This window comes from Gossypium raimondii, chromosome 13 (assembly GCF_025698545.1).
Source record: "Gossypium raimondii isolate GPD5lz chromosome 13, ASM2569854v1, whole genome shotgun sequence".
Lineage (NCBI taxonomy): Eukaryota > Viridiplantae > Streptophyta > Magnoliopsida > Malvales > Malvaceae > Gossypium > Gossypium raimondii.
The window spans coordinates 8,198,369-8,270,457 of record NC_068577.1 but is presented as its reverse complement, the minus strand read 5'-3'; the positions used below and the strand labels follow the sequence as shown (position 1 = coordinate 8,270,457).

The 72,089-nt window shown below is 33.9% G+C and overlaps 5 protein-coding genes across 17 annotated transcripts; all 5 read right to left on the bottom strand.

Moving 5' to 3' along the window:
* Positions 1-4,065: 4,065 nt before the first annotated feature.
* LOC105783979 (cytochrome P450 CYP749A22) lies at positions 4,066-6,312 on the bottom strand (the record flags this gene model as incomplete). The annotated part of the gene is made up of 5 exons (XM_012609705.2): positions 4,066-4,612; positions 4,695-5,073; positions 5,395-5,627; positions 5,694-5,917; positions 5,988-6,312. Coding segments are annotated over 5 exons (1,593 nt in total), but the record flags the coding sequence as incomplete, so codon positions are not given.
* Positions 6,313-26,976: 20,664 nt separating this feature from the next.
* Positions 26,977-30,216, bottom strand: LOC128036115 (uncharacterized). The gene is made up of 4 exons (XM_052626988.1): positions 29,887-30,216; positions 29,173-29,724; positions 27,756-29,112; positions 26,977-27,308 (listed from the first exon to the last, which is right to left on the bottom strand). The coding sequence occupies exons 1-4, from the start codon at positions 30,214-30,216 to the stop codon at positions 26,977-26,979; spliced, it is 2,571 nt and encodes an 856-aa protein (XP_052482948.1).
* Positions 30,217-30,309: 93 nt separating this feature from the next.
* Positions 30,310-31,239, bottom strand: LOC105775282 (uncharacterized). Its single transcript, XM_012597809.2, has one exon. It carries the CDS (start codon positions 31,237-31,239, stop codon positions 30,310-30,312), a length of 930 nt encoding a protein of 309 aa, XP_012453263.2.
* Positions 31,240-32,392: 1,153 nt separating this feature from the next.
* Positions 32,393-33,434, bottom strand: LOC128036114 (uncharacterized). Its single transcript, XM_052626986.1, has 2 exons — positions 33,350-33,434; positions 32,393-33,234 (listed from the first exon to the last, which is right to left on the bottom strand). Exons 1-2 carry the CDS (start codon positions 33,432-33,434, stop codon positions 32,393-32,395), a joined length of 927 nt encoding a protein of 308 aa, XP_052482946.1.
* A 6,594-nt stretch (positions 33,435-40,028) lies between these two features.
* On the bottom strand, positions 40,029-44,981 carry LOC105784266 (putative zinc finger protein CONSTANS-LIKE 11). Of its 13 annotated transcripts, none has more exons than XR_001130427.2 (8): positions 44,645-44,980; positions 43,837-44,512; positions 43,466-43,690; positions 42,384-42,727; positions 41,754-41,914; positions 41,068-41,188; positions 40,680-40,751; positions 40,029-40,414 (listed from the first exon to the last, which is right to left on the bottom strand). XR_001130427.2 is itself a non-coding variant. In XM_052626064.1 (6 exons), the coding sequence occupies exons 2-5, from the start codon at positions 44,422-44,424 to the stop codon at positions 41,788-41,790; spliced, it is 1,284 nt and encodes a 427-aa protein (XP_052482024.1). In that variant the 5' UTR covers positions 44,425-44,512; positions 44,645-44,980; the 3' UTR covers positions 40,481-40,751; positions 41,754-41,787. The 13 variants fall into 13 exon arrangements, 2 of the variants coding, with proteins under 2 accessions (XP_052482024.1, XP_052482026.1); XR_001130432.2 differs by having other exon boundaries at positions 40,029-40,408; XR_001130434.2 differs by having other exon boundaries at positions 40,029-40,408; positions 40,694-40,751.
* Between the last annotated feature and the right edge of the window lie 27,108 nt (positions 44,982-72,089).

Below are 72,089 nucleotides of genomic sequence, written 5' to 3'. Positions count from 1 at the left end.
GGCAATTTGGGCTTGTACAATATGTATAAAGTATATATAAACATACGTATACTATATAGAAAACAATATATATATTACATAAAAACGATGCATGCGCATGAATATAATAATAATAATAATAATAATAATAATAATGATGATGATGATGATGATGATACAAGATTAATGATGCCACATAATAGTATTAATAATATTAAAATAATTAATTTAATAATAAAAACTAAAATAACAAATAGAGGATTAAATAGCATCAATAATCAAAGACCAATGAATTTAAAACAAAGAGTATAAAAAAATATAAGGCCAAATAAAATGTAAACAAATTTGAAAATAATGAAATTGAAAATGAATAATAAGGAAAAGAGATTTGAAATCAACAATATACAAATCAATAAATAAATTATACACAAATCAACAAAATAAGAATGCAAGAAAGAGAGAAATTTGAGTAAATACTCTTAAGAATTATTATTACTCCCCCACTTCCAACTTTTACAATGAAGGGAGAGGCATCTATTTATAGTTGAGCCTCCCCAAATCTAACGGTACAAATTAATTACATCAACGGCTAAGATTAAAAGGTATCTACAAATTAAATCTCTAAGATTACAAAATCATATCTTTTAAGATTGCATATCATATCTAAGATTACATATCATATCTAAGATTGCATATCCTTGAAGATTATGTTTCCATATGCATCAAGCTTGTAGATAGACCTTCAACCTTTTCAAGTAATGGGTCATCCCGATCGGGCCAAATGATATAATTTTGGACTTTATTTTATTATTTTGGGTTTATTATTTTTTTATGAGCCCGGGCTAAATTGGCCTATTACACAAAGAACAGACATACACACATTAAGCTTTTACAGCTTAGTAAGTCATAAGCAAATGAGACATTTATACATAATTTAATCTAAATAAACAATAATAAGCCATCATAATTTCATATATATATTTCCAATTCATAATTTCATATACCAAACATATATAATTTGCATCATTTTAACTTAGGTCGAATGCATAATGAACCATTAACATAATCAACCTTTGCTTCTACAATAATAAAATAAACATCATTTGGCGAATATATATATTCACATATACATACACATAATTCACATTAATATATGATATGATATCATCAAGTCATACATTCAACTCACCATATTTTTATAAATCGAATAAATACATACCTGAGTCTTTCTAATCTTAATTTTTGTACTCGATCTTAACTTATTATAGCCCATTGAACCATTCGGAATTAAAAAGGATACTCAGAAAATTGAACGTTTCATACAACGCCATCGTCCCAGACGTGGTCTTACATGTAATCACATATCGATGCCACTGTCCCAAACAGGGTCTTACACGTAAATCACAAGTCGATGCCAACGTTCCAGATGTGGTCTTGCACGACAACACATAACAGAATTCTATGTCATGACATACGTATCCTAGATATTCCTAAGGTTCATACAGGACTTTCCGACGTTGTAACTCGATCGAAACAATCTCGTAACCATTTTTCCTAAGTTTATAAACTTTCGGCCAGTACAAATTATATTCATAAAATTTAACTCAGCATATAAAATTTCATATATTCGAAATTAAAAACATTTATATGCTTATAGACTTACCTCAGATATCGACGGACGGAAATAAACGACTATTCGATTATTTTTGTTTTCCCCCAATCCAGATCTGATTTCTATAGTTCGTGATCTAAACATATTTAAATTAAACTCATTCAAACATAATTCTATTCAATTTAACCCAAAAACACATAAATGAGAAAATTACCATTTTGCCCCTAACATTTTGCACTTTTTACAATTTAGTCCAATTTGCACAAAACGCAAAACATGCAAAATTTGCACACACCATGCTTAGGCCGAACCTTCCTCATGTTCATACCAGTCCATGCATTTCATTTATTTCACATTTTAGTCCCTCAAAATTTTATTTTCACAATTTAGCCCAAATTTCTCAAATTCATTAAAAATCCAAAGACAAAACATTATAATCTATCACATATCTTTTATTTTCTATCATCAAATAACGAAAATCACAAGCTATCATCAATAGCAAAACACAAAATCATCATCAAATTCAAAAATTAGGACATGGGTTTTGTAGTACTCAAAGCAACAATTACAAAAACGTAAAAATTATTAAAAACCAAGCAAAGGACATACCAAATTTAAAGCTTCAAAGTGCCGATTCTAAACAACAAAAATGGCTCCCTTTCTTCTTCAAGTTTCGGCAAAAAACAAAGAAGAATGCATGGCCATGTTGTGTTTTATTTAATTAAATTATATTTTAGTATACATTTACCATATTAACCTTAATGATATAACTTTAATAATTAACTATGCATGTCCATAAAAATCCACTCATGATTCTAATGGTATAATATCAACATAAGGACCCCACATTATAAAAGCCATAACAATAAAACACTTTAACAAATAGCTAGCAACTTTTGCATTTTACGCGATTAAGTCCTTTTTCACAAATCGGCACACAAACGATAAAATTAATTCACAAAAATTTCACACATGTCAATTCACATACTATAAGCATGGAAAATAATATTAAAATATTTTTTTGACTCAGATTTGTGGTCCCGAAACCACTGTCCGACTAGGGTCTAAACTGGGATGTTACAGTGACACCCCAAACACGGCCTAGACGTTAAGGCCGAATCTGGGACTGTTACGAAGAAGGGTTTTGAAACTGATAGTACTTCGATAAAATCATGTTTAGTTATTTGATAAAACGTCCAGGTATTATAAAACATATTAATTACTGAAACCGTTATAAGTTGTTCTTTAAAGTTAACCATTTATTTCGCAACAAAAGTTTGGAAATCATTTAAAACAAAACCAAGCTCGTGTTTCCAAAAACCATTTGTTAAAACCATTTGTTTGCGTAATGTTTTTGTCAATGTTGCAGAAAAGAAAGCAAAAAGAAATCTAAATCCAAAACTTAAAACCATATAGTCCAGAGAGTCCCAAAAATTACAAACTCTCGAGAAAACCTGATTTCAAGATAAAACCATTATTATTAAATGAAAACAGATCTCGGTTGAGTGGTCACCGCTGAGCCTCCGTCGCACCGACCCACCTAAGTTTGTAAATTACCTAAACATAACAGACAAACATATGTGAGTTTCCGTAAACTCAGTGTGTAACCCAACAAAAATGGTCATGCAACATACACAAAATTTCATATACAGTTAGATACAGATTCAGACCTAAGTCCATGACAAATACAGATAGGAGAATCAAATAGATAAAGTGGTCGTGGGGGTTGGTTAGGAGGTTGAGGGAACGGGCTCGAGAAACTTTGTTGAAGGTGGACTGCCATAAATCACCATTGGCGAGGTCTTCGAATAAGGCGAGCTTGTGGACTAGGTCATTGAGAGATCTAAGTTGGTTCGTTAAAGCGATGATGGACGATGAGGGTTTGTAATTATGGGGTGAGAATATATGAAGCAAGTTTATTTTGATTTCAACTTTCGTCTTTTCTTTTTTCATAAACATAAAAAAGTTTTAAGAAATGAAAAATATAGAAAACCCATGTTCAAAGAGATGGAGAAGGGAGAAAAAAAGAGGGAAAAGCATAAGAGAATGGAAAATGAAGAAGAAAAAAAGAAAGCTAAGAGAACATAAAAGAAAAAAAATTAAATTGTTCAAAATGAAAAATATGAGGACCAATTGTATAATTTAACCTAAAATTTTTGTTTGAAATGAGGATTTAAGGTGCCACGTTAGCTTACCGCTACACCGTTAATAGCAATTAACGGCTCAGTGACTAAAATGTTACAATAGGTTAACGTAAGTGACTAAAACGTAATATTTCAAACATAAGTGACTAAAATGTAACCTGAGGTAAATAAAAATGACTATTTTGGTAGTATACCCTTAAACTTTTAATGTTTAGATTTGATACAAATTACATAATATAATATAATATAATATAATATAATATAATGTAATATAATATAATATAATACTAAAGCAAATTAGAATTAAAAAGCATTAAAGCAGCCAAAACATGAAATCCCCAAACCATATATCATCATATGATTGCAAAATAGAGTAAATCCATGAACATTACAAGGAATTGTTTCACATCCACATTTTATTATACAATACAACATTTTACAAATTTTAATGTAATGAATGAAACAATACGTGAAGCCCATGTTGTGGCTTGAGTGAAAGATTGGGTAAAGGTGCGTGAACATAGGTAGGGGAAAGGGTGAAAGTGTAGCGTTGCAGAATCATGGAAAGGGCGATTTTGGTTTCAGTGATTGCAAAGTTCATTCCAACGCAAGTTCGAGGTCCCAATCCAAAGGGCATAAATGCAGCTGCATTATTGTTAGTAGCTTTGGCAATCCCTTCAGTAAACCTTTCTGGTTTGAAAAGATGAACATCATCTCCCCACAAATCAGGGTCATGGTGGAGTGCTATGAATCGAATGTTAAGATCTAAATAATTAGGTAGGACAAGTTGTCCTAATTGGATATCTCTTACTGCCTTTCTTACCACGCCATTTAGAGGAGGATAGAGCCGTAAAGTTTCATTAATAATCATGGTCATCTGTTCAAGAAAAAAAATCAAACCATAAGAATTTGCAGTTTAAATTAGTTTTCAAGGTTTAGAATTTGTATAGTTTGCTTACAGTCTTTAATTTGGTGATCCCTTCAGAATTTGGATTTTGATTACCAAAGACCTCAATCACCTCTGCTCTTGTTTTGTCTTGCCAATCTGTATATATTGCTAAAAGTAGGGTTGTCCATGCAAGCAAGGAATTCGTTGTTTCTTGCCCAGCAAAATAGAAGGTTTTACACTCATCTATTATATCTTGTATCAAAAACATGTTTTTCTCATCCGGATCATGATAGGCATTTACAAGTAATCCTAGAAAATCATGGCCGAAGCTGTCAACTTCTCCGGTCATTACTTTCTCCTCCCTTTGTTTAACAATCTTCATCACAGAATCATGTATCATTTTCTCAAGTTTATCTGATTCAATTTCATCAGCAGATTTCCAAAACTTGCTGAAAAGGCAAAGCATATTAAAATCACCAATATTTTAAAACCAACATCAATGATTGTACCAATTTCTTACTGTTTAAAGAATTTTCGGTTTGATAAGAGTGACCGGACAATCTTGATCTAACTAGTAGTCTAGTTCAATTTGGAAAATACTTTTGAGCAATGAAAAACACTTAATTTTTGAAGAAAAAAATATGGTTAACAAAATTTTTATGTCTAAAAAATTAACTTAATCTTTAATTATAATTTTTGACAAAAATGAAAAATATTAAAAGTTAACAAATCACTTTTTTTTAAATTAGTTAAGGATTAGATGAAGTTACCCGATGATAGGAAACTTTGCTTTATAAAAATTTCTGCCTATAATTAGGGTGAACTTCGTCAACATGTCGAAAATCTTCTCTCCTTCCAAGTAACTGCTACCAAAGGCTGTTCTGGATATCACTTCCGAAGTCAAGAATCTGAACTCTTGGAACACTTCCATCTCTTTGCCTTCCTTATCTTTCCATTTCTCAAGAATCGTTCCAACGCTAGCAATCATTGCTGGAATCATATTCTGCAAAAACCATCATCCATTATCAATGTTCCACGACAATAATTAGATTAGAAACTAGTGATTTACTTTTAAGCTCTCCCCATGGAAGGCATGATTGGCCAATTTCCTATGCCTTGCCCATTTCTCACTTTTGATTGTAGGAATGCTGTCACCTAGTAGCTTCTTAAAGAAATATGAAGTCTTCGGCTTTGAAAAAGCTTTTTCACTGTTTTTCAGCACCTCTTTCACCAGTTCTGGGTCTGTTATTACCAGTTCTGCTCGAACTCCTTTCCAACTAAGATAATTCTTCCCTAAAAAAATGATTTTATTGAAATCTCTTCATGGAAATCCGAAAATACTACCAAAACAACAAATTCTCACCGTATTTCTTGATGCAGGAGTAATCATGAGGCAGTACTCTGGGAAATATATCGTGTGTCAAGGCCATAGGTTTGCTAGATGCTTCCTTCTGCATTTGGAGAGCTTCTTTGTTGTTTCCATGGATAAATTCATACGGAGGTCCTCTGATCCCCTGTGAATTCATGATGAACTGTACACGATGAGGTACCCACCAATACTTGTACAAAACATAGAGCAAAGCTACGAAGAGGCAGAGGCACAAAGAAACTGTAAAAAGGATTAGAAGATTTCCCATGGTCTCTATTTTCTTATCTTCACTGATGAATCCACCAAATTTTGCAGCAATTTATATTCGATAAAACTTTTTAAAAAATCATCTAAATTCTATCTATTATTTGGGGCAAATTACTAAAAAAAGCCTAATTTTTTTTAAATTTATCGAAATGGGCCTGGTATTTTATTATTTACCGGAATGGGCCCTTTTTCCCGAAATCGCGTCCCACGTCGGTCGATGTCGAGAATGCGTGCGTGAAAATCGTGATGCGTCTGCGGCGCTTTCTTGACATGGCAACAAATCGAGCTTCAGAGGACGCGATTTGTTTCCACGTCAGCAAAGCGCGCTGACGTGGTCGCGATTTGCCCACAGCAGAAAAAGAGTAACGGTCAAAAATTGACCGTTGCCCCCCAACGGTAAAAAAAAACTATAAATACCCCCACCCCTTTTTTTTCACAAACTAATCCTCTCTCAAATTTTCTCTCAATTTCTTCTAAATTTCCTCTCAATTTGCTCTCAAATTCCTTCAAAATTTCTCTCAAATCCATATTTATTTTCAATTTGCTCTCAAGTTCCTCTTAAATTCTCTTAAATCCCTATTTTTAAATAATTTTAAAAATTTTTTATTTTTTTAAAACTTTTTTAAACCGTAAAAATTTGTACGATTTCAGCAATGGCCGGAGAATTGACTCGTCTTGATAAACATCACATATCGGTAGAACAAATAAAAATGGTAAGCGTTAAATTTAATTTTTAAATATTATTTAAGAATTTTTTATTTATGCATTTTTAGATAATTATTAATTTATTATTTGTTAGTCTGTAGATCGGATATTGGAATGCAATACCCTGAATATGCATGCTCCTCCATCACCGTTGGTAGAGAACTACCGCGGGAAGCAGGTTTTTGGCACGTGGCGACGATAGGCCGGAGATGCAAGGTGGACCCGAAACTAATCAGTGCGTTGATCGAGAGATGGAGACCCGAGACGCGGAGACCCTAGACGGACACATTCCATCTTCCATGTGGAGAGTGCACTATCTCTTTGGAAGATGTCAGTGTGCAATTGGGATTGCCGGTGGAGGGTTACTCAGTCACCAGGTCTGCCCAATCTAGCGATTGGCTTGCGATGTGCTACGAGCTTTTGGGCGCTATTCCGGAGAAAATGGAGGGAGGTAAGATCGAGATGGGCTGGTTACGAGACACATTCCCGGATCCGGGTGAAGATTCAACCGAAATAGAAAGAATCTGATATGCTCGGGCATACATTCTTCAGTTAATTGGAGGTTATCTGATGCCCGACTTGTCACGAAGCCGTGTACATCTAAGATGGCTGCTAAAACTCGTTGATTTTAGAGCAGCTAGTGAATTGAGTTGGGGGTCTGCCGTCTTGGCAACGTTATATAAGGAGATGTGCGGGGCGACGCGACCGAGGAAAGCAAAAATCGGAGGTTGTTGTCCCTACTGCAGTCATGGGCACGGTTTTGCTTTCCATTTCTACGTCCTCAAGTGGACCACCCATATACATTCCCACTGATAACGAGATAAATTTTATATTAGATTTTACAATTATTATGTAGATTTTTAAAAATAAAAGTATGCTAAAAATTTATTTAATTAGGTGGAACCATCCGGCAAGTCATGCTCGATTACCTACCTCTCTTGAAGATATACGGCTTCTATTAGACCAACAGTCGGAAGCACATGTAAGTATTAAATAAAATTGATATTTCCATCATTCGCTAGTCGATTGGTATTTAGTATTTAGTATTTAGTATTATGTATATAAGTAATATTTCTATCATGTTCATATAGCTTCAATGGACACCATACGAGGATCCGGCAATTCAGGCAGTAATTCCGGAAGAGTTCTTACAAAATCCAAACGCTTGGCACGCGAAAGTCGCGTTGATCAACTACGAGACCGTGGAGATGCACCAGTCAGACAGGGTGTTACGGCAATTTGGATGTAGACAACCGATTCCTGTGGAACCTGAGGTGTTTGACGATCACCACAAAATCGACCTTCGGTAATTGAATACGGATTGGTCGAGATTCTGGTCCGAGTACATCCAAATGTGGGAAGATCGGTATGACTATATACCTAGAATGGAAACGATCATCGTTCCGGAGTTAGCGTGGGTGCCGGAATACATGCCATGGTTTAAGATCCATGGCAAGCCGTATTTACTATCGCCAGAGGAGAGGCAGCGGCAATTACGTGTCCAAAGGGAAAGATGCGGTCCTTTAAATCCAAGACGACAGGACGACGACGATGGCCCCTCAACGACGCCCAGACATTCACCTAGCCCAACGAGAGCACCGACACAGTCACCCAACCCAGCAATTCAACCGATGATACCCACGGAATCGCCTTTTCAGATGATGACAGGTGCGTTTCCTAGCCTTTTTATGTATCCTAACCCTTATTTGTTTCCTTTTTTGAGTCCTATGGCAGGTTGGAGCCGATGGCCCGGTTCAGCTCCATTTCCTGTTACGCCAAGTGGACCGCCAATGTATAGGCCTGCGACGCACGAGGGATCGCAAGAGGGGCCGTCGAGGAGCTCTTCTTTTTACCAATCCCCACCACTGTATGAGTTCAAACACCGTCACCGTTGGTGATCCAAACACCTCCACATTCACAATTCTATCAAGGTGGTTCATCGTTCCAACTCCGAAAACCAGATGCCTTACTGGAAGAACCAAAATCCCCGCCGGAAGAACCACAACCGCCGCCAGAAGCTGGACAAAGGAGGAATCCAGCACGTAACCGTCGATGGCCGCCACGTGGCACTGAATCCTGCGGGCACAGACATTGATTTTTGTATTTAAATTTATTTGTACAAATATTTTGAATATTTTGATATTTTTTGATATAATAAAATAGAAATTTTTTGAGTTATTGCTTAAAAACCCTAAACCCTTAACTTATTAAAAATTTATAAATTTATAAATTATAATTAAATGCATAATTTAATTGACAAACCTGAAACCCTTAACCTAAAAACCATAACCCTAAACCTTAACTTAAAACCCCTAACCCCTTAACCTAAAAACCCTAACCATTAACTTTAAAACTCTAACCCCTTAACCTAAAAACCCTAACCCTTAACTTTAAAACCCTAAACTCTTAACCTAAAAACCCTAAACTCTTAAATTAAAAACTCTAACCCTTAAATTAAAAACCTTAAACCCTTAAATTAAAAACACTAACCCCTAACCCTTAAACCCTAAACTCTTAACTTAAAAACCCAAAACCTTTAACCTAAAAAACCCTAATCTCTTAAATTAAAAACCCTAATCTTTAAATTAAAACCCTAACCCCTAACCTAAATACCCTAAACCTTCACTTTAAAACCCTAAACCCTTAACCTAAAAACCCTAACCTCTTAAATTAAAAACCCTAACCCTTAACTTTAAAACCCTAAACCATTAACCTAAAAACCTTAAACTCTTAAATTAAAAACCTTAACCCCTAAACCCTAAACTCTTAACTTTAAAACCCTAAACCCTTAACCTAAAAACCCCTAATCTCTTAAATTAAAAATCCTAACCCTTAAATTAAAAACCTTAAACCCTTAAATTAAAAACACTAACCCCTAACCCTTAAACCCTAAACTCTTAACTTAAAAACCCAAAACCTTTAACCTAAAAACCCTAAACTCTTAAATTAAAAACCCTAAACCCTTAAATTAAAAACTCTAAACCCTAAACTCTAAAAACCTTAACCCTTAACTTGAAAAACCTAAACCTTAACTTTAAAACCCTAGACCCTTAACTTTAAAACCTTAAACCCTTAACTTTAAAACCCTAACCCTTAAATTAAAAACATTAAACCATTAACCTAAAAATCCTAACCCTTAGCCTGAAAACCCTAAACTTTAACTTTAAAACCTTAGACCCTTAATTTAAAACCCTAAACCCTTAGCTTAAAAACCTTAACCGTTAAATTAAAAACCTTAAAACCTTAACCTAAAACCCTAACCCCTAACTTAAAAACCCTAAAACTTATCTTTAAAACCCTAAACCCTTAACCTAAAAACTCTAAACCTTTAACTTTAAAACTCTAACCCTTAACCTAAAAACCCTAAACATTAACTTAAAAACCCTTGACCCTTAACCTAAAAAACCCTAAACCCTTAACTTAAAAACCCTAACCCTTAACTTAAATATAATTTGATAATTTTACTAACATTAATACAATTATCAGTTAATAATTTTATATTCACATAATGTTAGATTTGGAAAAATGTTTTGACTGGTACTAATAATTAATAATTTGATATAATTTGATAATTTTACTAACAATTAATACAATTATCAGTTAATAATTAAAAAAATATATTTTTTAAAAATATATTCAACTATTGCGATTAGGGCATGATCGACTTGTATGGCCTGGATTCCTACACCATCCGCACAACTTATGTTGACTAGCTATTTTTCGGATATCCATATTGTTACGTATTCTAGTCGAGCAAGGTCGACCCTTTGGTTTACGACGTAATTCTCTATCCGATAATAGCTTAAAAGGAGCAAGAGATACAGGCGGCCACTTACGTTCATCTAGGACTGGTGGGAAAACGTGTTTCCAAACGTTGTACATGTTTTCTAATTTGTACACTTCGTCCACATAACTCATCGGATCCAGACGGAGATTCTGACAAGCTGCAATAACATGAGCGCATGGATAACGAAGTGCATCAAACATCCCACTGTCGTAAGTCCTATTTCGCAAGTGTACACGATATTGCCCGTCAACAACACCTTGATGCGGTCTGTCAAACTCTGTCACGCGAAACCATAAGTTGTCTCGATCATGACATACTGTGTGCATGGTGTTTGCCCGCGCCTTGGCCTTGTTAATTTCTTAAACTACCTTACTGCACTATACATGTCCTCCCTACATCTGGCCTGCATAACTTGCTACTCGCTTTGGAAATAGCACCGCCAAACGAAAATATGTCTCTCGTACAACCGATGTTATCGGTAGATGACGCGTTCCTTTAAGAACAGAATTTATGCATTCATCCAGGTTTGACGTCATATGGCTATATCGTAGGCCACCGTCATATGCTTGTGCCCACTGTTCGAAACATATGTTACAAAGGTAGTCATCCCTTTCTCTGTTAATTGAACGTAAAGTTGCCAACATCTCGTGAAAACGGTCTTTATTTATTTCATACCCTGCCAGTATAAGTTCATAGAGAATATTACATACCACTTCTACCAATAAAACTAATTCAAATTGAAAAATGAAATAACACAGATATAGACTAAATACCCATGTTGGTCACTTGCCGTCGTTCACTCTTAGATGGATATTGCTTGTAGTAGTTGGAAGTAACGTATCTTAGGCAATATCGATGGTGTGTGCGCTGTCATAAGCTTCCCTGTCGATTAAATGCAGCTAGTATACCGGTGCCCCGCTCTGAAATAACACAGATATCAGGTTAGGGGCACACATGCCTCCTTAACCTAGAGAGAAAGAAATCCCAGTCATCAGACGACTCCCCCGGTGTTATTGCAAATGCAATTGGAAGAATTCTCCCACCGCCATCCTATGCCACTGCAAGCAATAGCCGATGAGTATACATACCAAACATAAAGGTACCGTCAATTTGTACCAATGGCTTGCAGTATGGAAATGCGTCTCGGTATTACTTAAAGGTCCAAAATAGGCGTTTGAACACTTGGCATCCGCGTAGCAATCGGCCGTTGTAGTACGCATGTTCCGTTTCAAGGTCTGTGATGGCACCTGAGACATATCTCTCTAGCACTTGACACCACTGCCATATTTCATTATATGAGGCGTCCCACCCACTATGCATCTTCTCCAACGCCTTTTGCTTAGCTATCCAAGCCTTGCGGTAAGAGGGCATGTACCCCATTTGGCTACGGATATTGGCAATTAACACTGGAACTGAAGTCCTGGGATCTTCTTGTACCGTAGGCAGTATCAAGCTAGCTAACATAGTTGAATCTATCTTCAGATGATCTTGTGAAACACCTATAAAAGGAGTACATAAAATAATGCAATATTACATAATAAAAGTATTATTCAGATACCGTCAATACAGTACCTGCAGCACATGTATGTGGACCTTTGTACTTTTTAATCTCCCACAACCCTGTCCTTTTCCTTAACGAAGCGTAGATTTTCCATGAACATGTGCCATCTTTCACCGCACACTTTACCTCAAACTTATCAGATTTGGATTTAACGACGTGGTAGTTAACGCCGTTTTTGATGCTATGTTGTTTCAAAGCACCAATAAAACTATCCTTGTTGGTAAACTGATTACCAACTTCAAATTCATCCGAATATAGCCCTGAACTTGTACGATCACGCAACCGGTGTGGTAGATCTGGAAACTCTAACGCATTATCTGCAGATAGATCGACATTATGCATGTGGGCTGGAGGTGAGTATACTCTAAATCGTGGATTTTCTTCTTCATCTGAATTCCTTTCAGCATCTTCATGTTCTGTTGGAATAGGCTCCGGTTCAGAAAATAAGCCAACTTCTGCACCATCGGGCCCGGGCTCTCTAGGTGGATCCACATCGAAGTCATCTTCTAACCCACAATCATCTGCAGCGTATGAGGTCCCCTCACCGGTTGACGTCGTAGGGAGTACATCATCCATTCTTCTGGGCATTTCATAATGTCCCCAATTGGATGTATATTGCCAACCACTAGAACTTGATGTCGTTCCCCAGTACATATTTCCAGCATCAAACATCGAGCTACCGAAGTACATGTCCCATCCACCAACAGAGTGTCTTGCAGGGGATGTGCATTCAAAACCACTACCAAACATGGGTTGTTCTGTGTTTTCTAACCCGCTAATCGAATGTCGGCCAGGGGTCGTGTATACATCTCGAACACCGGTCGCAAGTACATCATTTGGTGATGTAAATTGTACATATAACTCAATATAAGGTGCTCCACTAGCAAGATGAGTCTGCACCATTGCCTCCAAGCTACGAGCACCTTTTATGTCAAACGAGTCATATGTCACCGGATCAACAGAGGAACAAAATTGATACGTAATAGACAGAACTTTCATTGGCGTCGTTCCGAAAATTTTATGCCTAATTCTTTTACGAAGTTCTGTCAAATCTATGTTCTGGCTAAAAACCAGTCGCACTGTATTCTCCGACAAAAAAACAACACCATTCTCGGTGTGGCAAACCTCATCATCATAGTAAATAACAACACTAATACATTCACTCATATTTAAAACTCTAACCTTCTTAGCCTCTCTAAATTGTTTCTGCTGTGACTTATGCAATCTCAGAACATTTTTTGCCTCATTCATAGCCTCAGCCCAAACATGTTACTGTAGCAAAAGCGCGTCCACGTTGGCGCGATTTCACAAATTCTTCTCATAAAACATCCTGCTAGAAGCGATTTTATACTATTTGCTCAGAAACGTCAAGTCAAAATTATTTTTCCAGGACCAACTGTAGCAAAAGTGCGTCCACGAGGGCGATTTCACAAATTCTTCTAAAATAGCATGCTGCTTGCAGCGTTGTTTTATACTATTTGCTCAGAAATGTCAACTCAAAATTATTTTTTCAAGACCTACTGTAGCAAAAGCGCGTCCACGTGGGCGTGAATTCACAAATTCTTCTTATAAAGCATCTTGCTTGAAGCGTTTTTTAAACTATTTGTTCAAAAACGTCAGCTCGAAATTATTTCTTGCAGGACCAACTGTAGTAAAAGCGCGTCCACGAGGGCGCGATTTCACAAATTCTCCTCACAAAGCATCCTGCTTGAAGCGTTTTTTAAACCATTTTCTTAGAAACGTCAAGTCGAAATTATTTTTCCAGGACCTACTGTAGCAAAAGTGAGTACATGTGGGCGCGACTTCAAAAATCCTTCTGATAAATCATCCTGCTTTGATTTTATCTTAAAAACCATAAACACGAAACGTAATCCAATTTTGAATAAATTTTAATTAATTTAATTACGAAACCTTTAACCCTAATCCCTTATTTGTTTACTTTTTTCTCCAAAAACCCTAAAAACCCTAACGTGGGAGACACGGCAAAATCACGTCCACGTCAGCGCGATGTCAGGGTACGTGCCAGGAAATCGCGTCCACATCAACGCGCTTTGCTGACGTGGACACAAATCGCGCTTCAGAGGACGCGATTTGTTGCTATATCAACAAAGCGCTACGACGTGGCGTAATTTCTCGCACGCACTCGACATCACTACGACATGGACGCGATTTCGGGGAAAATGGCTCATTTCGGTAAATAATAAAATACCGGGCCCATTTCGGTAAATTTTAAAAAAATTGGCTTTTTTGGTATTTTGCCCTATTATTTGACTATTATATAATTAATTATAGTATATGTGTTTATTTTATTTGTAATAATATAATTAGTAAAATGTATGCATGATTCTTTTATATGTAAAAATAAGAAAATAGCAGTTTATGATTTGTTTGTTTGTTATTTATAAATATATTTTTAATTGTTCCGTTTAATAAAATGTTCGTGAATAAGTTCGTTTGATTTAAATGAATGAATTTGAATATTAATTTTAAATTAGAAATTTGGAGGTGAGTTCGCTTTTGAATAAGTTTAATAAATATGAATATACATAATATGAATATGAATAAGATTAATTTTGAAGGCTGAGTTATGGGGCACTTTTGAGGGTTTATCTATTCGGTTGAAGTAAGGATTTGATAGAGTATTGATTAGTACAGATAGTATAGAAGCAGTTCAGATTATTTAAGACAACAATTCAAGAAACTCGAATTCAACTTTGGCTAGGCATATACATTGATTGTCGGGAAGGACAATATAATGGTGTATCCAATATATGCCCAAAAAAGATAATAAAGTTGTGGACTTTCTTGCAAAAATGACTCGCAATAATGAAAACGTTTTACTTTTGTTTGAACAGCCTCCTCTAGGTGTTTTAGTTAAAGTCCTTGTGGACACTTTGCTTTGTTTTATATTCCCAAAGAAGAAGAAGTAGAAGAAGCATACACAAACAAATTTTCAAAATTCTAAATGAACATGAACCATTTTAAAAATAAATAAACGAAAATGATCAAAGACTCGTTCATTCAAGCTCGATTCATTTACAAATCTATATTGGGGAATAACAAACATTTTAGCAATATTTAATTAGAAGATCAAATTTTGTTATTAGTCCATATAACATGTGTAAGTTGCTAATTTAGTACTTATACTTTAATTAAGTAATCTTTAGTCTTCACACTTTAAAGTTTTAAAATTTTAATCTTGACCCAAACAATAGCTATTAGAATTATCAAAACTCTACTATTTTTTATAATATTATGTTGCTAACATATTATCACGTGTAGTACTATGAAAGTTTGCTATTTCCACATAATAATTACAAAGAGTCGATTATTTTAGTTAATGAATTTTAATGATTGTCGTTTGAATCATGATTGAAATTAGAAAACAAAAGCTAATAATAAAATTAAACTTAACAGATTAAAATTTTAAAATTAATATATATGTAAGAGAAAAATGATGGGTAGTAGGTGGAGAAATAGTAAAATATGACATAATTAAAAATACCTAAAATTTGTATTAAAACTGAAAATCGGGATTATAAGAAGGATTTTGGGTAATGTAAAATGTTTTGAAGATAATAATTCTTACTTTAAAATGTGTAAAAAAATGCATAGTGGGTAGACATTTTATTTTAATACAACCAAATGTCAAAGTTGTCGTCTTTAAACTACACTAATTGGCTACTTCTAGAAGAACTTAGATCATGGCTGACGTTATTCATCAAATTTAGGGTAACTTACACACTTGGTGACCCAACTTTTAGGAAATTTTCATTTTCATTACTCAATTTTGAAACTATAAAAACAAGTATCCATTGTGGTCACTTTTTTTAACATAATTCTAAATAAATTATAAAAATATCAAAAATCTTTAAAATAGAAAATTATTCATTTTTAAACTATAAAATTATAATTATGTAAAAGTTTTAAAATACCATGATATGCTTTTAAAAATTTATTAAATTTCACTATTTTGTTTTAAAATTATAATCTATACAAGTTTATGTAAAAGGAAGGTCCTAAAGCCTTCCATTCAAGACAACTATCCTTTTTCCTTTTCTATTTTATGAAAAGATTAAGGTCAAATTTCATCTTTAATCCCTTTATTTTTTTGAAATTATATTTCACTCAATTTTGAAATTGATTCTCAATACTTTAATTACACACCTATCTATAAAAAGAAAGGCCCTAAGTCCTCCTTTATGACAACCTTTTTTAATGAAAATTATGGTTAAATTTCATTTTTAATCTTTTTACTTTTTTTAATTATATAAGAATAGTTAAATTTCAATTTTGATCACTAAATTTCACTCAAATTTGAAATTGAATCTCTATATCTTAATTTTGACATAATTTGATACACCGATTCTTATAAAGTCATTAGTTAGTCTAAATACTTTTTTCTAATTAAAATACTTATATAATTTTTAAGGATTTTATCATCGTTAAAATTTTCTATTAAATTCAGGTCCATAACAGTCACAATTTTGGGGAATTACAGTAACAATTGTTTGGCTTAGAAACGAAGCAGGGTTTAGGAAATTGTAATCTTTTTAATCTTTCCTTCATTTTTAATGCACCAGGCGGTTTAAATTCAAAAAGACAAATGAGTTTTACACTTTATTCAAATTCATTTGTATTTATAAATAGTTAATTTAAATCTATTTTATATGCATTTATATTTTTTAAAATAGATTAAATTATTTTAATTTAATATTAAATAATATTATATATATTTATTAAAATTTTAAATATAGACAATTAAGCTTTGGGTAAACTACTAAAATAGTCATTTTGTTTGTCTCATGTTACTTTTTAGTCACTTATGTTATCGTATTATAACATTTTAGTCACTAAGTGTTAATTGTATTTAACGTGTAACGGTAAGCTAACGTGGCACATTAAATCATCATTTCAAACAAAAATTTAGGTTAAATTATACAATTGGTCCCTTTTTTTCATTTTGAACAATTTAATTTTTTTTCTTTTATGTTCTTTGAACTTTCCTTTTTTATTCTTTATTTTCCATTCTCTCTCCTTCCCCCTTTGTTTTCCTCCATTCTCCATTTCTTTTAACATAGTTTTTCTATATTTTCCATTTGTTAAAACAAGTCCTCATACTTTTATTTTTTTGAACAATTTAATCTTTTCCTTTTTTCTTTTCCTTTTCTTCTTCCCTTTATGTATCTCTCATCTCATATTCTTCACTACAGAAACATAATCTTTGCCCACCAAATAGACCAAATCATTGTTTTTCTCACATGATTCCTAAATTAAATTTCACTCAAAACCAAATATTAATCATTCTTAGTCAAATCTCGATTTGAATATAACCTAATTTTGAAACTAAATTTGGATCTAACTAATCAATATAAAAACAATATCCTTAATCAAATCTAAACATAAATTAAATTCTTTATATTCAAAACAAAATTTTTCCGTTTCCAAACATTTACAAAATCGTGTAGATTATTCCTTTCCTTTTCTTTTATTTTCTAACAAATAAAATTAAGCACGCAATAAATTTGATCTAAACCTTCTTGGATATCCCCAAACAAGCTTGATTGAAAGTCGAGCATGGATGAACCGAAGAGAGAAAGGGAGCATGGAACCAAACTGATTTGGGTAAACTTGAGGGTAAGTTTTGTATGGTGGTCATTTTAGTCATTGAGAGTGTAGAGCATGTTTGACGAATCCGTGAAAGAACGTAGTTTCAAGAGGGCGAGAATGTTGTAGGTAAGATAGATAAGGTGGTCATGGGGGTTGGTTAGGAGGTTAAGGGAATGGGCTCGAGAAACTTTGTTGAGGGTGGACTACCATAAGTCAACACTGGTGAGATCTTCGAATGAGGTGAGCTTGTGGGCTAGGTCATTGAGAAATCCAAATTGGTTCGTTAAAGCGATGATGGATGATGAGAGTTTGTAACTGCAGGGTGAGAATATGCGAAACAAATTTATTTTGGTTTCAACTTTTGCCTTTTCTTTTTTCATAAACATAAAAAAGTTTTAAGAAATGGAAAATATAGAAAAACTATGTTAAAAGAGATGGAGAAGGGAGAAAAATAAAGGGAGAAGCATAAGAGAATGGAAAATAAAGAAAAAAAAAGGGAAAGTTAAAAGAACATAAAAGAAAAAAATTAAATTGTTCAAAACGAAAAAAATATGGGAACCAATTGTATAATTTAACCTTTTTTTTGAAATGATGATTTAATGTGCCACGTCAACTTACCATTACAATCGTTAATGACTAAAATGTTACAACATGTTAATGTAAGTGACTAAAATATAACACGAGATAAACAAAAATGACTATTTTAATAGTTTACCCTTAAACTTTTAATGTTTAGATTTGATACAAATTACATAATAAATAAAAATAATATAATATAATATATTACTAAAGCAAATTAGAATTAAAAAGCATTAGAGCAGCCAAAACATGAAATCCCCAAACCATATATCATCATATGGATGAACACTACAAGGAATTGTTTCGCATCCATATTTTATTATATAATTGTCACTTTTATTTTAACCCCAAGTAGTACAATTATTAGTCTGAAAAATAGTGCTACAATTATTGTCACTCAGAGTGAAAATTGCATTTCTCTCGTTGAATGCATGCAACGGACATTGGTGGGGCAAACCAAAACACCAAAATCAATCTACTCTTATCTTCTCGACACAATTTTTAAGAAGTTTTTATCCTAGTGTTAAATCTTGATTGCTATTTATACTTTTATTTTAGTCACAGCTCGCTTTTATTTTGGTCATTCAAAAAAATTATTTATTTATTTGAGTAAAAAATATTAGTGCAAAAGTGATAAGCTAAAAATTATTAAATTGCACTTGTTTATTCCACTGCCAAAATTCTAAATTTTTTTCGATATTGAAATTTTAAATTTTGTAACATCAAAATCAATTACATAAATTGTTAATTTTTTTCACTTGATAATGTCAACTGATTTGTTACCAAATCTTGAAGTTAATAAATTAATTAATTTAATATCCTAAACTTTAAAATTTTATTTTATTTTTCCGAACTATCCTTAACAAAATCAAGTCAAGTAACTCAGATTTAATAATTTTCTATGAAATTTAAATTTCTTTTTATTATAAAATTTTGGATCTTCTATGCTAAACTAAAAGAAAAGAAAAATATTTGTGTTGACACCATTTTTTTGATGGAAAAACGGGGTCGACTTGGGTTTTGAAAAAAGAAACGGGAGTCGCCACCAATCCTTTTTTATAAGGTGTGATTGGATCACCTCGAAAAGTGGTTGCTTTTAATAAACGGTTTGATTTTATTAAAACAACAAGTTTGGTCCATGAAATTCAGAAAAACGGGTTCGGGAGTCGGTTACGTACGAGGAAGGATTAGCACCCTCGATACGCCCAAAATTGGTACCTAGTTGATTACTTAATATCTTAATGTCGAAAATTAAAAAGAAATTTAAAATGCGATCCTTTGTTTTAAGAGACTTATATATAAAAAGTTGCTTGTCTAAAAAAAAAAAACTCATATGATAAAATTTAAAAGGGATATTCAATTGTTCAAGTCAGATGAGAAAATTGCAACCCAATACGTTAGGGCACAATGTCTCAACTTTCCAAACATTGAATATTGCCTTTGTTATTTTTAAGAAAATCCTCAACCCGAGAAAAGCAACGTGTCACATCCAATGCGTTAGGACACGACATATTGAATTCCCGATAATGAGCTTTTATTCATTTAAAAAAAGTAATCTCGATTATTTAGATCCAACAAAGAAAATCGAAACCCAATACGTTAGGGCTCGATTCTTTCGAGGATCTCAAATACCGATTGTTACTTTTATTTTGAAATTTTCCGTTTTTGATAAATCCAAGCAAAAGTAGGTATAAAATAACAATAATGATGCAATGTAAACAAAGTAATACAAGCAAAATAAGAAAAGACAAATAAATAGGATAGCAAATATAGGATAAAAAGAAATCAACAAATAAAAGCAAATAAATAAATAAAAATTAAAGCACTTAAGCAAACAATAATAATGAGCATGTAAATAGATAAATAAATTAACACCGAATGAAACAATAGTAATGAATAAAATTATAATATATATATATATGCATATATGTTATAACTATAAAGTATATAAAAAAATACGCATGTATATAAGAATACGTAAGCATGTATACATACATAGATTACGAAATATAGATGTACATATATATAAAAAATAAGTATTTGTATTAAATAAGTTAAAAATACATATATATATATACATATATATAAGCAATTATAATAATCATAGTATAATAAAACACACATATCTAAAATTTACATATATAAATATAAATAAAAACATAACCATAATAACAATAATATTAATAAATATACTAATAACAACAGTGAAGATGATAATAATAATAATAATAATAATAATAATAATAATAATAATACAAAAATAACAATGTGATGTAAAAATATAATAAACAGATAAGTATAAAAATAAAAATACAAAAACAAAACAGATGGACTAAATAAGGATAAAAACAAAAGTACTGGGCAAAATCGAAATAAAAAAAGACTAAATTGCAACACGAGCCAAACATAGAGGGACCAAAACAGTAAATAAACCAAAATCTCAAACGCGGCGTTTCAGGGGACTAATATAAAACAGAAATAAAATTTCAGGGCTAAATTGCAAAAATGTGGAAGACTGCCCTGAAAGTGCCACAAAATCGAAGGGACTTATCGCGCAAATACCCCATTTACAGAAAACGCGCGGATCCTCCCCTGGGTCGGGTCACCGCGCGGGTCAGAGGTGCCATAAACGGCGTCGTTTTGTGCTCAATATAAATATAAAAAAAAAGGGCTAAAAAAAACTGCTTCATCATTTTGTTACAAAACAGGGAGGAAACTCTTTCTTTTTTTCTTTCTCAGGCTCCGATTTCAGAGATGGCAAGGCCAAGGCTTCCGGCGAGTCTTCGCCATAGATCCACCGTATGTGGCGGCCGGAGGTCCAAAATCGGATCTTTTCGGTCCCTTTTTGAAGCCTAGCGTCCCTAGGGCACGGATCTAGGGCCAAATCCCCGAAAAAACGAGCCTAAAGCCTGAAAAATGAGGAGAACCGTTCGTCTCCTCTTCCTCCGACGCGGCACAGGTAAGGCTTTTCTTTTTTCTTTTATGCTTTTCTTTTTTCTTTTATTTTTACTATGTAAAAACGTACAAAAAGAAAGGAAAAATAAACGAAAACCGAGTAAAAAACTAAACAGAAATGAGAGAAAATCACCTCTCAAATTTTCTTGTTTTTATATCCTTTTGTTAATGTCTGTTTCTTTTTTTTTTGTTACAAAAGTTGTTAGAAAAAAAAACCCCCTAAAATTACATATTGTTGGGTTTTTATAACCGATTGTGTCATTATTTCATTGCTATGATTGTCTCTTCTTTCCTCTTTGCATTCGTTCGAAGCAAGCGGCAGTAGGTGCGGCGGTGGCATGGGCAATGGCGGCTGAAGGCAGTAGGCTAAGATCAAAGGGGTGGCGCCTAGGGTTTCAGTCTCTGAAACCCTAGGCAGATATTTTTTTAGGGAAAAATGGGCTAGGGTATTGGGCTGGTTTTGTAATTGGGCTTGTGGGTTGTTGGGCTATTCGGGTTTTGTATTGTAATTGGGCCCGGGTTTTTAAAAATTGGGCTTGTACAGCTGCCCCTCTTTGCTCGTTGTCATGTAACGATAACAGAGCAAAGACTAAGAAAGACCAATTTTTACCCGGTCCCGTTGAGGAAATAAGATTCGCCGTTGCGGCTTTAATCTTCTAGCTGTAATGTCGGGAAAACAAGGTTCGCCCTTGTAGCTTCAATTTGTTTGACTGCAATGTTGGGGAAGCGAGATTCGCCATCGTAGCTTCAATCTGTTCCACTACACCGCAAGGAAATGAGATTCGCCGTTGTGGCTTCGATCTATTGCAATGGGGAAGTGAGACTCGCCGTTGTAGCTTCAATCTGTTCCGCTGCATCGCCTGGAAGTAAGATTCGCCGTTGTGGCTTCGATCTTTTAAATTGCAATGGGGAAGTGAGACTCGCCGTTGTAGCTTCAATCTGTTCCACTGCAATGCCAGAATGTAAGATTCGCCGTTGTGGCTTCGATCTTTTAAATTGCAATGTCGGGGAAGTGAGATTCGCTGTTGTAGCTTCAATCTGTTCCACTGCAATGCAGAAGGTAAGATTCGCCGTTGTGGCTTCGATCTTTTAAATTACAATGTCGGGGAAGTGAGATTCGCTGTTGTAGCTTCAATCTGTTCCGCTGCATCGCCAGAGGGTAAGATTCACTGTTGTAGCTTCAATCTTTTAAATTGCAATGTCGGGGAAGCAAGATTCGCTGTTGTAGCTTCAATCTGTTCCGCTGCACCTGCTTAGGAATAAGATTTGCCGTTGTGGCCTCAATCTTTTAATTGCAATGTCAGGGAAGTGATATTCGCCATTGTAGCTTCAATCTGTTCCGCTGCATTGCTTGGAAGTAAGATCCGCCGTCGTGGCCTCAATCTTTTAAATTGCAATCTATGGTTACTTCGATCTGCTTTTGTCAACTCAGGAAAGCAAGACCTGCCATATTCATTAATCTGTTCTTTAGGGAACATGACCTATATGAACCTATTTGTGCCTAGTGATTATGATAAAATGAATCAAAATACCCTGGCTAAATGTGTATGCATGAATGCAAAATGATCTTTCAATGTTTGAGTTGTTATTGCTCATTTTTTTATCACTGACGTGTTACAACGCCCTCTTGCTTAGCTGGCATATCCAAAGAAACACTTAATCTGATTGGCCCTCCATTGTGAACCTCCAAATGCAATCCATTGGATGCAAAATTTGAACCATCTTTCTCCCACTGTAACCCAAAGATAGAAAATCCTCTGAATGTGAAAACTCTTTGGTCTCCATTCCCAGGGTGTCATACCCATATGCACAATTGCAAAATTTTCTCCAAGAAAACCTCTTCTCATCACTTGGTAATTATTGAAAATTTGAAAGGATAGCCCTCACTTAAATTTTCCTTTTAAAATTGGCGTGTTCTAAACAACAGTCCTGTTTCAGGTTCCCTCATTATTTAGAAGTTTCTAGAGTAATATGCAAAACTCCTTTTGCTTGAACATTCAGTCTATTAATTGTTATTTCAAATGTTTGAAAAAGATTATCGTAATGGACAAACAAAATGTTATTGGGAACAAATCTCGAAATGAATAAGTTAATCAAGATAGCAAATTTTGCTAAGATAAAATAAGAAAAGACGATGGACAAGATGGAACTTTATTAGGAGCAAAGCTTGAGATGAATACATTAATCGAGACAACAAATTTTGCCAAGATTCAAAATGAATAAGATGACGACAGGTGCCCAGGATATCGCAGCACGAGTTTCCCTGCATAAGCTTTCTGAAAACCATTCTAAATTTGATATGTGTTTAGGGAATCTACAGGGTTTTGTCGATACCCCAAGATGTCGTCTACCCTTTCCTTGTTGATTCAGGTATATCGAGACCACCACATACCCCAGATCTTGATCAAAATTTGAGCTGCTTCGATCACCTCATGTCTTCTCAAAATTTGAGCTACCTTTTCAGGTTTTTAACTCAAATCCCCTTTGGTCTCAAGGTGCCCTTTACGGGTTTTCACCTTGGCCTCTCCCTTTTTTTTTTGAATGCCCTTTACGGGTTTTCACTTTGGTCTTCCTCCTTCAAGTGAAGTATTTCTTGACTGAATCTGAGTTCACAGGATTTGGCAAGTTTTTACCATCCATCTCGCTCAAGATCAAAGCTCCTCCAGAAAATGCCTTCTTTACAACATAAGGACCTTCCCAATTTGGCATCCATTTTCCTCTAAAATCTTTTTGTAGAGGAAGAATCTTTTTCAACACTAGGTCCCCCTCGTGAAATTCTCTGGGACGAACTTTTTTGTTATAGGCTCGCATCATTCGTTTTTGATACATCTGACTGTGACGAATAGCTTTTAGTCTCTTTTCTTCTATCAAGTTCAACTGATCATATCGAGATTGAACCCATTCGGCCTCATCTAACTTTAGTTCAGTTAATACCCGGAGAGAAGGGATTTCAACTTCTATGGGTAAAACTGTCTCCATCCCGTAGACTAAAGAAAACGGTGTTGCCCCAGTAGAAGTCCTAACAGAGGTACGATACGCCAAGAGAGCGAAAGGTAGTTTCTCGTGCCAGTCCTTGTAGGTTTCAGTCATTTTCCCTACAATCTTCTTGATATTTTTGTTTGCTGCTTCCACGACACCATTCATTTTTGGACGGTACGGTGACGAATTGTGGTGTCTGATCTTGAACTGACTACAAACTTCCGCTATTAAGTTGTTGTTTAAGTTCATCGCATTATCGGATATGATCCTTTCAGGCATCCCATATCGACATATGATCTCTTTTTTCAGAAACTTGCTAACTGCCGACTTCGTGACATTTGCATATGAAGTAGCCTCCACCCATTTAGTGAAGTAATCAATAACCACAAAGATAAAACGATGCCCATTGGAAGCTTTTGGAGATATTGGCCCGATAACGTCCATTCCCCACATGGAAAAAGGCTATGGAGAAACCATAACATGAAGGGGTGAATGTGGGGCGTGCATTTTGTCACTATAAATTTGACATTTATGGCACCTTTTGGCATAAGTAATGCAATCCCCTTCCATGGTGGACCAATAGTACCCAAATCTCATAATTTGTCTGGCCATCGTGAAGCCGTTGGCATGCGTTCCGCAGATACTTTCATGCACTTCTTCTAAAATTTCCTTTGCCTCGACAGCATCCACACACCTCAACAATACTTGATCTTTTCCCTTTTTATACAAATTTTCCCCATCTAGGACATAGTCAATGGCTAATCTCCTTAATGTCTTCTTATCATTTTCTGTCGCATGGTCAGGGTACTCACGACTCTTCACATATCGTAATATGTCATGGTACCAAGGGTGGTCATCCTTTCCCTCTTCATTGTCAATGTTGCAACAATGGGCTGGAGCCTCATAGATGCTGATCTGGATAGGCTTCATATATTCTAATTTGTTCACTTTAAACATGGAGGCTAAAGTGGCCAAAGCATCTGCCATCTGGTTTTCATCTCGCGGGAGGTAACTAAAGGTGACACTATCATATTCCTCAATCAATTCCATAATCAATTTTTGATAGCGGACCGACTTCAGGTCTCTTGTTTCCCATTCCCCTTTGAGTTGGTAAATTACTAATGCAGAGTCCCTGTATACCTCTAGCACCTTAATTTTCCGCTCTATGGCTGCCCGAATGCCCATAATGCAAGCTTCATACTCAGCCATATTATTTGTGCAATCAAAGTCCAATTTGCTAGTGAAAGGATAATAATCCCCACTAGGAGACACGAGTACTGCCCCAACTCCGTTGCCTATAGCATTTGAAGCTCCGTCAAAACTCAACTTCCAAGGAGCACCTTCTTGGAAATCTTTCTCTACAGTTGTGATATACATCAAATCTTCATTTGGGAAATCGAAGTTCAATGGCTCATAATCATCCAGAGCCCTACTTGCTAGGAATTCCGCTATTGCACTCCCTTTGACCGCCTTCTGGTTTACATAGACTATGTCAAATTCAGATAGAAGAATTTGCCATCGGGCCATTCTTTCATTCAGAGCGGTTGACTCCATTAAGTATTTCAGAGGGTCCAATTTGGAGATTAACCAGGTCGTATGGTACAACATGTACTGTCTCAGTCTCCGAGTTGTCCAGATTAGGGCACAACATAATTTCTCGATTGGCGAATATCTTGTTTCGCATTCAGTGAACTTCTTACTAAGATAGTAGATTGCTCTTTCCTTTCGTCCTGATTCATCATGTTGACCAAGCACACATCCCATGGAATTTTCAAATACTGCCAAATACAGTATAAGCGGTTTGTCTGGGCAGGGTGGCATCAGCACTGGGGCGTTAGATAAGTAATGTTTGACTTTTTCAAAAGTTTTTTGACATTCCTCATCCCATACACCAGGATTATGTTTCTTGAGGAGGCGAAATATGGGGTCGCATTTCTCAGTTAGCTGTGAGATGAACCGAGCAATATAGTTCATTCTTCCTAGAAAACCTCGAACCTCCTTTTGAGTACGCGGTGAGGGTAATTCTTGTATTTCTCTTACTTTGTCAGGATCAATCTCAATTCCTCTCTCACTGACCACGAACCCAAGCAATTTTCCTGATCTGACCCCAAATGTGCATTTTGCTGGATTTAGCTTTAGCTGAAATTTTCTCAACCTCATAAATAATTTCTTAAGGACCTGCACATGTTCCTCTTCTGTTTTAGATTTTGCAATCATGTCATCAACATAGACTTCTAACTCCTTGTGCATCATATCATGGAACAGTGTTACCATGGCCCTCGACACGTTGTCCTTGCATTTTCAACCCAAATGGCATCACTTTATAACAAAAAGTCCCCATAAGGTTATGAATGTAGTTTTCTTCATATCTTGGGATGCATCTTAATTTGGTTATATCCGGAGAAACCATCCATAAAAGAAAATAGTGAATGCCCCGCCGTGTTGTCTACCAAGGCGTCGATATCTGCAAGGGAAAGTTATCTTTGGGCTAGCCTTATTTAAATCTCTATAATCTACACATTCGCACCTTCCCATCTTTCTTAGGGATGTACAATATTGGCTACCCACTCGAATATTTGACCACTTGCGGGAATCCAAAGATCGAATTGCTTTTGCACCTCCTCCTTTATTTTCAATACAACATCAGGTCTCATTCTTCGTAGTTTTTGCTGAACCGGCTTGCAATCTTCCTTTATAGGAAGATGGTAAACTACAATATCCGTATTTAAGCCAGGCATATCCTGATACGACCATGCGAAGACATCTTTGAACTCTCGAAGCAATCCAATGTGGTCTTGTTTTACTTCTTCAGCTATGCATGTGCCAATCTTCACCACCTTTCCCTCTTCCAGGATCACCGTCTCTATCGTCTCTTCGTGAGGTAGGATTTGTTTCCCTTCCTGCTCTACCATCCTCAATAAGTCCGGAGATAGGTTGCAATCTATGTTATCTTAAAAATCTTGAGATTCCTCTAAACACATATCTCGTTCAAAAGGGTTCTCAAAGTTCATAGTAGAGTCATTCATGTCATCGATATCTTGGAACCTGTTATAAGTACCAAAGAATGTACAATGAATGTATGAATTTAAGGATTCTTATTTAGTATGGTCATAAATGAAAGAATGATTTGGAATATAAGCATCCAAGATGACTATTCATACGAAAGAATGAAAAGAATTTTAAAATAATATATACTCAAAAAGAAAATGCGAAGATATATTTCATTGAAGTCACAATGTTCAAATATAAGCCCATTTCAGTTCACAAAAGGTTTTCATTTTCTCTAGGCTTAGAACAATTAGTATGTTTTGAATATTACTCTGGAAAACTCTAAAAACTTCAGGCATTTCTTCTGCAGTCCAATTGTTTAAAACACTCCCAGGTTCAAAGAGATAGATGCCTGAGGTACTTCCTTCTTCAGATTCCTCTTCAAATATGGCATTGATGTTCAGGTTTCCTAACATTTCCTCTGTGGTCTTCCTTCTCGGAGTCCTCAGTCCAGAATACATAGTTCCTCCCGATACGAAGGTCCTAGATATGTAGGGGAAAGCCATAGGTTCCCAATCAACTTCTTCTCCGTTCAAACGCGCCTTCCTCCTCTCTTGTCTTTTTTCTAACTCTTTCCTTCTTTGCTTAGCATTTGGTTTAAATCCTAAACCAAAGTGGTCCTGTTTGTCCTTCACCACTGGTGCCTCTATTCTTCCTTGAAGGCATCTTCCCAGTCCTCTTCCAGGCACAGCTCCTTTCCCAATTGTCATTTGTAATCCCATCTTCGTGGCTCTAGACATACTGGGCATTGGGATTCTCTTTCCCTCAATAACAGAAGTCGCATTTATGAATTCTAAGGATCGAAAGGAACATTCGATCGCCTCATCATCTGTTCCCAAATATGGTGCGTCACTGGTTACCGATGCAATGATGTCTTCCTCAGCGTCGATCGTAATTAACCGGCCTTCTGTCACTAATTTCAACTTCTGGTGCAATGATGAAGGCATCGCCCCTGCTGAATGAATCCATGGTCTCCCCAATAAGCAATTATACAAAGGCTTGATGTCCATCACTAAGAAATCCACTTCGTATGTATTCGGCCCAATCAAGAGGGGTATTTCTATTCTTCCCATCACCTTCCTTTCGGTACCATCAAATGCTCTCACTATATTCTGGCATGATTTCATGTGGGAACTATCCACCGGTAACCTATTTAAGGTAGATAGGGGTAAAACATTCAAGGCTGATCCATTATCAATTAGCACTCCCGCTAACGTATACTCCCCGCAGCGAGCAGTGATATGTAAGGCTTTGGTGGCTCCTCTTCCCCCGGGCGGTATTTCATCATCATTAAAGAAAATGAAATTTTCGGCACTGATATTATTAACCAAACGGTCCAACTTATTCACTGAGATATCATCAGCGACGTAAGTTTCATTTAGCACCTTAATCAGCACATTACGATATATCTCTGAACTTAGGAGCAATTCAAGCATCGAGATACGAGCCGGTTGCTTATGTAATTGTTCTACCACGCTGTACTCGCTATGTTTTAAGAATTTTAGAAATTCATTAGCCTCATTTTCAGTTACCGGCTGATTGACACGCGTTTCAATTTTGTCTACTTTTGCTTTTCCCAATTCAACCGCTAAGGCTTTTCCTTTTCCAGATTCCACTATTGCGTTTGCCTAATCATAGCATTTTCCACTTCGTGTATAGAATCCTTCATCCTCTCCTGAAGCATTTACCAAGCTCTCTTCTCCTGGGATTGTTACATTGCAGTCGTAATTCCAAGGAACCTTTTTGCTATCCTTGTAGGGAAAGGATACAGGTTTTTGGATTATGACCTTTGGTGCTATTTGTATTCCCGATTCTCTGCTCATTGGTTTTGCAATAATCACTACCGGGTGATTAGCCTTTTGGGCTTTCCCCGTAGATCCTTCTTCTGCAGCATAAACCTCTCCTTCTTCTAGTCCCTTAATCTCTTCATAAAACTCCAACTCTTTGTTATCCATTAAGTTTTGCACCATGGTTCTGAACTCGGTGCATTCTTGGATGTCATGGCTTTTTTCTGCATGGAACTCACAAAATTTCCTTGCTCCTTCAGGCCTTTCTATTGAACCTTGCTTGATGAGACCTCTTTTCATCATTTGTTTCCAAACCCATTCAAGGGGGGTCTTTATCTCTGCTATGTTGGCTTTAACTCTTCTTCCTCCATACTCAGTTATCGCATTCACCCCTTTATTATCATGGTTGGGCAACGGATTCTCTGCTACATTCGGTCTTGATGAGTCACCAATCTTTACGATCCCCAAATTGATAAGTTTTTCAACTAACTTCTTGAATGTAGTACAGTTTTCAATTGAATGCCCCTTGGTCCCCGCGTGGTACTCGCATTGGGCGTTTTCGTCATACCACTTAGGGTATGGGGGTTATATTGGTTTCAGGTAAAATGGAGATACCACATGTGCATCGAATAAGTTCTGGTACAATTCCCTATACGTCACTGGGATGGGTGTGAATTGAAGTCTCTCTACATTTGGCCTTGGATTAGATTCCTGTTTCAAAGAACCTTGCCAATTAGCGGTTACTGCCCTGGCTTGTCCCACCGTGATTGTGTTAGAATGGTCCTTGTTAAATATGCTTGTATTGTTTATCTCATGCTCTTTTTTTCTTGGTGCTGACCTTTTAGTACTTTCTCCCGCTTCTATCTTGCCGCATCTTATGGCATTCTCTATCATTTCTGCAGACATCACTATGTCTGAAAAGCTTTTAGTGGCACTGCCTAACATGTGGTCGAGGAATGAAGCCTTTAGAGTATTGATAAAAAGCATAGTTATCTCTTTCTCTAACAGTGGTGGTTGAACTTGTGCAGCCACTTCCCTCTATCTCTGAGCATATTGCCGGAAACTCTCATTAGGCTTCTTTTCCATGTTTTGCAATACAATTCGATCGGGCGCTATATCCATCACGTGTCTATACTGCTTCATAAAGGCTTGCGCCAAATCCTTCCATGAATGAATGTTGGCCCAACTTAATTGGTTGTACCATCTAGCCGCTGACCCTATCAAACTGTCCTGGAAGCAATGAATCAGCAATGGGTCATTGTTGATGTATCCCGTCATCCTCCTACAAAACATAGTGATATGGGCTTCGGGGCAACTGGTCCCGTTGTATTTTTCAAACTCCGGCATTTTAAATTTAGGAGGGAGCACCAGATCAGGTACCAGGCTCAAATCTTTAGCGTCTACTCCTCGATGGTAATCGGCATTTTCCATGGCTTGAAACTTCTCTTCTAACCATTTACAACGATCTTCTAATTGTTCTGGCAGGTCTACTCTTGTCTTCTCTATTTCTGCCGCGCCGTCGAGATCTAGAACCACGGGATTAATAGGATTATCCTTGGGATTAGAGCCTGAACCTGTTGGGAAGTTCATCGATGCTGGGGCACCAACTTGGTATTGGGATCTAATGGTGACAGGTACCCTCTGTGGGTACACCCCTGGTTGCGTCTGGACATTAGTTGAGGCGAAACCTGGAGGGTAGGCAGGGTCTTCGTGATCATCCCCAGAATTTACCGCGGGGCTCTTCCCCTTATCGTGCCCCCCAGCCGTTAACTGTTTTAATTGATTCAATAATTCTCTTTGGTATGATTCCATATCTTGCTGCAGTTTGGCTAGTTTTTCTTGCATCTGAGCTTGCATCTGTTCTTGTAATTGCTCTAATTTCTCTAGTCTTTGATCCATTTCTTTGGTTCTTCGGCCGTAATGATATCTAGTTGACAGATCTTCGTTGATTTCCAGGGTAACTGTCATTAATTAGAGCTCTTTATTATTATTATTATTTTTTCAACTTTAATGCATATGATAAAAATGCAATGCAGATGAATGAATGCAAAGGAAAGGCATTGATTCTAATTCAATTTCATTAGAAGAACTTGACTAGAAAACAAATTTCTTTACATAAAGTGGATTACATATACGGCTTTGCCTTTATGCTCAAAGCCTTAACCCTCTTAAGGAGCCAAGCTAACTCTCGACCCCGACTTGACTCCGACTCATATTTCAAACTTAGTATATCACCGAACCGCTAAGGTTTGCAGATGGTCAGCCACTTCCCGCACTTGAGTCACAGCTTCGCCCATAACGCAATCTCTATCTCTAATCTGAATTTGAAGATGATGGAGCTGCTCTTGGTACTGTTCATTACGTCTTTCGAGAAGTTCTACTCGTAACTCAGAATTTCTCAATGCATCTTCAAGTTCTTCTATCTTTTCCTTTAATTCTTCAATCTTGCTCAAACTTGCTCTCAGCTCGATCATAGAATTACGACTACGACACAAATGAAGCGACCTTTCCAACTCAGCTATATGGGCTTTTAATTTTGCTTCTTCATTTCGGCATTCTAACAAATTTTCCTCCAAAACACTTTCTCGAGCTCGGGCATCTTGAAATTTCTTTTCCTACTGAACAGCTTTGGCCTTTTCTTCCTTGATCTCCTGTCGCCATTGCTCTGATGTTTTACCTAAACCCGAAGTTCTCAGTGACAAACGCAGCTTCTTATAATCTGGTTTTAGGCTATCTATATCCTCTTCAGCCTTGTTCTTCCCTTTCCTCAACTTTTCAGCTTCCAACTTGTGGATATCAACATCTAGTCCTAAACGCATCTTTTCCTCTTCTAGCTTCTCTATCTTCTTTTCCAATTCCAAACTTCATTTTTCAAAGTCCTGTTTGATGATCTCTAATTCTGATGGAACTACTTGCAAATGCTCCTCTATGGATCGAACGCAATCTTCTCTTGGCCCGGGGATGTTATCATTAATCCTCTTACTTCGCCATCCATGATACTCGGGGGTCGTCATTGCTCCAACAGTAAATCGTTTCATCCGATGAGTTTGCCTCCAAGCATTGGTCATCTCTCGAATCTTCTTCTTGTAACCATCATCTTTATACGAAAACTCGCACTGAGCTAGTCCTTGGGTGGCGACGAACCTGCTCTTGACCCATATTGTTTCAATACCATTAATGGCGCATAGCCAACAGCTCCCCAAATCCCAAGTAAAGGGACCCAGTCGAAATTCCCAGATCGATACAAGATCTCATCGGGCACTATCCAATGATCTTTCCATTCAACATCTTCATCTTTGAGATTTTGAAGCATCGCTATCCATCTTTCCACGGTAATGTTGTCGCGTCTTGGTATGGCCGCTAATTCTTTCAATGGAGAATAATTCTTGGAGAATACTCGGTAAGAAACTTTATCCACTTTCCAGAAGTGACTGTGGAACCATACTAACAAGAGCTGTGCACATCTAATGAATCTTCCCTCCCTCGCGCTTCGGCACACACTCAAAGATCTAAATGTCTCGGCCAAAATTGCTGGAACGGGTGTGACCCTCTTGTCCAGTCGATCAAACAAATTAGTAACTGCCTCGTCTATATACCCCAACACTTTAGGGAAAATCATCAACCCATAAATGCTCAAAGTAAAAACATCGACTTTTTTCTTCGTATCAGGGTGAGCTAAAATCAAATCACGCAAACTTCCCCAAGGAATACACTTGTTTTCCCCTTTTTGTTTGACCCGCGCTGAGACCCATTGCTCACTCATTCCCAAGATGTTCACTAGCTTCTTCACAAAAGTAGGGACATTGACGGCTTTAGAATAGACTTTATCTGCCTGAAACCTTGGACAACGCAGTAAGGCTGTATATTCCTCTATGGTAGGCACCAAGTTTATCTCCCCAAAAGTAAAGCATCTATAAGCGGGATTCCAAAATTGGGCCAGAGCTTGAAACAAATGCTCGTCCACTTTAATATCAAGCAAATAAGGCAAGTCACCATAATTAGAGTAAAACAATTGCTTGACTTCATCGTCCCCATCGGGCCCATATTTCTTTCAACTCACGGAAATTATTCGAGTTACATTGATATAAGTGAAGTCCGATAACTCTGACATGTACCCTTCCGTCAAGCTGTCTCCTTTCTCGAGTTGCGTTTTTTCTGACCATATTCGGACAACCGCATTATCTTCCACTTTATCAAGAAATTCACTTTCCATGATTAGCTTTCTATCTAGTAACCGAATGTGAACCAACGCCTTTTATGATGAAATGCCATGTATGCCATGCAATCAAACAAAACACAATAAGTTAGTATAAAAATCAAATACAAGCAATAAATAAAAAAGCACCTATTTAGGTGTCTACTGGGGGTTCGAAGTGGTTCTAACTAGGGTGGGTTCCTAAAATCTTCTATATGCGGTTTGGCTCTAGAGATAAGATACCCGAACCAGCAGATTCCTCGATCTTCACCCATTATAGGCTCATACAGATCGAGTTCGGTTCAGGGGAATACATTTCCCTATGGCTGCACGGAGATGAAAATCTCACGAAGACATAGGTACGGATGTATCCCGAAAGCGATCCACTATCCTGCACGGAGGTGAAAACCTCACGAAGGACTAGCTTCTCACTCCCACTTAAAGGGTGTGACCAACGGTCATACAATGCAATGCAAAAGATACCAAAATTTAAACAAACAGAGCAATTATAAACCACAATGATGAACATTATAATGAAGAATGAAATGCAATGAAAGGATCGTAAATTTAAACCAAATTTTCAATTTTCGACAAAAAGACAAAAAGTGATCAACTTGTGGCTTGACTCTCTTATTTAAAGTCCCCAGTGGAGTCGCCAAGCTGTTGACACCATTTTTTTGATGGAAAAACGGGATCGACTTGGGTTTTGAAAAAAGAAACGGGAGTCGCCACCAATCCTTTTTTATGAGGTGTGATTGGATCACCTCGAAAAGTGGTTGCTTTTAATAAACGGTTTGATTTTATTAAAACAACAAGTTTGGTCCATGAAATTCAGAAAAACGGGTTTGGGAGTCGGTTACGTACGAGGAAGGATTAGCACCCTCGATACGCCCAAAATTGGTACCTAGTTGATTACTTAATATCTTAATGTCGAAAATTAAAAAGAAATTTAAAATACGATCCTTTGTTTTAAGAGACTTATATATAAAAAGTTGCTTGTCTAAAAAAAAAACCTCATATGATAAAATTTAAAAGGGATATTCAATTGTTCAAGTCAGATGAGAAAATTGCAGCCCAATACGTTAGGGCACAATGTCTCAACTTTCCAAACATTGAATATTGCCTTTGTTATTTTTCTTATCCTCATCCCGAGAAAAGTAACGTGTCACATCCAATGCGTTAGGACACGACATATTGAATTCCCGATAATGAGCTTTTATTCATTTAAAAAAAGTAATCTCGATTATTTAGATCCAACAAAGAAAATCGGAACCCAATACGTTAGGGCTCGATTCTTTCGAGGATCTCAAATACCGATTGTTACTTTTATTTTGAAATTTTCCGTTTTTGATAAATCCAAGGAAAAGTAGGTATAAAATAACAATAATGATGCAATGTAAACAAAGTAATACAAGCAAAATAAGAAAAGACAAATAAATAGGATAGCAAAAATAGGATAAAAAGAAATCAACAAATAAAAGCAAATAAATAAATAAAAATTAAAGCACTTAAGCAAACAATAATAATGAGCATGTAAATAGATAAATAAATTAACACGAATGAAACAATAGTAATGAATAAAATTATAATATATATATATATGCATATATGTTATAACTATAAAGTATATAAAAAATACGCATGTATATAAGAATACGTAAGCATGTATACATACATAGATTACGAAATATAGATGTACATATATATAAAAATAAGTATTTGTATTAAATAAGTTAAAAATACATATATATATATACATATATATATATAAGCAATTATAATAATCATAGTATAATAAAACACACATATCTAAAATTTACATATATAAATATAAATAAAAACATAACCGTAATAACAATAATATTAATAAATATACTAATAACAATAGTGAAGATGATGATAATAATAATAATAATAATAATAATAATAATAATAATAATAATAATATTACAAAAATAACAATGTGATGTAAAAATATAATAAATAGATAAGTATAAAAATAAAAATACAAAAACAAAACAGATGGACTAAATAAGGATAAAAACAAAAGTACTGGGCAAAATCGAAATAAAAAAAGACTAAATTGCAACACGAGCCAAACATAGAGGGACCAAAACAGTAAATAAACCAAAATCTCAAACGCGGCGTTTCAGGGGACTAATATAAAACAGAAATAAAATTTCAGGGCTAAATTGCAAAAATGCAGAAGACTGCCCCGAAAGTGCCACAAAATCGAAGGGACTTATCGCGCAAATACCCCATTTACAGAAAACGCGCGGATCCTCCCCTGGGTCGGGTCACCGCGCGGGTCAGAGGTGCCATAAACGGCGCCATTTTGTGCTCAATATAAATATAAAAAAAAGGGCTAAAAAAAAAACTGCTTCATCATGTTACAAAACAGGGAGGAAACTCTCTCTTTTTTTCTTTCTCAGGCTCCGATTTCAGAGATGGCAAGGCCAAGGCTTCCGGCGAGTCTCTGCCGTAGATCCACCGTATGTGGCGGCCGGAGGTCCAAAATCGGATCTTTTCGGTCCCTTTTCGAAGCCTAGCGTCCCTAGGGCACGGATCTAGGGCCAAATCCCCGGAAAAACGAGCCTAAAGCCTGAAGAACGAGGAGAACCGTTCGTCTCCTCTTCCTCCGGCACGGCACAGGTAAGGCTTTTCTTTTTTCTTTTATTTTTACTATGTAAAAACGTACAAAAAGAAAGGAAAAATAAACGAAAACCGAGTAAAAAACTAAACAGAAATGAGAGAAAATCACCTCTCAAATTTTCTTGTTTTTATTTCCTTTTGTTAATGTCTGTTTCTTTTTTTTTTTTGTTACAAAAGTTGTTAGAAAAAAAAACCCCCTAAAATTACATATTGTTGGGTTTTTATAACCAATTGTGTCATCATTTCATTGCTATGATTGTCTCTTATTTCCTCTTTGCAGGCGTTCGAAGCAGGCGGCAGTAGGTGCGACGGTGGCATGGGCAATGGCGGCTGAAGGCAGTAGGCTAAAATCAAAGGGGCGGCGCCTAGGGTTTTAGTCTCTGAAACCCTAGGCAGATATTTTTTTAGGGAAAAATGGGCTAGGGTATTGGGCTGGTTTTGTAATTGGGCTTGTGGGTTGTTGGGCTATTCGGGTTTTGTATTGTAATTGGGCTCGGGTTTTTAAAAATTGGGCTTGTACAATTTGCAATTAATTAATTACGTGTAAAAAAGTAATGAAAAAAATTTTAGGATTTTGTTTAGCATGAAAGATGAAATTAATTAAGATAACCTACAAAAAATAAGGTCACTCAACTGGGTTGAAATTTTCTTTTCCGCTAAATTATGAAAAGTTACATTTTAATTAGTAACGTTTTGGTCACTTGTTCATTATCAGTTGTTATAGCCTCAACGGAAATGTGATATGTCACATTAACTAAAGGTTTAATATCTAATTTAACCCCTGAACTATAGCTAAAATATTAAATTTGATCATTTCACGACTTTTTTTACCGAAAATTCTAAATAAATTATAAAATATGAAAAAATCTTTAAAACAGAAAATTATTTGTTTTTGAAATTATAAAATTATAATTCGGTAACAATTAAAAAACCATGATATCCTTTAAAAAAGTGAACCTAAGTTGAGGTTAAATTTCAAATTTTATAAAATAAAAACAAAAAAGTTTAAAATTTCTGAAATTTCACTTATTTCTTTTGAAATTATAATCTTGTATGTATAAGGAAGGTCCTAAAGCCTTCTATTCAAGACAGCTATCCCTTTTCCATTTTTTTATATGAAAATATTATGGTCAAATTTCATCTTTAATCCTTTCACTTATTTAAAATTATATAAGAATGGTTAAATTTCAATTTTAATCCCTATATTTCACTCAAATTTGAAACCGAATCTCTATACTTTAATTTTACATAATTTAACACCTCGATTCTTATATTGTCATTAGTTAATTTAAATATTTTATCTTAATTAAAATACTTATATTAATTTTTAAGGATTGTTAAATGAATAATAAGTGAGTATCCTTTTAATTTTAAAATGTCACATTAACAAAAAATATACAACTATAAAGATTGTCGTACTTTTATTTCATATAAAATAAAATAAAAATATTGATATTAAATCCATTTTAAGTGCATAATCCATATTTATAATTTAATTCTATTAGCATATTGATGTGTGAACCAGTGATTGATCCAAAATTACTCGTGTTATTTCATTTATAATGATAATAAATTATACCATGCACATATAATTAAAATATAATAAAATATTAATTAAGGATAAAATGATTAATTATGGTATATTATATATCATTAAAATATATTCAATTTTAATTAGGGATAAAATAAGGATAAATTATTAATAATTAATTAAGTACAACATTAAAATGTTTCCATATATATTTTGTTCTAATATATATAATATACTAGTTTACGTACCCATATGATGTATGGTGAAACGAAATTGTATAATTAAAAATGCATGGGATGGCAGTGTGTATCAATTTTAATATTTATATTTATTTGGTAAAAGTGTAACATTTCAATAATAATATGATTTTAAATTAACTATTTTAAAACTGAAACACTTTGAAAATGTTTAATAGTCTATATTTTCTAATATTTTAATTAAAACACTTTGGTATTAATTAAAAAGTATTCACATAAACTAAAATATATTTAAAACATGTTTTTGGGTATATTCCAAGTTTTTGAAAATATTTGATAAAATTTTCAACCATATTTTCACCAAATGACTTAAGGTGGGTTTGGATGGGCAGTGCGGTGCGTTTAGCTTTTTTTTTCTCACAGTGCAGTATTGTTACAAAATTTAATACCATCGCCATCGCTGTTTTTACACTAACAGCAGGTAAAAGCACCGCTTATCCAAACATCCTTAAAAAATATAATATATATAATTTATCTTAAATATTATCATATCAAAAGTGTCAAACATCGAAATTAATAATTCTCCTTTCAAACCAGCCTCTTCCACTAGTCTTTTTCCTCAAAATTCCTTATAGTATCCAAAGAAAATTTCCCCAAGGTGCTAACACCCAATGCTTTCTCAATCATTAAATCTTTACCTCTACCCATTTGATTTTCATCAATAAAAATCTTCCTTAAACCTTTTTTCCCTTCATCTCTAACAATACCAGACCCTATTATAGCTTTCCCTTTATCCACCTTTTTAACCCAACTTTGATTCTCATACACCATCCTATTTGCTCCCTCTTTCACCCCAAACATTCCCATGTTATCCCTTATATCCCCTTCTCTAGCTATAATTCCTCTCCCCTCCACCCATTCTCTGTATCATAGCTCTAATAGATGTCCCAAACCTCACCTTACCCCCTTCCTACTCTAATACATTTTCTTTACACATTTTAATAACATGTCCTAATCTCCCACAGTAATAACAAAAATCTGCCAACTTCTTATATCTAATTGACGCCCAAATTTTATCCTTCCCTTTCTTTGGCACCCAAAATTGGATTGTTGACTTCTAGTTCAACTCACATCTTGAGATAACTCTTTCCTAGACCCCCTTGCCCTCAATAGAAATAACCCTCCCAATTTTACTTCCAATTCACATAGCATTAGACCTTGTTAACATCTCTAAAGGTAGACCATGCACCTGAACTCAATATGCACCCAATATCATAAATTATCAAAGGATACCTCCTTTAGTGCAATATCCCCTTTCCACCTCTGAAATGGTATCGCATGTCCCACTATTGCCCAAGACTTTCCTCAATTGCTCTTTTCAACAATCTTTCTGACTCACAAGCAATAGAGTAAGTATTATCTCCCATTTCCCGAATACAAACAAATGGACCCTTAGGCCACATCCCTAAAAGAATATTCCTTACCCCTCTTCTACTCTAAAAATTTTCTTATATAAAACCTAGAGTCTCCTCAGTTGCACCTTCCAGTTCAATCTCCATCACTCAAACCCTACTAACACCTTTCTCAAGGCATTTCTTTTAACAAAATGAAATAATAAAATTTCTGTCCTTTTGCAAACAATGGTGCCATATCAAAACCAGGGTACACACAGAACCCTGATCTAGACAGAAAAAATTGCATTTAAAGAATAAAACCTGTAATAATAGATTGGTTATTATTATGCAACTTTAAATGGAAATGCATTGAAATCCTAGGGAGTATGTTTTTGGATAGATGAGATTCTTTTTAATTATTTTAATTTATTTATTTATGTTAATCGGAATTTATATGCTTTTATTTTATTTTGGTTAAAACAAATATAAAACATATAAAAATAAATAAATTGATAATGTTTCATTTGACTAAATTAACCGAACTAACTAATACATGTAATATATAATATTAATTATTAAGTTTGGTTAATTGCCCAACTTCGAACCGAATTAACTGATAACCAAATTTCCGAAAAATCATTAACAAACCTCTGACCGAATTAGATCGGTTTGGTCGGTTAATTCGGTTTTAACCAAAATTTAAACACCCCTATTTCTAATCACAGACTCTTTAGTTTCTGCAACTTATTCAGAAGTAAATAATATTTCAAAGACGACAAAACCTCCTAAAACAATACCAGATGTGTTGAGGAGCTAGAAAATCCTTCATCAGACCTTTTCTATTCTAAGACAAGAATTGGACAATTGGGAAGGGGAGGTTAAAAGCAAAAAAAAAAAAAAAAAAGTAATTGTATAGCATATGTACTGATTCAAAGTACAAAATTTGGGGAGGTTACATTTAATTTTATTTTTTCCTCACAACTTCACAGTGTTTTATATTGCGACATTATCTTCTTCCTGCATATACATGGTACACTATCCTCTTCCCTTTTTTAAAAAAACTTTTTCCCTCCTTCAGAGGCCTTAAAGAGAGGAACAACTTGCTTCTGCTACTGACTCTGCTACTTCAAGCAATTTCCCTTTTACCATTCTTCATAGTTCATTTCATCTGCAACTAAAAAAAACAGGCAGAATAAGAATATACAGTACTTTAAAATATGAAAGAAATCAAAAGGACAAATTGTGACCGAAATTCTACTCCTTATTTGAATTTGATGACCAAGGATCAATGTTTTTATTACATGGAATGGAGCTTGTGTTGTGCACCAATAAAAAAATTAACCAAAATTAACTTGCAACAAGGGTTTTGCCTTGTGCAGTGGCGACATAGATGATTAGGAAAAAGCTAAAGGAAAGGGTCTAAGAAAAAAAATATGCACCAATGGTTTTTTACTTTAACGTTCTTCAAAGCCAGCTGGGACTTCTTGATGTGTGTACCTTCATAATTTTTCCTACACATATACCAATAGAATAACATCCTCAGTTGAGTTTATGCGGTTAATGAAGCATACAAAAGTAGCATGTAATGTAAGCAGTAATTTTACATGAATAATTTATTGTTAAGAGCCCCCAGTAGCAAATCATGTGGAGCTATGGCATGAGCATAACTGAGGCAGTTCATAGATTGGCAGGGATGAACTCGGTTATAACTCAAGTGTTCACAACTCAAATAATTTAAGGTGCCTACAGTACAATAGGCCTGTGCATAAGAAACAGGCTTCTGAAATGCAGCCAAATAATGCTCATAACAAATGCAAATAAAAGCACCTTCATACACTAAGGGAGGTTTACTGCCAATTCTCCATCATCAAGAAAGACCAAGTAAATCGGCAATAGTAAGTACAATTGAGAAGGCTTCAGTCGAGTGTGTGTACAAGGAAATGACACCCTAAAAAGTACACCAAGGGAGGAAATTATAAAAAGGTTGCATTGTAGCCTAATATTGAACAAGAGAAATGATAATGTTGTTTGCTATTGAGTCCTAAGCAACGAAATTAAAGGGTTAAGACTTGAACTTTGAAAGTGCATGCGATATGCTGTCAATACTGTGATTAACCTCTATGTGCCATACTCAACAACAGAAATTTTCCAAAAAAAGAAGAAAAAAAACTATGCATAAGATCACTTCTAGCAGAAAACTTGTTTCCTACAGCTGTCCTTATCTGAATATCTATTGGACTTTCCCTATAAACCAAAAAGAAGCAGGCTAATCTGAAGATGACTAAACTTTCAGTGTTTCTTTATATTTTCTTCGCTCTAATGTTACTGATTTCTTAATTTCTTCAACCTAGTATTATACAATAAGCTCTTTATTTTATCAATTGATGTAGACCTTTTCTTTCTTTACTGAAAATAGGCTAGAGTCTCGGTTCAATGCTTATCATGCCATTATGAATAACATTATTTACAAACATTTTTAGATGGACTAATTATCATCTTATTAAATCTCTTACCTTCATGATCAGGGGCATGATTCCATAATTCTCCTTAGAAGTTCCGTGCAACGAGAGGATCATAATCATATTCTTCGCCTGCTTTCACAAATCTGCCTTTCACACGTTTCCTAGTGTCAGCCCTAGCCTTACGGGAGGCATATCTTATTTGCTTACCAAATCTGTAAATAGGAAAATGAAAAAACAATTGAAGAAGAACTTGTCGTACATCATCCTGACCATGTGAATTAATAGCTATTTAAACCAAATATTGAAAAATAAAATGCAAAACAACCTCCTTCCATCTTAAATTGGGAACGTAAGTAATATCATTATGCAGAGATGTATTCTGTTTTTTTTTGTCACACTAATTGTTTTGTTCCAGGAAAAGTAAAACAATAATCATGCCTACAAATTACAACTGATGATTTCATATGTTGAAGAGGCAATCTATATTATTAAAGACAACAGAAAATGTCATCCCAAAAGAAGTTAATCTACAGATTATCAGGTATTAAAACAGAGCAATTTTGATTTCGGGAAAGTGTCCTCCAAACATTTTAAACCAGAAAATGAGTTATCTCAGTATCACATTAACATGAAAACAGAAGATAAACATCAATTTCAATGTAACAGGGATGAAAAACATACATTCGTGTTTTCTTTTTTTCATTGTATCTTATCTTCGCTTTATCCCTAGCTTGTGGGCAACTAGCTTCCAAATTTTGGAAATGGGAGTCACCGGTTAGAAAAGCTGGTGGCAATCCACAGTCTTGAAAATCAGCAGGGCTATTTTTCACTGTTATGTTGGATGGTGAAGGAGCTAAGTTTGAAGGAACTTGGCCAACAGGATATCCTAGATTGATGTTTTGGTTACAACTCGGATTCATAAGCATGCAATTAGAAGTGCCAATCATGGTAGCCATGATACTAGCTGAGCAACCGACTTGAGAGGATGGAAAAGACAGGCACTCCTTTTGTCCCGATGGTAATGCCTGTTAAGATACACAAATTGGCTTGTCAACCATGAAGTGATTTAAAATCTCTTCTCAACTTCAATAAAGAAACATAGATAAAACAAGAAAACAGTTATGTAGTTTTTCAGGTTTATAATTACTCCAGAACATCAGCAACAATTAGTATGCTCGAGAAATAAACATGTAACATGGTAAAATGTCTTATCAACACAATAACACGAGTACCATGGAGCAGAGTCTTGATCCTATTAGTTATGAACTTAATTATTCCTTACCATATGTCTATTATTGTTTGATTTGTAGAGCAGAAGGTAGTAGTATTACAAAGTACGATTTGCACAAGTTATGAGTTGAAAATGCGTTGAATTGATTATTTCAAAAAAAATGCTGCAAATGGAGGCCACTTAGGACATAAATAAATGGTGTTCTATTGCACAAGGCCTTCAAGTTTCAGATTTTACTTTATCAGAAACATATTACTGAGTAGAAACAATAGCTATATAGTAGATGGATTTTTGGCCTATTACCTATTACACTCTCACATCACTGTTGATGAAGTACCAAAAAGTTAGGATTTAAAACTCAAAGCATCAGCTGATAATTTTCTAAGTTTTCTATGAAAAACAACTCAGATGCTCATACAATACTACAAATTAGATTAGAAAGTGGAAAGGAACAAATAGAATATATATATAACCATAGATGTATTTATAAGATATATTTTGCAATTGAAATTAGAGAGAAAGAAAAGAAAACCTCTAACATGTTCTTGCTAGGACCATTAGATTTGATTACCGGTAAAGTTTTGTCCATAATTAGGCCGTCTGTCCCAACCTTCTCAAACTGGTACCTAGTTTGGCCTTGTGAACCGCCAAATATCTCATTGGCAGTTTTGAAGCTGAATTGAACATCATTGATGTTCAGGCCTTCACAAAGGTCATCACCATCAGGAACTTTGAAATCTCTGAGGTCAGAAAAACCCTGGAACAAAAGGAGCCAAAATCAAACATTCAAGAGAGATCAGTCCAAATGCGGCTAAACAAAGAATGATTCAAGAGTCAAGCTATTACTTCAAAATCAATACTTTCCATCACCAATTCAAATAAATATAGCAGCAAAAGCCATACCTTTGGCATATTCGGCTCCTCTGAGAAAACAGGTTCTCCATCTTTACTGTAAGGGATGTAATTTGCATTTGGTGATATCAGAGAAGATGAAACCATACAAGGCTTTAGCTTAGGACACGAATCTAGTTCATTTAACTTTGTACCAGCCAGTTCAAATGAGCCCCCTAGATCTATTTGATTCAAACAGTTAGTGAAACAATTGTCGTTAGCAGTTGAAGCACCGACTGGCCAATCAACATCAAAAACAGCAGGAGACGAAGCACCAAGAACCGAAGACCAGATTCTTCTAAACTCGGCCAAAGAAGGACAATCCGTATAAGAATTGAGGGCCTCTCGCCAATGCCCCAAACTCGAGCAACCATTGCCATTACCATCACAATCCTGACAAAGAGACAATTTCTCATCCAAACACCTAACAACTGCTGATTGAGAATTGCATTTCTCACACAAAAGTGAACGAACGTGTCTACATGACAACAAATTTGCAGAGTGAACGCACCCATCACAGCTCAAGCAAAGCCGAGCCGAATCCGATTTACAGTAAACCACTGCTCTTTCCCCTCGACAAAAATCGCATACAGGTTCCATCCCGTTATTCCTCCTAACTTTACAGTAAACCACTGCAGTTGGGCGGTAATTCGGCTCTATTGATTCCTCAATCCTAACAAAAACTACCCTTCAATAATCAAAATTAACAAAAACCCATTAAAATTATACCCAGATCATGTACAAAGAACAAGGAATTGAATCATTTGAATGATTAAAATTTAAAATCATAGAAACAGAGTAAATTGAGATTAAGCTTTACCTATACAATGAGAAGAACCCAATCCCGGCTTCTGAAATCAGCCAATGTCGAAGAACACATAATCCATTAACCGAAGCAAATACGCATCAACATTGATAACAAAAAAGCAAACATTTCTTTGAGCTAAAAATACATAATAGGGGGAACAGTGAAGAGCTGTCAGCGTTGGTAACTGGAAGTTTTTTTTTTTCAGTGAGCAAAAACTGGTTTATTTATTCACGTTTGTCCGAGGTTTGATGGGTGCGTGCCACGTGGTGCGATGTTAGCTTTGTGGATGGGATACTCTAGGATGAGGTGGACATGTGATATTATTGCGGTCATCCGTTTTGGTCGGACGATGGCGAGGATGGTAAATGAGTGGAAAGATTGAGGGCGGTTTGATAGAAGGATTGGTCACAAATTGATCACCACGTCATCACCCGAGATTATGTGCGGGTTTCCCATTTTGACTTTCGAGACGAAAATTTAGCCCCGCATCTCGAGAGATCACAGATGGACACGTGGCTTAGTGTCTGAACAGCTTCCGATTTGTGGTGTGAGACAATGCTGATGTGGCCGCTTAGCTGTGCTGAGTTGTCTGAATCTCTTTTTAAATTGGGATAAATTGTAAATTTAATACCTAGTTATTTAGTGGTCAAATTTATGTTTGATTTTAATTTTAGATTAAATTTAACATCATATTTATTTTATATTAACATTTACTAACTACACGTAATAAATATCACATTTTCTTTGTGCGTCATTTTATTTTCTTAGTCAAAATATTTCAAACTCCTATATCTTGGCTACAATAACAAAATTTGCTCCAGAAAATAAAAAAAGAAAATTGGTAAATTTTGTTCAGTCTTGTAATTTATTTATTCTACTACCCATAATTATTAATTCTATCCAAGAATTTGTATGGTTAGATTTCAAAAGTTCATATTCACATTTAATCTTTTTAATTATGTTTTTATTCTTTTTATTGATAAAGGTAAAATTACACTTTGACCCTCTCAAAAATTATAAAAATTTAATTTAATCCTTTAACATTTATAAAAATATAGATTATTAAAAGTTACAATTTAATTTTGGCCCGCCCTAAAAAACTTTTCTAGCTTCGCCCTCGGGGAGGGGGAAGGGTATTAAGCGATCAAAAGAAAGAACATTATGTCCTCCCTTATATTTGGATGGGCTAAATTAGGATAAAAGAAGAAAAATCTAAAAATTGATTTTAGTTGAAATTTTTAGATAGCTATCGAATACAAATTAAAAATGTCAATTATTGTCAATTGAATCTTAATTTAATTGGCATCGACATTTTTTAGCTTAGTTTCTTTTACCAAAATTATGTGTTACATAAAAAATTACAGAAAAATTACTATTTTTTTAAATTGCACAAAACATGCACGAGGTTCGGTAAATGGTAATAAATTATTTTTACATATTTATTAAGCAATTATAGTATTGTTATTTACACATCTAGAGATTACATTTGATGAAAAATAAAAGGTTTTTCATACTATAAGCAATTTTCTATAGCCTCACTCATTTATTTGTCATTTTGCGACATATAATATGCATGATAGCATTAAATTTTCAAGGGTATTTCTTGGTCTCACAATCCAGAAAGTAGGCTCGACGAACAGTGTTTTAACTTAAGAGTTATTTTATATTACTCGACTCGTCGACCTGATAAAGAGTTAATGGTTATGGGCAAAATGATCACTTCAGGTTTTCAGCCTGATTTTCGTACTTCAAAAGCCTTGATTAAGGCATTTTTAAAAGAAGGTAAGCTTTCTCGAACGGTTAAGTTTTTAAAGGTGATGGGATTCAACATGGTGTTAAAACATATACCACTGTCATTTGCCATTTTTGTGATAAGGGATTGCTGAAGAAGGGTCTTTCTCTCTTCTCCTACATGATAAAGGCAGGGGATCAAGCCTAATAATTCCACATATAATCTAATGATTGATGCAATTTACATGGAGGGAATGATTTCTAGCGCCCAAGCTGTCGTCGACACAATGAAGGAGAAACGCATTAAGTTTAATGCCGACACCTATTGTATATGTTGCAAAATCGCAAAGTTAGGATTTAGAAGTTTACTTACATTTGATGAAAAATAAAAGTTCTTTCATATTATAAGCAAATTTCTATAGCCTAACTCATTTCCTTGACAATTTGTGACATATACAATGCGTGAAAGCATTAAACTTAATTCGTTGTTCTTTGATTTTGTCAACAAAAGCTTCACAAAAATTTCCAAAATTATGTGTCAATAGAATAGAAAAAATTATACAAAAACACTATTTTTTAAAAAAATTGGTAACTAGCAATTTTGGAAAAATAATTACCAAAATCATGCATTAATGACAAAAACAAATTGCACAAAAGTTTCTCTCTTTAAAAAAAATTGCACGAGATTTGGTAAATGGTAATAAATTATTTTTACGTATTCATTAAGCAATTATAATATTGCTATTCACACATCTAGAGATTACATTTGATGAAAAATAAAAGGTCTTCCATACTATAAGCAAATTTTTATAGCCTAACTCATTTATTTGCCATTTTGCGACAAAAAATATGGGTGATAGCATTAAATTTTCAACGGTGTTTCCCGGTCTCTCAATTAGAAAACTAGGCTCGACGAATAGTGTTTCAACTTAAGGGTTACTTTATATTGTTCGGCTCGTCGACTTGATAAAGAGTTAATGGTTATGAGCAAAATGATCACCTCAGGTTTTCAACTTGATTTTCGTACTTCAAAAGCTTTGATTCAAACATTTTTTAATAGAACGTAAGCTTTCTCGAGCAGTTATGTTTTTAAGGGTGATGGGATTCAAACATGATGTTAAAACATATACCACTGTCATTTGTCATATTTGTTATGAGGGATTGCTGAAGAAGGGTCTTGCTCTTTTCTCCTACATGATAAAGGCAAGTGTTGGGGATCGACCCGATAAGCAACAAGTAAAAAATAGCTGAAGAAATTGAGAAATTGAACACACAAATTTAACGTGGAAAAACCCCTCCAAAGAGGATAAAAAACCACGGGTAAAGATAATTTTGCTATAATGGCAAAAGAACGAAGAGTACAAAGATGGAGATAAAAACTAAACTCCGAAACCCGAAAAATAAAGAACCCTCAAAACATAAACACAAAATTCTCTAAAAGTGTTATGAGTTCTAATATCTAATGGGTGTGTTTTCTAAGGTTGTAAAATAATCTATTTATAGGCTAAATTCATAGGTCAAATAATAAAAAAATAATTTAAACTAATCAGAGTTTGATTGAAACAAATAAACAGAATTTAACTGGAAGATTATTTCTCAAATTTGACTAAAATAGGAGTAACACTTAACAGCAAGGATCGAGGCTAATATTTCTACATATAATTTAGTGATTCATGCAATTTACAAGGAGGGAATGATTTTCAGTGCCCAAGCTGTCATCGACACAATGAAGGAAAAACGCATTAAGCTTAATGCTGACACCTATTGTATATGTCACAAAATCGCAAAGCTAAGATTGAGAAATTTACTTACATTTGTTGAAAATAAAAGTTATTTCATACTATAAGCAAATTTCTATAACATAACTCATATCTTTGCCATTTTGCAACACATACTATGCGTGACAGCATTAAACTTAGTATGTTGCTCCTTGATTTTGTCAGCAAAAGCTTCACAAAAATTACCAAAATCATTTGTAAATAACATAAAATAAATTACACAAAAATAACTATTTTTTTTAATTGGCAAATGGCAATTTTAGAAAAATAACTACCAAAATTATGCGTTAATGACAAAAATATTGCACAAAAATTGCACGAGATTTGGTAAATGGTAATAAATTATTTTTACGTATTCATTAAGCAATTATAATATTGCTATTCACACATCTAGATATTACAATTGATGAAAAATAAAAGGTCTTCCATACTATAAGCAAATTTCTATAGCCTAACTCATTTATTTGCCATTTTGCAATATATAATATGCGTGATAACATTAAATTTTCAAGGGCGTTTCTTGGTCTCTTAATTAGGAAACTAAGCTCGACGAATAGTGTTTCAATTTAAGGGTTATTTTATATTGTTCGGCTCATCGACATGATAAAGAGTTAAGGGTTATGGGCAAAATGATCACCTCAGGTTTTCAACCTAATTTTCGTACTTCAAAAGCTTTGATTAAGACATTTTTAATAAAAGGTAAACTTTCTCGAGCATTTATGTTTTTAAGGGTGATGAGGTTCAAACATGATGTTAAAAAATATACCACTGTCATTTGTCATCTTTGTTATGAGGGATTGCTCAATGAGGGTGTTAAGTATGACTCCTATTTTTAGTCAAATTTGAGAAATAATCTTCTAGTTAACTTTGTTTATTTGTTTCAATAAAACTCTGATTAGTTTAGATTATTTTTTTTATTATTTGACCTATGAATTTAGCCTATAAATAGGCTTTTTTACAACCTTAAAAAATACACCCATTAGAGATTAGAACTCATAACACATTTAGAGAATTTTGTGTTTACGTTTTGAGGGTTCTTTATTTTCGGGTTTTTAGGGTTTTGTTTTTATCTCCATCTTTTGTACTCTTCGTTTTGCCATTATAGTAAAATTATCTTTACCTGTGATCTTCTATCCTCTTTGAAGGGGTTTTTCCATATTAAATTTGTGTGTTCAATTTTTCAATTTCTTTCGCTAATTTACTTGTTTGTTGCTTAATTGGGTTGATCCCTAACAAGTGGTATCAGAAGTAGTTCAATTTTTGTAGATCAGCCCGTTCAGAGATGGCGACAACAAGGTTTGAAATTGAGAAGTTCGATGTTGTCACAAATTTCAATCTATGGCAAGTTCGGATGATGGAAATTCTAGTTCAAATCAGCCTAAAAAATGTTGTTATCAGGAAAAAGTCTGAGAATCTAAATCAAACAGAATAGGAAGATTTTGATGAAAAGTCTTGTCTGCAATCCAGTTGTGCCTCACGAATACAGTATTGCAGGATGTATTAATGGAGAAGACCTTATTCGCCTTATGGAAAAGGTTATAAACTCTTTATACGACTAAGTCTCTGGCTAACCATTTAGTGTTGAAACAACAACTATTTACGTTTCGCATGAACAAATATGAGCTTCTTATAGATCACATCAATCAATTCATTACTCTTTTAAATGATTTAAAGAATGTTGAGGTTTAAATTGACGATGAAGATTAAGTTATGCTATTATTATACTCTTTACCCCTTTCATACAAGTCTTTCAAGGAGACCCTAATTTATAGTAGAGACAAACTCTCGTTCAAATATATGAAGTGTCATTTGTTGAGTAGAGACAAACTCGACAATGAGTTTGGTTCAGATATCAAGGTAGATAGGAAAGCTTTCATTTTGGTAGCATCAAAGTAGCGAGACAAAAGGTGTCACTATTGTAAAAAGTTAGGTCACATCAAAGTAGATTGTTATAAACCACAAAATAAAAGAGTTGCTGAGAGTAACGAGGAAGATGTAACTGGTGCTAACTTGGCCGAAAAAAGCGGTGATGATTTTTTGTTAGTGTCAATGAGTGATAACTCCAAGCTTACGTCTGAGTGGATCCTAGATTCTGGATGTTCTTTCCACATGTGTCCCAATAGAGAATGGTTCTCCACATACAGTTCGGTTGAAGGTGAAGTTGTGTGCATAGAAAACGATTCATCCAGTAAGACTTGAAAGGATGCAAAATCAACATCGAGTCAAGCGGCATTAAGGTATCTCGTGAAACTCTCGTTTTGTTAAAAAGTAAAAGGATCGGTAGCCTTTATATCTGGAAGGTTCTACAGTGACTGGTGAAATCGAACGTCCCTCGTCCGTTACGAAGTCAAAGTCAACTCTTTTGGAATAGAGGTAACTTGGTAATAGGAGGGAAAAATGTATGATTATTTCGTTCAAGAAAGGTTCTCTTTTGGATGCAGGTTTTGAAACGTTAAGGCACTGTGTTCGTGAAAATCAGACCCGGGTTAGTTTTAATTTGGCAATGTACAAGACGAAGGCTAGAAGTCTTCCAGTTTCTAAGCACAGATTGGACTCAGTTAATTCCCTATATAGTTCAAGATAGGCTCATGGCGGGCTTTGGCAAAGATGGAGTTGTGGAAATATGAGTCAAGGTGGAGATTTGTTAAGTATGACTCCTATTTTCAGTCAAATTTGAGAAATAATCTTCTAGTTAAACTTTGTTTATTTGTTTCAATCAAACTCTGATTAGTTTAGATTATTTTTTTTATTATTTGACCTATGAATTTAGCCTATAAACAGACTCTTTTATAACCTTAGAAAATACACCCATTAGAGATTAGAACTCATAACACTTTTAGAGAATTTTGTGTTTACATTTTGAGGGTTCTTTGTTTTTGGGTTTTTAGGGTTTAGTTTTTATCTCCATCTTTTGTACTCTTCGTTCTTTTGCCATTATAGTAAAAATTATCTTTGCCCGTGATTTTTTATCCTCTTTGGAGGGGTTTTTCCACGTTAAATTTGTGTGTTCAATTTCTCAGTTTCTTTCGCTAATTTTACTTATTCGTTGCTTAATCAGGTCGATCCCCAACAGAGGGTTTTGCTCTCTTTTCCTACATGATAAATGCAAGGATCAAGGCTAATATTTCTACATATAATCTAGTGATTTATGCAATTTACAGGGAGGGAATGATTTCTAGCGCCCAAGCTATCGTCGACACAATGAAAGAGAAACGCATTAAGTTTAATGTTCACACCTATTGTATATGTCGCAAAATGCCAAAGTTAAGATTTAGAAATTTACTTACATTTGATGAAAAATAAAAGTTCTTTCATACTATAAGCAAATTTCTATAGCATAACTCATTTCTTTGCCTTTTTGCGACATATAATATGCGTGACAACATTAAACTTAATATGTTGCTCCTTGATTTTGTCAACAAAAGCTTCACAAAATTACCAAAATTATTTGTCAATAACATAAAATAAATTACACAAAATAACTATTTTTAAATTGGCAAATGACAGTTTGGAAAAATAATTACCAAAATCATGCGTTAATGACAAAAAATTGCACAAAATTTTTATATATATTTTTAAAAAATGCTCTTTTATTTTTTAATAATGTTTCTAAATAAACAAATGAGAGAATGAGTGAATGAAAGGATGAATGAATGAATGAATAATGAAATTAGGGCACATTGTCGTAAATATACTCGAATATAAACATTTTCTTTCATAGAAGGTTTGAAAACTATTTGGCTTACAAAGTTTTTTTTTTCATTCATACTTAAAGAAAATCCTAATTGATCTTATTGCCATAGGGCAAATCTCTACTCATCGTTCTTCTTCTTCCCTTCATGAGCTTGATGAACTTTTGGTAATGTACCTGAGCCACCTCCAGAAGTTTCATTGCAGGCTCGTTCCTTAGTCGCAAAAGGGGTAGACTCTTTTTTGAGTTCTTCAGTCTGTTCACGTAAGTTCTCGGCTTGCTGAGCGAAAACCTAACCTTCCCTATGCATTGTTGCAATCACCTCTTGTCGGCTTACTGCAATATGTTCCACCACGATAAAACACTCTGCAAGCTTCGTATATTCTTTCGTGAACTCTTTTGTTTTTCTTTTTTTTCTTTAATTCTTTAGTCATACGACAAATTCCCTCTTCTAGCACCTCAATTTCAGCAGTTTTTTCATTAAACACCCTCCTCTAAGTTCGCTCTTGTTCTCGCGCTTTCTGGAGTTCATTAGCTTGCAAACTCAGATCCGCCTCCAACCTCTAAATCTGAGCGAACAAGTCAAATCTTTCTCGTTGACGCCGTTCTAACTAAAATCCTAGTTCTTCCTCTCTTCACTTCATGTCTAACCAGTGTTGCTATTGTTGTCTCGTGATTTCTTCCTCCTTTTCTTTTAGATATGCCTAATGCTACTCTCATTGTTGTCTGACCTCTTCATCTCTCCCCTCAGACGCATCTCTAAATCGTGTATCTTTTCTGTTAGTTCAGCTACATTATCTGGGACCTTCCTCTTTCCCTTGAATTGCGCTGACACAGGGATTTTGTTCCTTTTTAGGTGCCACTAGATATACGTTTTCAAAAGGGAATGGTTGAAAAAGGTTCTTGATTGAAAGTTCAAGGTTTGACCCCACTTGATTCGTATCTCTTCCAATTTCTTCCAAAATCTCAAGTCCTGAACCGAAGCTTCCACCCTGTTTAAACTAGCTGTAGCAGGTACGCATTGATCAAACTCGTATTGGCTCAGAACCATCAACGAGGAATAACTGATGGCTCCCCATATGCCAATTAAGGAAACCCACAAATGACCACCACACCCGATGAGTACTGTGCTTTGAATCATCCATAGAATCCTCCATTCTATTTCTTGATATGTCAATGTACTAAGGTTTTGAAACAACTCATCAATCAATTGATTTGAAGGCCACCCACTTTCCAGAAATTCCTCTATAGGCCTGGTCGAAGGAACAAACGTAGATATCCAATGAATTAAGAGAAATATTAAAATCCAGTGAACAAACCCTAAATAATTATAGTAAAATACCTTCAATTCCTAAAATTAATTCTATTTTAGAATTCTAAAAAAAACATAGAAATTACCAATGAATTAAGAGAAATATTAAAATCCATCTATAATTTATCCGATCTTTTATTCTTCTTATTATTATTTAATAGATTTAATTAATAATGTTGAACCTACCAAGATCTTACGAAAGTATCCTATGACGGGTTTATGATTTATCTTACTTTAAAATTCTTGATATAAGGTTTAAATTAGTCAAAATCCTAAAATAATATATCTTAAATAAATTTTATTAGCTTTCTTAAAAGTTTCTAAAATAAAATACTTAGAAAGACCTACTCATGATTTACAATTCACCTACAAAAATCTTTACTTTTAATATTGAATAAAGTCCTAAAGAATATTTACATATTAATTTAAGATTTTAAAGAGGAATCCTATAGGATATTTAAAATTAGTTTAAAACCTAAAAATCCCACATATTAGTTATAATTTTCTAGGGTAAATGGTAGATAAGATCTTAAGGACTAGCCTAAATCCAAATGTAAAAACTTTATGGTTTCATTAGAATGTAACACTTACTTAACCAACTTCATGTTAACAATTATAGGATGGAAAAATGACCTAAAGTTCCCTCTTTTAAAACGAATAGTAATAAAATAGGAAAATTAATTAAATTGGCTAAAGTTAATGAAAAGTTAAAACTCTTTCAAAAAGGAAATAATAAAAGAAAACTAAATAAATGAAATAAATAAGACCTTGACATCATGATGATGATGATGATAATAACAATAATACACCTTATTCATAATACAATCAAAGTAACATAAATAAATAATATTAAAATGTATGCAAAGGAATGTGTAAAAAAACATAAATATAAATAGACATGAAAATAAATAAAGACAAAATAAGAATAAATAAAATTATACAAGTGTGAATAAATATAAAACATTAAAATAAAGTGCATAATTGACATTAAATATATAAGGTATAAATGCAAATGAAAGGGAAGATATAAGTGTAAATAATTTATTAAAGATGGAAGCAAAATGAGATAACTTGATTTTGGAACTAAAAGATAAAAAATGTGGAAGACAGAGGATTGATGTAGTAATTAATTTGCTTTTAATTTTGAAATTTTAGAGTAAATCGAAGGTTTGAATAAACAAAAGGGTTACGGGTGTGAATAGGCCAAAGAGTGAGGGGGTTGCTACAAAAAAGGGGGTATTTTTTAGTAATTTTAAAAAGTAAGGGGTGGGAATAAATTACCCATTTTTGGCACCTATAAATGGAAAAAAAAAACTATTCATTATTTCATTTTTACATCATTTTTTTTCAAAAAAAAAAAATTTCTTCCTCTTCCTCTTTCTATGTTGGCCATGGCTTCACCATTGAAAAGCCCAACGGCTCTCCGGCCTCCAGCGGTGGAGCAGCCGCGTATGATTGCCAGAATTTATTTGTTTTCGCAAAATCAAAGTTTTCTTTAAAAAAAATCACTACTTTTCTTAAAAATCAAAACTTTATTTCGAAATAGTTGAAAAAGATCAAAAGTTTATTTTAAAATTTTAAACTTTTCCTTTAAAATGACTAAAAATAAATTTTTATTTTAAAATCTAAACTTTCTCTTTTTTAAAAAAATCACTATTTTTCTTAAAAATCAAAATTTTGTTTTGAGAATTTAAACTTTTCCTTTAATATCACTAAAAAACATATTTTTATTTTAAAAAAAATTAAACTTTCTCTTTTTTAGAAAAAAATCAAAACTTTTCTCAAGATCAAATTTAAAAAAAAAACATTTATTTTAGAAAGGGAAAGGAAAAAATGAGATTTTTTGGGCTCCTAGGAGCGAAGGACCGACAGTCCGGTGACGTCCTCTTCATCAGAGCACAAATCCGATCGCTCAAGATATGTATATGGAAAAAGAAAAGAAAAGAAAAGAAGAAACTAGAATGCTTGTTGTTGTTGTTGTTGTTTTTTACCCCTTTTTTTTAAGAACAAAATATGAAAAGCCTCCTCTCTTTTTTTTCTTTCATTTCATTTCATCTATATATATTGTTTCTTAATCTTGTTTGTTTTTTTAAAAAAATATTATAATAATATTTAATAATAGTAGTAGTAGTAATGATAATAATAATAATTTGGGCACTTGATAGGCCCAAAAAGGAAAGAAAAATAAAAGAAAAACAAAGATCTCAAATTGACCAAAATCGGGTGGGCTTTGAACAGCCCAAGAGAGAACAAAAATTCAAATGGGCCTCCAATTGGGCTTGGACAAAAATGGGTGTCTACACATACATTTGATGATAAATAAAAGGTCTTTCATACTATAAGCAAATTTCTATAGTCTAACTCATTTCTTTGCCATTTTGCGACATATACCATGCATGACAACATTAAACTTAAGTCGTTGCTCCTTGATTTTGTCAATGAAAGCTTCACAAAAATTACCAAAATTATGTATCAATAACAAAGAAAAAATTACACAAAAATCACTGTATTTTTAAAAAAATTGCAAATTAGAATTTTGGTAAAATAATTACCAAAATTAAGTGTTAATGACATAAAAATAATTTCACAAAAATTACTATTTTTTTAAAAAAATTGCAGGAGATTTGGAAAATGGTAATAAATAAAAGGTCTTTCATGCACATCTAGAGATTACATTTGATGAAGAATAAAAGATCTTTCATACTATAAGCAAATTTCTATAGCCTCACTCATTTATTTGCCATTTTTCGGCATATAATATGCGTGATAAATTAAATTTTCATGGGTGTTTGTTGATCTCTCAATTAGGAAAGTAGGCTCGACGAACAGTGTTTCAGCTTAAGGGTTATTTTATATTGTTCGGCTCATCAACCTGATAAAGGGTTAGTGGTTATGGGCAAAATGATCACCTTAGGTTTTCAGCCTAATTTTCATACTTTAAAAGTTTTGGGGGTATTTTAGTGGTATTAGTTTTAGTGAGCTCGGGAATTTCATTAGCATAGTATTTAGAAATGTTTTTGTCTATGGCATTTTGAAAATTAAATCAATTTGTGAAAAAGATGCAGAAAAGGCTTTCAATTTTGAAATAAGGACTGATGTGTAAAAGAATCAAAATTCTACGTGTTTATGAAGAAGTTTTACCAAATTTTAAAATTCAACCTATTTTTCCCTTCTTCTACAGCAAACTTACAATAGTTTATTTCCTTTGCTTTGTTTGTGTCATCCCTTGTTCTCCCTAGCTCTCCTATTTGATTTTGACTTCCAAAATTATATTCCTTTGATTTCTATCAACACCCAAGCCTTAAACCCCCATAAAATTTCAAGAAAAACACCCAAAGTAACTATAGTTTTCTTCATTGTTGGATTTTGGAGATATTTGAATTCTTGATCAAAAGCTCATTTTTCTTCCTTTGAAGGCAACCATTTGTCTACCCATTAGTTTTTAACGTTATTTTAGTCTTTAAAAATGAGTTTTTAGTCATTAAATCGCATGTTTTCAATAAAAACTGAAAATTGGGTTGTTAATGGTAAATTTTGGGGTTTTGGGTAAAAATGTGGTTTCAATGTGTTTTTCAATTAGTTTTGGTGTAATTAGAAGGTTTCTAAACTTAATTGAAGTTTCGTTAAAAATTTATAAGGTTTTAATGAATTTTCATGAAAATTGTCATAAACTTGTCAAAATTTTCAATATCATGAACTGAGTAGTTTTGTATACTTTAAAGGTTGAGAATCAGTTGTAGGTGAATAAATAGATTAATGGAAGTGGTTTTAGGCAAAATGATTAAGTATAGACCGAGATATTTAGAAATCAAGCTTTCTATGTCGAAAGTTTTGGTTACTTAAGAACATACCTTAGGCTTATGTTTTTGATTGCTTGATTTGAGTCCTTAGCTAATTTTTGAATGTGTTGTGTGATTTGTTGTGTTAAAGCTTCAGATTCGTTAGGACCTTCTACGAGTTAAGGAAATGCTAGTTTGGGCTTTTGACATTTTGACGAAAGCGTAATTGGTGAGTGTTTAGAATCGCTGCTTGTGGACATGATTCAATGCATTAATTGGGAATTTAGAAGTAGTCTAAACCCCTACTCTAAATTCCAAGTGTAAGTTTTCTCATACTCTTGATTTAATTTGTGAAATATGTGCTAGTGTGATTGTGAAAATGTGAATTGAGACGAGATGCTATAACATGTGTTATGTGTTTATGATTACTGTTGTTAAAGTGTAAATGTAGGCATGTTATACATGCCAAATGACAGATAAAATGTTGTGTTTATAATGTGATATTTGTAGTGAATAAATGCAGTGAACGATAAGTAAATGTGTGTGTTAATAACAAATATTTTGGTCTTGTGATCTTTGAGACCATTGGATATAGTTGGCATGCCATAAGATTGTGAGTACTCACCTATATGTGTTATGTGATTTGGGCATTAAGGCCCTGGAACATGTTGGAGAGATAAGGGAATGTGAGCTAAGCTCCATTCAACGGGACATATTTGGTGTGATGGAAAATGTTAGCTATATGTGTTTTGTGATTTGAGTATTTGGTGTGTTGGAGATCCGTGTATCGATGTGTAGTGGTAGAGCCCACTTTTATATTTAATAGCTCAAGTGCCAAACTATCTTTAAATGTGATTGTATGAAATGTGTTATATGTTGACAAATGAATGTGGTTACCATGTAAATGAACTAATAAATAATGCATGAGTGAGTATAATATGACACAAGAGTTGGAACAATTTAGGTTGTGCTATATGGTTGTTTCGTTAATAAATAATGCATGGTAGTTGTTCTAGGCATTCACTGAGCTTGTTAAGCTCACCCACTCCTTTTAATCTATTACATATTAGTAGCATTCCGGTGTGAACGGTGTGGTTCCGAGGGGTGATCCAAGCAAGTCTTTTACATTAATTCGTAAGTGTTTATTTAGTTGCTTATATTTTGGGGAAACAAAGCCAATGTGGTAGACTATTTGTTGGTTTTTCCCATGGTATTTAGGATGATTTCATGTCTTAATTGCTTTAGATATTTTGACACATTGAACATGGTAGTTGGTTTGTTGCTCGGACATTTTTGTGACGTTTGAATTGCCTTTTCGGATGTTTTGGTGTTTATATGATGAATTAATGGATGCATGTTGAATAGAACTATATTGGAATGGTCTAAATGCTGAGATATGTTGTATTTATGCTGTCTCGGGCTGAGATATAGTTGGAACAATTGAGATATGAATTTCAAATGCACAAGAAGTCAGAATTGCAATTTTGTATCGATACCATATCACCGGTATCGATACTCGGGGTAAAATTACCGATACTTTTTGAAAGGTACCGATATTGTCTAGTGTTTTATTGTTAGGCGAGAAGCATAATGTTGTTTTGATATCTATTTTTCAATCGGTATCAATACCGTGTAAGGAATTAATTATCAAAATTATGTGTCAATAACATAAAAATAATTATACAAAAATCACTATTTTTTTTAAATTGGCAAATGGCAATTTTGGAAAAATAATTACCAAAGTTATGTGTTAATGTAAAAAAAGTGCACTAAAGTTTCTATTTTTTTAAAAATTGCACAAAATTTCACTAAATTTGGTAAATGGTAATCAATTATTGTTACGTATTCATTAAGCAATTATAGTAAACTAATTACCAAAATTATGTGTTAATAAAAAATTACACAAAATTAGTTTTTTTTAAAATGCACAAAATTCACAATGGTGGATAATCAATGTCTTTGAAATATTTTAATGTGTAAGTTTGATTTCCTAAAGTGAAACATTTCTACTTATAAAACCATCGTCTTTCTAATCTAGATTAAAATTCCACATAGTTAGTATGAAAATTTGAATCTGTCTGCCATCTGCAATTTACATATTTTTATATTAAATTTGCTTAATATATCATTTGATTTTACATTTTTATTCAATTTGATGTACGTATTTAATAAAAAGTTATACAATTTAGTCCAAACTATGTAAATCTATTCTTTTTAATTTTAAGGGGCCCTAGGGCCCTACCAGCCTCCTACATATATGCTGCACATGTTTTCTCCTTCATCTTCATCAACCTTTTTTCTTTCTTTCTTTTCTCTGCTTCTCTTGCTCTTCTTTCTTTTCTCTGCTTCTCTTGCTCTTCTTTTTCTTCTCTGCTTCTCTTGCAATAAGTAAGCTATATCCTTCTTTATTTCGTTCTACTTTACACTCCTTTTTTTCTCGATATTTTAACAACATTCCAACATAAACTTTTGATATTTTTGAAAATTCAAACGAGATTTGGAGAAACCCATATCCTAACCTCAAAACTTTTGCATTCAATAAGAAATTAGCAAACCATGCTAGGAAGCACCATTATGCCATAGCTTATCTATATGCCAAAATGGAACCGTGGAGAGTTGAACAAGATGATGTTACTTTCAACCTTTGGATTGAGGCCTATTGTAAGCTTCCCTGACTTGATTATGGTTTATCTGTTTAGGGAAAAATGACGAAACTAGATTTTCAACATACTCTTCTTACTTTTTCCTCTGTGATTAATCAATTTTGTATAGAAGGAAATATTTCTCAGGCTGTTAGGTTGGCAGGTGAAATGATTGAAACAAGGAAGGTTCCTAATATAAATGTTTACACTACCTTAATCAAAGGGTTTCATATCATCAGGGGATATTGATAGAGCTGTTAAGCTTTTGAAGATGTTGGAAGAAAGAGGTCTCAATCCTAATGTTATAACATACAATATTGTCATTGACTCTCTCTCTTTGTAAGACGGGATTGCTAACACAAGGTCTTACTCTCCTCTCCCAAATGATAAAGAAAGGCATCGAGCCTAATATTTACATATATAATATATTGTTGGATGCAATTTACATATTTTTATATTAAATTTGTTTAATATATCATTCAATTTTACATTTTTATTTAATTTGATCAACGTATTTAATAAAAAGTTATACAATTTAGTTCAAAGCTATGTAAATATATTCTTTTTAATTTTAAGGAGGCCTGGGCCCCTGCCCGCCCCCTTACATATATGTTGCACCTATTTCCTCATTCATATTCATCAACCTCTATTTTTTCTTTCTCTTTTTTGCTTATCTTGCTTTTCTTTCTCTTCTCAGCTTCTCTTGCAATGAGTAAGCTATATCCTTTTTTATTTCATTCTACTTTACACTCCTCTTTTTCTCGATATTTTGACAGCATTCCAACACAAACTTTTGATATTTTTGAAAATTTAAACGAGATTTTGAGAAACCCATATCCTAACCTCAAAACTTTTACATTCAATAAGAAATTAGCAAACCATGCTAGGAAGCACCATTATACCATAGTTGTTTATCTGTGGCAAAATAGAACCTTGAGCGAGATGATGCTACTTTCAACATCTGGATTGATGCCTATTGTAAGCTTCGTCAACTTGATTATGGTTTATCTGTTTGGGGCAAAATGATGAAGCTAGGTTTTCAACCTACTCTTCTTACTTTTTTCCATTGTGATTAATGGATTTTGTATATGAGGAAAAATTTCTTAGGCTTTTAGGTTGGTAGGTGAAATGATTGAGACAAGAAAGGTTCCTAATATAAATGTTTACACTACTTTAATCAAAGGGTTTCATATCATCAAGGATATTGATGGAGCTATTAAGCTTTTGAAGATGTTGGAAGAAATTGGTCACTATCCTAATGTTATAACATACAATATCATCATTGACTCTCTTTATAAGAAAGGATTGCTAACGCAAGGTCTTACTCTCCTCTCCAAATGATAAAGAAAGGCATCGAGCCTTTTACAAGGAAGGATTGATTTTTCGCGCCAAAACTCTCATCGACGGGATGAAGAAGAAACGTATTAAATTTAATGTTGTCACCAATGATATATGTTGCAAAATGGAAAAGAAATGAGTTAGGATATAGAAATTTGTTTATATCAAATGTAATCTCTACGAATATTATAATTTCAATCAAAAGTTATTATTATTTCATACGCATTAAAATTGCACAAAAATTGCATGAGATTTGGTAAATGGTAATTAATTATTTTATTTGTTAATTAACCAATTATGTGTTAATGACAAAAAAAAGTTGGACAAAATTACTATTTTTAGAAAATTGCACAAAATTCAAAATGGTGGATAATCAATGTCTTTGAAAAGTTTTACTAGGTAAGTTTCCTTTCCTAAAGTGAAACATTTCTACTCATAAAACCACTATCTTTCTAATCTAGATTAAAATTCAACATAGTTAATATAAAATTTTGCATCCGCCTTCCATCCGTAATTTACTTATTTTCATATTAAATTTGCTTCATATATCATTCGATTTTACATTTTTATTCAATTTGATCCATGTATTTAATAAAAAGTTATACAATTTAGTTCAAAGCTATGTAAATCTATTCTTTTTCATTTTAGGGGGCTTGGGCCCCTACTATCCCCCCTACATACATATTGCACCTGTTTTCTCTTTTTATCTTCATTAACCTCTTCTTTTTGTTTCTCTTCTCTGCTTCTCTTGCTCTTCCTTCTCTTCTTTGCTTCTCTTGTAATGAGTAAGCTATATCCTCTTTTATTTCGTTCTACTTTACACTCCTCTTTTTATCAATATTTTAACAGCATTCCAACACAAAATTTTGATATTTTTGAAAATTCAAACGAGATTTATAGAAACCCATATCCTAACCTCAAAACTTTTGCATTCAATAAAAAATAGCAGACCATGCTAGGAAGCACCATTATGCCACAGTTGTTTATCTGTGTGGCAAAATGGAACCACGGAGACTTGAACGAGATGATGTTACTTTCAACATCTGGATTGACGCCTATTATAAGCTTCGTCGACTTGATTATGGCTTATCTGTTTGGGGAAAAATGATGAAGCTAGGTTTTCAACCTACTCTTCTTACTTTTTCCACTATGATTAATGGATTTTGTATAGAAGGAAAATTTTCTGACGCTTTTAGGTTGGTAGGTGAAATGATTGAGACAGGAAAGGTTCCTAATATAAATATTTACACTACATTAATCAAAGGGTTTCATATCATCGGGGATATTGATAGAGTTGTTAAGCTTTTGAAGATGTTGGAAGAAAGAGGTAACAATCCTAATGTTATAACATACAACATTGACATTGACTCTTTTTATAAGAAGGGATTGCTAACGCAAGGTCTTACTCTCCTCTCCCAATCCTAATGTAATCTCTTGTTCTCAATTATGTATGCTTCCTTCTTTGTTTAATATTTCTAAACTATTGATCCATATTTGATGTGCTTAAATCAGAGGAGGAATAGACCCTGTTTAAGAGTAGATCTTGCATAATTGAGTGGAGTTACATGCGATCCTAGAAGTAGGACGACATAAATCCACCGAATTAGAATCAAATCTAATAGGGGAATCCATAGCATGAGTTAATGAAATAATAGGAGTTTTAATTAGAAAAAAATTTCAATTAATCAACCTACATTTAGTTGCTCTTACTCTCAAAAGAGATATTAGCATAATTTAGAAATTTCTACGAATCAAGATACTAAGTAAAGAAATTGCGTAATTTAGATTGACAGTGATAGATGAAGTTAGGTGAATTCTTTCCTGGTATTGTTTGCTTCTTGGTTGTTAATCGGTTATTTTATTGTTTTGTTCTTTTTCATGTTATTATTTGTCTTGTTCGTTAGTTAATTAATTTAGTTAATTTTAGTTTTTAATCAATCATTCCAATTATTCGGTTAAATAATAGAAAGACAGTATTCACTAGTAATTTTAGTCTTCGTGGGAACGATATCTTTACTCACCGTTGCTATACTATTAATTGATAAGTGCACTTTCCTTAGTCAAAATTTTAGTTAGTTTCACGACGCATCATTGGTTTTCCTTTTTTTTTTTTTTGAAAGTAAGATTCATATATGTACTAATCATGCACCTTTTGTAATGATTATTAACTTGATGCTGATAAAGGCTTAAGTTTCTTGTAAATGGGATTCTTTGGAAGTGGACTGCGTGTTGTTTCTTAATGTGGTATTTAATACTTGTGTTGTTTTATGAAACCATTGGTGCCTTGTTTTTTTTTTTTTTTGGAATTCCTAACACTAGAGATTTGTAGAAGTACTTCTTTATCATGTGTTTTCCCTTGTGATTGACATTATAAGTGTTTTCTTGAAGAAAAATGTTCTTCTAGCCTTAGAAAATGCGGGGATTTTCACCTCAGGTGGTTTGGTAAAGGACAAGGTAAATAATTCTGAAATTGAGTGATTGTACGTAATTTTTCCTATATATCTCAAACTAAACTGATCCTCCATTCAGGATATTTGGACTGTGAAATATGATGCCTTCTATAAAATATTAGAACGTAAATTGGTTCGGTTATCCTTTCATTTCTAATGTTAGAATATCAATATTCTATCCTCTTATTTTGTTCATATATTTTCTACTTATTTTACCTAAAATGAATGTGCAAGTTCTATATTTTGTGGCATAGGAAATGGATGGGCATAATTTGTGTTAGAAATGTGACCCAAATTTATGATAAAATAAAATACAAGTGGTAAAATACAAGTGTGAAAGAGAAGTTTGAATAGAAGTATACTTCATCTGTTTAATGTTGATTTGAATAAAGTGTTTTAACATTTCTGCATTATTTTATTTTGATTAGAATATGATTTTACACACCAATAAATAGACATAGTCTACTCCTCTTGTAATCATTCGAATTTGACATAGTGAATTATCTTCTCCTCTACCCGTGGTTTTTTCTCGAAAGGTTTTTCACATAAAAATTTGTATGTTCTTTATTTTTTATTTCTTTTTTCTTTGGGATACATTGCCATTATCAACGTTCTATTTTTCACAAATTGGTATTAGAGCTTTTCAGGTTTCTTATCTCGATCAATGTAGTGGCATCGCTGAAGTATGAAATTCCGCTGTTGGATTGCAACACCATATTCGTGTTGTGGCAGATTAAGATGCAGATAGTTCTTACGCAGATGGATCCGGAGGATGCCCTGCTAGGGATAGATAAGATGCCTTCGACATTGACGGATGAAGAGAAGAAACGTAAGGATCGAAAGGTTTTAACGCAATTACATTTACATTTGTCTAACGAAATTTTGTAGGATGTGATGAAGAAGAAGACCACCGCTGCATTATGGAAGAGGTAGGAGCAACTATGTATGTTGAAAACTCTAGCAAGCAAGCTACATATGAAGTAGCGTCTTTATGCTCATCATTTGGAGGAAGGTGCGTCTGTGCACGAACACTTAACAATGTTTAAAGAAATTCTCTCGAACCTTGAGGCCATAGAGGTTCAGTATGACAAAGAAGATCTAAAGTTGATTTTGCTTTGTTTGTTTCCCCTGTCTTATTCAACCTTAGAGACACGATTTTTTATAACCGCGAGTCTCTCACAGTTGATGAGGTTTATGATTCTTTGACCTCGTATGATAAGATGAAGCATCTTGTAGTCAAACCCAGCTCTCAAGGAGAGGGTTTCATTGTTCGTAGGAGAAAATATCAGAATGTTGATGATGATTGTGGAAGGACACAGGAATGGAATCCTCGCGATAAATCTAAAGGAAGATCGAAGTCTTCAAACAAAGGTAAAACTTGTAACTTCTGTAAGAACTGTAGAAAAATATAAAAAGGGAGGTTTCGAAACAAAAGAGCAAATAACCAGAAAAATCTGGTGAAGTTGATGTTGTAGAATACTACAACGACAGTTAACTTCTTATAACAACCCAGTTTTGATCCTAATCGGAATAGTGATTTCGGTACCACAAATCTGAGTCAGAAAAATATTTTAATATTATTTTTAGTGTCTATTATATGTTAAGTCATAGGTGTGGAAAATTCGTGTGGGAATTTAATCGTTTGAATGTTCAATTCGATAAAATGGGTTTAATTGCGTAAAATAAAAATTTAGGGGTTAAATCTAAAAATACCTAATTGTTGTTGTCTTTTAAAAATGGGGGTCTAAAATGACAATTAGACCATTTAAATGTTAGTGGGTGGCTATGGACAACTATATCTTTATGTTATATGAAATATAAATTATTTATTAAAGGTTAATAAGGTAAATAAATAAAATACTAATATATGTTAATTAAAAACAAAGAAAAATTCAATTGTTATCATCTTGTTTAGCCGAAACTAGAGAAAAGAAAGAAGAGAAAAACACAAGCATAGGTTCGGCCATACTCAAGCTTGATTTAAGGTTCGTTTTAGCTCGGTTTTTGATAATTTTTACGTTTTTGAGATCGTTGCTTTGAATACTTCAAAACCCATATCTTAATTTTGTGAATTGTTGATGATTTTGAAATGTGCCATTGATGAATGCTTGAACATTGTGATAGTTGATGATGAAAAATGAAAGAAATGTGATAGATTAACATGTTTTGTCTTTGAATTTTTAGTGAATTTGAGAAACTAGAGCTAAATTGTGAAAATGAATTTTTGAGGGATTAAAATGTGAAAAAAATGAAATGTGTGGACTTGTATGAAGACAAGGAACATTCAGCCCTAGCTTAGTGTGGGCAAATTTTGTGTATTTTGTGTTTTGTGCAAAAAAGACTAAATTGCAAAAAGTGTAAAATGTTAGGGGCAAAATGGTAATTTTCTTATTTATGTATTTTTGGACTTAATTGAATGTTTTGATGAATGAAAAGGTTAAATTTGATTATGTTTAGATCAAGAAACGAAGAAAACGGATTTGGATCGGGGGAAAACGAAAGTAATTGAATAGTCGATCGTGTCAGCTGATATCCGAGGTAAGTCTACTAGCTACTAAATGGAACTAAATTAGTATATATGTGTGTGTACGAATCTATATTGAATTATTGTTGATTTATAATCAAGTATACTTTGGTTGAATAGACTTGAAATATGGATAGTAATTGTGTATAAGCTATGTTCGGCTATATGGATATATGTTTATATAAGTTTTGATAATAAATATAATGAAGAATAGTACATAGATATATGTATATACATTGTTTAAATATTTAAATATATATATATGTTTATGACTTATTTGAAAATAGTTGGTGATATGGGGATTATAAATGCAAGATAAGTTTCAAAATAAGTATATGTACAATTATGTATAATTTTAAGTTTGATAAAAGGTATGTATATTGTATATGCATAAGAAGTTTCGAATAGGCGTTTCTATATGAATTGATGCATATATGTTTATATTCGAATAGGTATTTATTAAAATTCAATGCTAAGTGTTAAGTATATATTTAAATATATATATATATGCATATAGGGATTGCATCAAATGTATACTTACATATATATATTTAGTTAGGTTCGAACAACCTGTATTTAGGTATGTAAAGATTTGTATAAAATTTAGTTAAGTAGTAATGTATATGAATATATGTGTGAGCATACAATTTATAGATATTTGAATTGAATTGAAGATAGGATTTTGTAAATTCTCTTATGTTTGAATATGATATTTTACAATTATGTGATTACTTTAATGAATTACTTGAGGAGTATTTCGTATATGTGAAATTGAAATTTTCAGGTTTAAAACCTAGCAGGCTTAAGGCCGGTGAAATAATTCGGACTTTAAGTCTAGCAGGCTAAGTGCTGGTGATCTGAATCAGGTTATAAACCTAGCAGGCTAAGTGCCGGTGATCTGAAGCAGGTTGTAAACCTAGCAGGCTAAGTGCTTGGGTGATCTGAATCGAGTTATAAGCCTAGCGTGCTAAGTGCCTAGTGATCTGAATCGGGTTATAAACCTAGCGTGCTAAGTGCTTGGGTGATCCGAATCGAGCTATAAGCCTAGCAGGCTAAGTCTTAGGTGAATATGTTAAATTAAGTGATTATATGCATTTGATATATATATATAAATATATAAATGATTTTGGGTTATATATAATGGATAAGTATATGAGCATTTGTCTATATGTATTTGATAAGCATATAAAGGTTTGGATCTCTGTGTTTAGTGAATAGGCACATATATTGGTTGTTATGAAAATTGTCGAATATACATGTATGCATTCGGCACATGTGGATTAGAAGTATAGATGTGCCTTTGGTTCATGTAGTTGATAAGTAAAAATATAAGCTTTTGACAAATGTATTTGAAAGATCATAGATATGCATTCGATGAAATGCAAATACTAAGTATATTAGAAATCAGTATATGCAATTAATGATTATGTCTGTAACTTGATTATAAGCATATAATGTTTATACCTATGTTCATTTATATGTATTTTAGATATACTATAAATTTACTAAGCTATAAAAGCTTACTTTGATTGTTTTTGTCCATTTTTTTTATAGATAAAAACCAAGATGCAGACTCGGGGATCGTTAGCGAAGATCATCACTCTATCTACTATCTCGGTATTAAAACGTTTAAATTTTAACTTATGGCATGTATAGGCTAGATAATATTTTGGGAGTCGTACTTTAATGTACTGTATATATATATAATTAATAGCCATATGAAACTAGCTTATTTTTCTTATGGTTTAACTGAACTGAAATGTTATGTTTTGTTATAAAAGGTTAAAGTAAAATTTATAATTATACTTACTTCATGTTTGATTAATTTAACATAAATGTAAAATTCTTGAATTCTACTGAATGTCTGTGTTAAGTTGCGTTTTATCTGGTAACGCTTCGTAACCCTAATTTATCGACGTATACAGGTTAGGAGTGTTACATTTTATTGGTATCAGAGCTATGGTTTAGTCGATTCTAGGACTAACGTAGCGTGTATGAGTCTAGCTATACATGCCATAATTTATACTGAGATAGTGTAATGACTTCTGACATCTAAAAATGTGTTTTCATATAGTAATGGATCTCGATCGTGTCGTAGCTGATGATGTTGAGAGTATAGCGCCTACTCCCGTGCAAGGGACAGAGCCGGTAGATTCTAGACCAACTTCGAGTAACCAGGAGGGAGAGGCTAAACAAGCCTTCTACCAAATGATGAACGACTGGTTTACTCAATATATTTGGACTAATCCGGCTACATAACAACCTCCAACCCCGATTAATCCATCTTCAGTTCCTGTTATACCTCAAGTGAGTGATCCGATAAGATTACTTAAGCCTCCTGTTGATAAAATTTGAAAACACGGGGCTGAAGAGTTCAGAGCCACTGATGATGATGATGATGATGCTGAGCGAGCTGAATTCTGGCTCGATAATACTATTTGAGTGTTTGATGAGTTATCTTGCACCCCTGATGAGTGCTTGAAATGTGTCATATCTTTGCTACAGGACACTGCATATCACTGGTGGAATACACTAGTATCGGTGGTTCCAAAAGAACGAATGACCTGGGAATTCTTTCAGACTGAGTTCCATAAGAAATACATCAGTCAGAGATTCATTGATCAGAAACGTATGGAATTTCTTGAATTGAAACAGGGTCGGATGACAGTGACAGAATATAAGCGGAAATTTGTGAGACTCAGTAGATATGCTCGAGAGTGTGTTTCGACTGAAGCTATTATGTGTAAAAGATTTGAAGATGGGCTGAATGAAGATATTAAACTATTAGTTGGCATACTTGAGATAAAAGAGTTCGTGGTACTTGTTGAACGAGCTTGTAAAGCCGAGGAGCTTGGGAAAGAGAAGAGAAAAGCTGACTATGAAGCTCGAGATTCCCATAAAAGATCATTTAGTAAATCGCTCCAGTTGACCTCAAGGAAATTCAGAGAGGATCATAGCCGATCCAAAGCTACTGTAGGGTTTCCGAAACAAGATCGAGATCGACCCCCTGTGAATTCACGAGCTACTTCAGTTGCTAGTGTGGGTAATGTTTGACAAAATAGATCAGAGTGCAAACATTGTGGTAAATGGAATCTAGGAGATTGCAGATTTCATGATCGGTCTTGCTTTAAGTGTGGATCAAAGGATCATTTTATTCGAGAGTGTCCGATGGTGGCCAAGCAAAATACTGTACAGAGTACCAGACCGAGTAATGTGTCAGTACGAGGTAGACCACCCAGGCATACGAGTAATGTTAGTGGTAGTCAGAGAGGGACAAAGGACACGACAGTTCAATCTGAGGCTCGTGCACTTGCCAGAGCATATGCCATCTGTGCTCGAGAGGAGGCTTCTTCTCCAGATGTTATTACTGGTACTTTCACTCTTTATGATACTAATGTTATTGCATTGATTGATCCTGGTTCGACTCATTCTTATATGTGTGAGATTTTAGTATTCAGTAAGACTCTACATGTTGAGTCTACTGAGTTCGAAATTAAAGTATCAAACCCCTTGGGCCGGTGTGTTTTGGTTAACAAAGTGTGCAAGAATTGTCCGTTGATGATTCGAGATTATTGTTTTCCAGCTGATTTGATGTTGTTGCCATTCGACGAGTTTGATATAATTTTGGGTATGGATTGGTTAACTCTGCATGATGCTATAGTAAACTGCAAACGAAAAACTATTGATCTACGGTGTCAGAATGATGAGATTATTCGGATTGAATCTAATGATCTGAATGGTTTACCAGCAATAATATCCTCAATGTTGGCTCAAAAGTATGTGAGAAAAGGTGGTGAAGCTTACCTTGCATTTTTTCTTGATAGTAAAGTGATCGAAAAGAAGATTGAATCCGTACCAGTAGTGTGTGAGTATTCAGACGTGTTTCCCGAAGAATTATCAGGTTTGCCACCTATTCGAGAGGTAGAGTTTAGTATTAAGTTAGTACCAGAGACGACTCCAATTTCGATAGCTCTGTACCGTATGGCACCGACCGAATTAAAAGAATTGAAAGTACAGTTACAAGAGTTGACTGATAAAGGTTTCGCACGACCGAGTTTCTCTCCTTGGGGTGCACCAGTTCTATTTGTGAAAAAGAAAGACGGAATGATGAGAATGTGTATTGATTAACGGCAACTCAATAAGGTGACTATAAAGAATAAATATCCGTTGCCACGTATTGATGATTTGTTTGATCAGCTAAAAGGGGCTTCAGTGTTTTCGAAGATAGATTTGATATCAGGTTATTATCAATTGCGAGTTAAAGACTCTGATGTGCCAAAGACAACTTTCTGAACGAGGTATGGACATTATGAGTTCTTGGTTATGCCTTTCGGACTTACTAATGCACCTGCTATTTTCATGGATTTAATGAATCGGATCTTTAGACAGTATCTGGACCGGTTTGTGGTAGTATTTATAGATGATATTTTGATCTACTCTCCTGATGAAACTGAGCATGCCGAACATCTGAGAATTGTGTTACAAACTTTGCGAGATAAACAGTTGTATGCAAAGTTTAGTAAATGTGAGTTCTGGTTACGCGAAATCAGTTTTCTGGGTCATGTTGTGTCAGCATCGGGTATTCGGGTTGATCCGAGTAAAATTTTAGCTATACTTGATTGGAAACCTCCGAGAAATGTCTTTGAAGTTCGAAGCTTTCTGGGGCTCGCTGGTTATTATAGACGGTTTGTGAAAGGGTTCTCTATGATTGCAATCCCGATGACAAAGTTACTACAAAAAGATTTTAAGTTTGAGTGGTCAGAAAAGTGCCAGAAAAGTTTTGACCAGTTGAAAGTTCTTTTGACCGAAGCTCCAGTCTTAGTTCAGCCCGAATCAGGTAAAGAGTTTGTTATCTATAGTGATGCATCTTTAAATGGTTTGGGCTGTGTTTTAATGTAGGAAGACAAAGTTATAGCCTATGCCTCGAGACAATTAAAGCCGCATGAAAAGAACTATCCGACGCATGATCTGGAATTGGCCGCTATTGCATTTGCGTTAAAAATATGGCGTCACTATCTGTTTGGTGAAAAATGTCATGTTTATTTCGGTCACAAATGTAACAGCCCGATTTTGGGTCTAGATGGAACAATGGTTTTGTGACCACAAATCTGACGAGGAAAAATTTATTTTAAAATTATGACATTGGTTGCATTATGATAGGAAGGTTGCATGAAAATACTGATATGAAAATTTTATCGATTTAGTGATTAATTAAGGAAAGGACCTATTTGTATAAAATGTAGAATTTGAATTTTAGAAGCTAGAAGGGTTAACTAGCTATGAAATTGTAATACCCCGAAAATTACTACAGTAAGAAAGTAAGATAATATTCCTAATATGGTAAAATAAGGAAATAAAGTGATAAAAGGGTAATTGAGTTATGTCAACATTGGAAAGTATATTATGACATATTAATTCAAGAAAGGATTAAATTGCAAAAGTGAGAAAATTTTGTTACCCAAGAGTAAATACTTAAAATTTAAGGGGTTAAAGTGTAAATATGAAAAGTTGAAGGACCAATAGTGTAAATATTTTAAGGGTGGAATAATCTGAAACTAAGGAAAATGGATAAATTAGGACCAAATTGAAAAAAATAAAGAATTTTGAGGGACTAAATTACAATTTTACCAAATTAAGTGATGACTCAAGGATGGAATTTCAAAAGATTATAAACGGCATAATGGTCAATTAGAAAGAGAGAATTTTAGAAGGTAATGATGATGTTTGTGATATTTTTAATTAATTAATTAGATAAATATTATTTAATTAATATTTTATTAAGATTTTTAGTATTATTTTATTATTAAATGATTAATATAAAAGGGAGGAAAGATGATGAGAAATGATCATCTTTTTCATGCATCTCACGTTGAAGAGAAGAGAGGAAAGAAAGTTTTTGCTTTCTTTACAATTTGGTCCTTCTACCAAAAATCTACCATTTCCACCTAGAAATCAAAAGAATTTCTATAGCCATCAAGGGAGAAAGATAATAAGGAGACTATGGGGTGCTAGAATATCAAGTTAGATTCAAGAAATAGAGGCTGGAGGAGAGAGAAAATCAAGTTAAAGACTGAAATCAATTGAGCAAGGTAAGAACATCAAGATTTCAATATATTTTTGAGTTTGATATTATTGAAAAAGTATGAGATTGATGTTAATGTAGGGTTTTATTATATAAGGTTATATGTTCTTGATATGTTAGTAAAGGGAAA

Coding starts and splice junctions, on each gene's coding strand:
- LOC128036115 (XM_052626988.1), bottom strand. CDS start 30,216: ATGTTAGGCAGTGCCACTAAAAGCTTTTCAGACATAGTGATGTCTGCA. Junction 29,113..29,172: donor TCCCAGGAGAAGAGAGCTTG/GTAAATGCTTCA, acceptor TGCTATGATTAG/GCAAACGCAATAGTGGAATC. Junction 27,309..27,755: donor AGTTTTTAGAGTTTTCCAGA/GTAATATTCAAA, acceptor TACCTCACGAAG/AGACGATAGAGACGGTGATC.
- LOC105775282 (XM_012597809.2), bottom strand. CDS start 31,239: ATGACAGTTACCCTGGAAATCAACGAAGATCTGTCAACTAGATATCAT.
- LOC105784266 (XM_052626064.1), bottom strand. CDS start 44,424: ATGGAACCTGTATGCGATTTTTGTCGAGGGGAAAGAGCAGTGGTTTAC. Junction 43,691..43,836: donor AGGAGCCGAATATGCCAAAG/GTATGGCTTTTG, acceptor CTTTTGTTCCAG/GGTTTTTCTGACCTCAGAGA. Junction 42,728..43,465: donor CTAGCAAGAACATGTTAGAG/GTTTTCTTTTCT, acceptor GTATCTTAACAG/GCATTACCATCGGGACAAAA.
- LOC128036114 (XM_052626986.1), bottom strand. CDS start 33,434: ATGGTCAGAAAAAACGCAACTCGAGAAAGGAGACAGCTTGACGGAAGG. Junction 33,235..33,349: donor CGGACTTCACTTATATCAAT/GTAACTCGAATA, acceptor TTGATATTAAAG/TGGACGAGCATTTGTTTCAA.